This window comes from Rattus rattus, chromosome 17 (assembly GCF_011064425.1).
Source record: "Rattus rattus isolate New Zealand chromosome 17, Rrattus_CSIRO_v1, whole genome shotgun sequence".
Classification (NCBI taxonomy): Eukaryota; Metazoa; Chordata; class Mammalia; order Rodentia; family Muridae; genus Rattus; species Rattus rattus.
In genome coordinates, this window is record NC_046170.1 from 44,356,688 (window position 1) to 44,418,007 (window position 61,320).

The following is a 61,320-nucleotide window of genomic DNA, read 5'->3' on the forward strand; positions in this document are numbered from 1 at the left end:
GCTGAAGGTACTTGAGTGGCCTTTCCAACTCCAAGCCACAGGAGACTGGACTTCCCAAGCACCCCACTTTCTCAGCACCAGCAGAGAGTGGGGTGCAGACACAACAGAAAACGTGAATGCATGATATAGAATCGCCACCATTGCACTGCACGGCGCACTGAGCATGAACGGTGTTTGTATAATGTTGGCGAAGGAATTTAACAGAAACAGAAAGCTATGTACCGTTGTTCCGCCCGTTTCCCCGCTTTCCTTGCCTCCCCTCCCCACTCTCCCTACCGAACCGATTCTGCCCCCCCCCCCCAGTGGTTGGTATTTGGTGGCAGCTCTTGGTCCTGTGACTGTTTATGTCTCACTGAAAACACGGAGGGGTGGGCAGCGGTAAGGGAAGTAATTTTTTTCTAATTTTTGTATAGCTCTCCACAAGCGTTTGTATTTTTTGAATTGCAAACACTGTGTTTTCTGGTCCTTGGGGGTTGGTTGATCTTCCTGTATTACTTTTTGGAAAACTTGAGTTTTACCACATTCTTAAACAGATTTGAAATAAATTCTTTTGACACCGCCAACAACTGCAGGACAGGTGTGCTCTGTGGTCACCGGTGAGGGCCACTTCTGGGCTTCCACAGTGGTCTCTGGTGAGGGCCACTTCTGGGCTTCCACAGTGGTCTCTGGTGAGGGCCACTTCTGGGCTTCCACAGACTGGCCCTGGCTGACAATGATCTGCTCCTAAACCTCAAAGTAAAGATGCGGTTTCAAATTACAAAGCACCATATTCCACGGGGGAATTATAGTTCCATTTAAAAATATGTGTGTGTGTGTGTGTGTGTGCGTGCGTGTGTGCGCGCGCGCGTGCATCTGTGTGGAGATTGTAGATCACAAGTGTTCTTCTGATGCTGTCTTCTTTTTTGAGACAGGTTTTTAATTTTTTTTTCTCCCAAGACAGGGTTTCTCCGTGTAGCCTGGGCTGTCCCAGCGCTTGCTCTGTAGACCAGGCTGGCCTTGAGCTCACAGAGATCTGCCTGCCTCTGCCTCCCAAGAGCTGGGATCAAGGGCATGCACCACCACTGCCCAAGAGACAGGTTCTTTTATGGGCCTAGAACTTGCAAATCCAGCTAGACCGGCTGGGCAGCAATGCCCAGGATTCTGTCTGTCTGTCTCCACACTGCTAGCATCCTTAGTGCACCCTGTTCTCCACGTAGGTTCTAGGGCTCACACTATGGGTCCTCATGCTCACGCCGCAAGCCCACCAAGCTCTCTAGTCGTGGACTCATTTTTGCAAAAGGCAAGAGGACTGGGGATAGGTAAGAGTCGAGGATAGGGGTGAGCCAGGTGCAGTGGCTCAAGTAATCTCAGCACTTGGGAGGCTGACGCAGGAGCGAGTTCAAGATCAGCCTGTTCTATAGGGTGACACCCAGTCTGGGAAACGAGATATATCCAGGATAACCTGACCTGGGCTCCAGGACAGCTCTGAGCCAGCATCCCAAGCTGAGCATTAGGGACAGCACATGTCCTTCAGTAGTGTGGCCCAGAGTGTCACATCTGCCTGGAATGTCCTTCCTTGTGCCGCGATACTTTACATTTTCAATATCTTAAGGATCTGTGTAGTCCTCCACGGTCTGGAATCTACTATGGACACTAGACTGACTTTGAACTCATGGAGATCTGTCTGCCTTGGCCTGCTGAGTGCTGGGATTAAAGGCCTGTACCACCTTTAAGTAGCTCTCCTCTGTCCAATTGTTCCTAAGACCAGAGAATGGGACCCAGTAGGTGGGGCAGCTGTAGGTTGGGCTTTGAGGGAGGCCAGCTCTCTGGGGAGGGAAGGTCGGAGTTTATTTCTCAGGAGTGATCTTGGAAGGAAGCAGGACCCAACAAGGGAGGTATTAAGACCCGGTAAAAAGCTGAGCACAGGGGCTGGGGATTTAGCTCAGTGGTAGAGCGCTTACCTAGGAAGCGCAAGGCCCTGGGTTCCGCCCCCACCTCCAAAAAAAAAAAAAAAAAAAAAAAAAAAAAAAAAAAAAAAGCTGAGCACAGTGGCCTATGCCTGTAATTCTACCACTCAGGAGGCTGAAGAAGAGGTTCACTTCGGTCTCATAAGACCAGAGCAAAACAGAAAAGGCCTAACGAAGAGAGTCCTCTCCTCTCTCATCCACTGCTAACTCTCCCTGTGGTTCCTCCCTGCTCGCCAGCGTCTGGACAGTCAGGCTCTGTCCTGGCTCCCCATGTTATCCCAACTGACTGCTGACTCGTCGGTCCCTGTGCTGCTCATGAGGCTTCCGTGCTCTGTGTGAGCCCCGAGTGTGCAGCACAGATGGATAACTGAGTGGGTCTGTGGAGACCAGGCCCGAGCGCTGCCCCTGTGGAAGCTGCTCAGACACCTGCATCTGAGCTGGGCAGAGAAGAGGGACATAGCAAGCGTTAACACCATTGACTGCTGAGCTTACCTGGGAGATACTGGGTTATGTGGGAATAGGAAAACAGAATGAGGTAACTGGAAAGATGGCTTGGCGGTTAGGAACACTGACTTCTCTTCTGGATAGACCCAGGTTCAATTCCCAGTCAACACGGCAGCTCACAGCCGTCTGCAGATCTGACACCCTCACACACATACATGCAAAACAGCAACATGTTTTTTAATGAAATGATTTATTATGAAATAAACAGATTAAAAAAACCAGAATGGCAAACTGAGCTGAGACAGCGCAGCAAGCTGGAACCACTGGTTCTGCTCTGAACCCGCCTGCCCCTCCTCCTTTCCGGAAAGGGTCACAGGTACTCTTCTCCCTTGAGAACTGGCCACCACTGACGCCCATGTAGATAGCAGGTCCTGTTTGCTAAACGTCAAACTGTCTTAACTGGAAACTTGTGAACTTTAGATTTACCTAAACAGGTAAAAACCTGTTTAGGGCTAAGGAGAATCTCTTTGGGGCGGGGATCAAAAGACCACCCTAAGACAATCACAACGCCCGACCATACACAAACCTTGAATATTTCTGATTGAAGCTGGGCCTAGTTAAGCAATAGCTAGAGGCTACTGCTGCATGCTAATTGAAGATGTTCCTTTATCTCTAAGGGCTGAGAACTTCTCGTGGAGGAAAGCTGAGGATCCCCTAACAAATTCAGTGTCTTTCAGGACTGCCTGTGTCTTTCTTATATATATCCACTTTCTGACTAGTAAGAGGTGACTAGGGAGGGCTGGGGTAATAGCTCAGTCAATGTGCATGCTGTGTGAGCATAAAATCACAGTTCTAGTCCTTAAAACTCACATTTAAAAATGTGACGGGCAAACTGCTTGGAGATCTTCAGTTTAGCCTGCCTGCTTTTCTGAGTTCTAACTCAAGCATGGTAACAGTCAAAATCCTAAGCATGTAAAATGCTCTGGGCTTTCTCACCCTCTGAAGGGCAGCTAACCAGCCCCAGGGGGCTGCTTGCTGACGTCTATTGTAGAGTCAGCCTGCTTTCTGGGACCTTAACTCAAAAGGCGTGTCTCTTTCTCCCTCTTACCCATCCCCCTGCCTCCAGCAGCAGCCAAGATTCTGTTTGCCCGCCCTTCTGGTTTTCCTCTTAAACTCTTTTTTTTTTTTTGGTTCTTTTTTTCGGAGCTGGGGACCGAACAGGGCCTTGTGCTTCCTAGGCAAGCGCCTACCGCTGAGCTAAATCCCCAACCCCCTCTTAAACTCTTAACACAGTGATCTAAGCAACGGCCAGAGCTCGAGTTCCCGTGCTGGAGACGGGCAGGTCCCTGGAGCTCACTGGCTTGCCAGCCTGTCCTACTTCCTTAGCTCCAGTGACTGAGAGACAGTCTTGGAATGCAGGGTAGGGAACTGGAGAGAAAGCGCAGCAAAGAGCAGTAGTGGCTCCGAGTTCCGAGTTCCGTTCCCAGCACCACACGGCGGCTTACAACCATCTGTGGTTCCAGTTCCATGGGGTCCGTCACCTCCTCCGGCCTCCCTGAACACCAAGCATGCAAGTGGTACACAGACATACATGGCAGGTAGAGACACCTACACAAACCTAAAACCAAACAGCCAGGCAGACAGTACCTAAGGGACGGCAGCTGAGGCTACCCTCTAGTCTCCTCCACACACGTGCACGTGAACCTGAACACATGTATGCATGTGCACATACATGAACATGCACAGGTGGCCCTGAGTCGGTATGGCGGAAGATACAGTCAAGGCCATGGTGGGCACAGAAGCTTGCTGTGGATGATGGGGTAGTAAGGTGGGTACAAGAGTGGTGTGGATCCCAGTAAGGACTGAGTGGAGGAGGTAGGTGGACTATGCAGGGGGAGGGAGAAGTCACAGCAGTTAAGGAGGCAGACACATGACTACCACCAAGCACTGGGGCAGGTGCTGCCTCTGGCCCTGGGAGTGTGATGGGTGCAGTTAGGGCAATGTCAGCTTCCTGTCAATCTGATTCGGGATCAGGACAGTGCTCCTTTGCCACCGAGATCCAAGTCAGTATTGGCTAAGAGAGCATTATCCAACAGCGTCTGGCCAGTCAGGATTCACAGTGTGGTCCTTTCCTGTGTAGGCCACTTCCATCTCAGCAAGCCCTGCCTGTTCATGTGTCCTGCACAGCTGTGTGGGCCAAACCCTGAGGTGACTGAAGCCAGGTCCTGTGCTGTGGCCAGAGCAAGAAGTCAGGCATGGCTGTTTCCCTTAGGATGGCTTTTCACAGAGCAGCCGTTCTCACCCTTCCTAATGCTGCGACCCTTTAACTCAGTTCCTTGTGTTGTGATGACGCGTCCCCCCAACCACAAAACTGTTTCATCACTGTAAGTTTTCCACTGTAATAAGCTGAAAACTGTAAATATCTGAGAAGCACTGCTGTAGTTAATTTTGCTGGAGACCTTCAGAACCTTCATCCAGAGCACGGACTTAGGCTTGGTCCTCTGCACTCAGAACAGAGCTGTTTGTGGATCATTTTGTCCTCTGAGGTATTTCTACAATACTTGGTCAGTAGACTTCTCTGCCTTCCTTAAGGTTTGAGCATAAATATTTACACAATACATTACAAAGCAGAAACCAAAGCTAGTTACTTATTCTGGGCCTCTGGTCCAAGCTGGCAGTCCTCAGCTGTCTAAGCCCTGCTGGCTCATGGCGGTGGTACTCCGCAGCCCCCAGGCTCTCCTTGAGAAGATGGTGTCAGCTGATGCAGTGACCTTCCATAGCTCCTCCATGCTCTGAGGTCTCTCCCTAGTGCTGTCCTGTTACGATCTTCTAAATGGGGCTGCTGATGGGGTGAGCAGGTGAAGGTGTTTGCTGCCAAGCCTGACACCCAAATTTGATTCCTGGGACCCGCATGCTGGGAGAACCAGACCCCGTGCCTTCCACACAAGCACTGTGGCACATATGCCCTTGCTTACAAATAAATAAGCTTAAAAACATCATTTAAATTATCCAACAAATTGGATTTCATCTTGTGGGTTGTTTTGGCAATGCTCTCAGCACATTATGACAACGTCCTATGGCCGGCCACAACCTGTAGGTTTTTAAACCTGTGTGCACAGCTTGCTGGACAAGACACTCCTTGGATGGGAAATATCAAAATTGTTCCTGTCACCGGAGAGTTCCCTTTAATGAATCTCAGTCTCTGAGGAGATGCTGACATCCAGGCAGGGGTGACATCACTGTAAAATGGCCTTGTGAGGGAGGTTACAGCTGCAAGTAGGTTTGGGGACCCTGTCAGAATCACCTGTGTGTTACCTAACAGCCAGTTACTCCTATTACAGAGGTGTAGTTTTGGAAATTCTTACAATGTGGATTTACACACGTGCCAGGCTGACAACAGAACCACTTTTCCACAGAGCCAATGGATAACAAGTGCACTCAGTGTCTTCATGAGTCCAAAAGGCACTTCAACCCCATTCACAGAGACAGTAAAATTATCAAAGTGGAGTGTGACCAGTAAACCAACAGCAGCAACCTGCAACAGGGGGGGAGCCCGGGCACAGCCCCGCACTCCGCAGGGCCGCTGCCTGCCCACAGACTCACTGCTCAAACGAGAAAGACCCCGTGGAACAAGAGTGAGCAGCCACGGGGTCAGCAGGTCCCGTGCCTTCGCACCGCCACTGTTCCTGCTCCTCTCTGGAGCTGACAGGGACTTCATTTGGATACCCTGGAAGAATTGATTTTCTTGATATCGGCGGGGCTTAGAATCAATGTCCCATTTCTAAATTTTCCAACTTGTGCAGCCCGTCCACTTGACAAAATGCTGGGAGCCGACTTCTTGGATCTCCTGCATTGAAAGCGAGAGAAAGGTGCGGGTGGTCAGAGCAGGAGCAGCCACAGCCTGTAGCTTCCTCCCCTGTGCAGGCCCCGCCACAGTTGCACGGGCCTCTTGCTTCAGGAAGGTGTAGAGCACTATATCCAGGGTGGCCCTTCCTCTCCACTCCGTTCCTGTCAGACGTCACGGCACTGAACTGACCCCTGGCTCACACCCCCACCCCCACTCACTCCCGCAGTATTGCCAAGTTCCTCTGGAGTCTTTTACAGGGCTCACCGGTACCCAGCGGCAATCTGTTTTCACAGCTGGGGCTTCTCTCACTGCCCCTGGGGGGCAGCCTGCTGGGCTGAGGGCTGGGGTGCCACGCACACTCAAGGCACCATGAGGGAACCAAGCACAAGGTATGGCCAGTGACAACCCGGTGACTGTGCCACTACTCACCTGTCCTCCTGACTTCTCCCTTTCCTCTTCTTTCTCTTGAAAATGTCTGTCTCCTGGGCCTGCATTACCATTTAAGATAATATGTCAGTAATGGATAATGAATAGTCAAAAACAGCGATGGGCTTGTGACAAAAGGCCATAGGAAGGCCATTTATTTAAAATGTTTCCAAGTTGGTATAAACATAAACCAGGGGCAGGAGAGATGGCTTACCAGTTAAGAGCACTGGCTGCCCTTCTAGAGGTCCCGAGTTCATTCCCAGCACCCGCACTGTGGCTCACAACCATCTGTAACTGTATTCCCATGGGATCTGAGGCTCTTTTTTTTTTGTCTGATGCCCTCTTGTGTCGTGCAGGCTTATATGCAAATACAGCACTCATATACATAAAATACATAAATAAATAATAATAAAAACCCACCAACCGCAGAGTCTCACCCGGAACCCTGTGACGGTGGCACATACATGTGATTCTACTCAGGCAGAGGCAGGAGACTGACAATGCTAAGCCAGCCTGTGCCACAGTGAGCCCCTTTCACAAAGACCCAAGGACCCGGCTGAGGTTTCCCTCACGGCCACACCCCTGGAGGACAGGGCTCCCTTGGGGCAACCACAGCTCACACTGTTGATGCCTCAGGCCTCCCTGCCTTACTCGAGACCAGGCGCCTCAGCTGGCCAGATGAAGCTTGGCTGAGATAAAGGGGGTGGGGAGGGCCCCTAAGGGGAACGTGTGGAGAGGAGCAGGCAGGCAGCCCTGAGGTAGCCAGGCCACACCTACCACTCTCTTTTCTTCTTCCACTGAGGTCCTCTTTTCTTTGATTTGCTCCTGCAAAACCTTGTAATTCACGTAAGTGTTTTTGGGAGGCTGAAAGGAAGGAATAAAGACATCATCAGTTTCTATTCTGTAATAATAAACAGTGGTCCCAGGGCCCTAGGGCTGTCCCCTCCCCCAGGCCTGGCCACAGCAGCAGCCCTCACCTTAGCCCCCAGCATGATGGCCCGCTCCCGCTCCAGGACTCTTTCTTTTCCTTTGCCATAGCCTGTGATCCCAAAGCGGTGTACTTCCAGACGAGCCTGTGGACGCACAACAGTCAGACCGCTGTGCCAACACCCCCACAGCCTCTCGGCCACACAGGCCCCACAGAGCTGCTGTGGCGAGGAAACACCACCAGGCTCTTGAACTGCTGCTCTCAGTGTTGCCTCTTGTCCACTCTCACGGCTGAAGCAATGGACTCTGCATGGACTGTGCCAGCACTGGGATTCAGGCAGCACCTGTACTCTGACTGGATGCTCTCCCCCAGCCCAGTGCCAGAGGGGCAGCCACTCAGAAGAAGACGCCTCTCCAAACATGCTGCCCACAGTGGGTCAGATGCAACGCTCAGTGGCTGTTCCCTCCTGCCCTCTTCTCAGGTGTCTTAGAACCTGGGGCATCGTGGACACATGCCCCTGCCTTTCTAACTTACACTGTGTTACTGTACTGCACTGCACAATCCTGGTGTTGGGAAGTGAACAGCAGTCACGTGAACGCTGCAAGACTAGGTCTGCCACATCCTCAGCCTAGTGTGCATTAGAGCTGTCAGCTCACAGTAAACTAAGGACAGCCTTAGAGAGGAACTAAAAGCTACCGCAGTTGCTTACCTTTTCTAGGTTAAATTCCTGAATACCCACATCTTTTTCAAGGACCTTTGTTTTATTCTGCAAAGAAAACAAGTATTTATTAGAACTACCAATGAGCCAGATACAGCAGCACACACCTGTAACCCCAGGAGAAAGGCGGCAGGAAGTGGCTACTCCTTTGAGGCCAGTCTGGGCTACACTGTGAAACCCTGTCTCAAAACAAACATCCCAACAACTATGATGTATGTGTATAAAATAAAATAAAAGCAAATACCCATTCCCTCAGAAAACAACAAATGTTGGCGAAGGTGTTGAGAAACTGAAACCTTGCACTCTAGGCACAAATGCTAAAGGGGCAGCCGCAATGGGCAGAGTGCCACCTCCTCAGAACAGTAAGGGCAAACAAAGTGTGCACACAGCTGAGCTGTCCTGCCCTGCCGGGGGCTTGCAAAGGTGTCTGTACACCGAGGTTCACAGTAGCTGCCTTCACAACAGCTCCAAGGGCAACCCAGATGTGTGCTGACGGATGCACAGGTTAAAATGTGGTTTATACTTAGCTTTTAAGGGGGATACCCTGGGTTGGGGTGTAGCTCAGTGGCAGAGCGCTAACCTTGTAAACATGAGGTTAGCACTAAATAAAGTGCTAACACAATAAAGCAGTGAGCAGAACATGACTTATACCACGTCATGAAGAGCAGGCGGGCACTGTGAAACAGACCAGTCACAGAGGGCAAGTAGTGCCCCATGCCACAAGGGGGGTTGGCATCTAAGGAGACGACTCTCCAGATGCTTGAGGTCTGGGGAGACTACTGTTAAAGACAAAAACGTTTGGCCAACAACAGTGACCACCTAATCCTAGGCCCTGTCTGTCACAGCAGCAAAAGAGCTGTGAATTCTATGCAGCCTCTAGGAAAGATGTTGGTCCCTGTGGTGGACGATGGGACCAGCCAAAGTGGCTGTCCTGCTTTCTCGGTCCCTGCCCTGCATAGGCAGGATATCCAGTCACAATGCAAACCCCATGTTCCTTGCTTTCTTCTCCATATGGGAGCATCATTCCTGGCTCAGTGAACCTGTCTGTGGCCTGCTGACTTGTTCCAGATCATTTTCTTCTGTGTGGCTTGGACTTAAAGACAACATTGCCAGCTGTAACTGCACACCTTTAATCCTAGCACTTGGGAGGCAGAGGCAGGAGAATCTCTGGGAGTTCAAGACTCGTTGGTCTACATAATGAGTTCCAAGATAGTCAGAGGTACAGAGTGAGACCCCGCCTTGGAAACAAAACAACACAACACAATACAACACAACCCCTGCCTCCAAGAAAAGAAGAAGTACCGTGAAGCAATGAGCTGAATCAGCTGTGGGAAAGGCACTTTCCACAGAGCCCAACGACCTGGGTTTATTCCCTGGGTCTGACGTGAAAGGAGGAAGCTGTCTCCTGGGTTACCCTCTGATCTCCATACAGGTGCACGGTAGCACCCACTACCACCTGCGCCAATACATAACAGGTAATAAAAACCAGGATAAGATGGGCTCACTTTGGCCAGTGTAAGGTGCATCTGGCAGAAGACTCTTCCTAAAACCTGACCCGGGAGCTCAGAAAAGCGCTCTGCGGTCAGGGCTTTGGGCAATGAGCTGGGGAGGTGCCTCCGACTCCTCCCACTGGTCTTATCAAAGACAAAGAGCCCACAGAACCTGTATTCTATCTCCCAAGCAGCAGCTAAGTGCGTAGCCTGGAAGCCAGAGAGTCCGGGTCAGAATCTGACCTTGCGCTTACTGCACGGTCAGGGTCAAGTTCTGCTTACAATGCTGCACACGAGAAGCACAGGTCCCATCAGCACACACCTCCATGACGGCCCGACACATGCAGAGGGACATGCCTGTCCCTGACATCAGAAATAACCACTATCTTAATAACCAAACTGTAAAGTTGTGCTGACAAGCGCTGAGTGTGCAGCGTGGTGAGTGTAGGAAGCGCACTTGACTGCAGGTCACCAAGACAACCTCTGAAGGCAGCTGGCTCCCCTGTGCCCAGAGACGGGGGTGGGGGTGAGAGGGTGGTCAGAGGCACCCGGTGAGGAACAAGCACCAGCACATGGAGAGCAATGCCCTTCCATCCCTCACCTCTATGTAGGCCAGGCTGTCCCTCCACTCAGAGATCCCCCTGAAGACGCACACACCAGGCCTTGCTTTGGTCCTTTTCACCTAGGTCAAGGGGCCTCGATTCCCAGGGTAGTGACAATGGAAACCAGGCAGCTTGAGAGGGGGGTGGGGGACAACCTCACTGACTGCCCTAGGAGCCATGTGCCACCCGAATGGACACACTCCCTTAAGAGCCCAAGAATGTCCTCCTCTCAGGAAGCTGCACCCCAGTTAAAGGACAGGCTTTCATCTGTGCCGTAAGCGCCACTCTAGGCCACCCCATTTCAAATCCAGGATGCTGAGTGGAACCCTCACTCACTTCGTTGGTTATAATTCATTTGCTACTCAGGGTCAGCACCCCAGTTCTGCCCTCTAACTCCTCTAAGAGATAGGAGAGAAAGAAGGATAAAGGAGGCAGGGAGCATTGCTCTCAATCAACTGACTTGCCAAATGTGCCTCCCAGTTTCCAGCCCGGCCCCTTCAAACATTTCCCTACCATCCCTCCCTCAGTTCCCCAACAGTCCCTTCTCCCAATTTTCCTAACACTAACAGCTCCAAACGATACCAACTGTTGTAGCCTATCTGCTCGGCTCAGCTTCTCCTGGCTTAACAGTCTCCTGACAATGTCTTCTGTACCAACTGCCTTCTCCTCTCACTCAGCTAACCCAATCCCCTTTAGAAACCTCAGCTCAATTTTTAAATTTCCTATCTTATTGCCAGAAATTCAAGAAGAGATGACACTATAGGACATAGGGTCAAGCAGTCTAAGAGTTAAGAATTCTTAAAGGGCCAGTTGGCTAGCAACTGGGGATCCTTTAAAAGCCCAGGCAGACCAGACAAATCCCACTACATTCCCCCATTTGCTGTGGCTTCCAAGTCTGCAGCCTTGAAGCTGCCCTGGGTGTCCCTGTAGCCACACTGCTGCAGTCAGTTTTGCTTTTCCATTCGGATGTCTGCTGTGATTTTCTGGTCTCTCAGAAGCATATTTACAACTGAGACAGAACCTAACAGCAATGCTTCTCTTCCCTTTAAGTGGGTACCACTTCCTGATCCTTTCATACTTCTCTTATATTTTTGGTTGTGAGCCTAGCTTTAATGGCTGAGCCATCTCTCCAGCCCTCTTTTATACTTCATTCTTGATGAAGTTGCTTAATCTGCACCCCAGCTATGCTTGCAGCCCTGACTTGGGCATGCAGGATTCGGTGTTTAACATGGTCTGTCTTAAAAGTCCTGCTCAAGGGCCTGCTGTCACTCTGCACTGTGGCTGGTCCAGTGTTTTCAGAATGCCTCCCCTACTCGGTGCTGGGCTTTATTAGTTTGGTGGTATCCACAGCTTTTCATTACCCGTGGAAATCCAAACAGATCCAGGTTCCCTACACAAACATCTGCTGACTTCCACTCTGATGTTAACTCATCCTTATAGTATATAGGCTGACTTGAGTTCAGTTTTTTCTTTTACCCAGTGTCGCTCAGATGCTGTTGTTCCTTTCTTGTTAACGCTCAGAAAATGGAAAGTTAACAGAGCACTCCTGGTCTATTGGGTGTGTGTGTTGTGTGTGTGTGTGTGTGTGTGTGTGTGTGTGTGTGTGTGTGTGTGTGTGTGTCTGTCTGTCTGTCTGTCTGTCTTTATGTCTTTATTCTTTATTGAAAGTTACCAGAGCACTATTAGTCCACCCCGGGGGCCTTTACTCTTTATTGCTCACACCTCTCCTTCTTTAAATCCTACTTGGCCAATCCTTTTGAATTTTCCTAAAAGCAGGCACAAACAACAGTGTTTAATGAGGTCAGGAAAGCAGGCCCTCTAGAATTTAGGATTGTCAGAAACCTTTTCTTTATGTCTTTAATTTTTACTTTGTTTGTTAAAATACTACCTTTCCTTTGTGTAACAAGCCCTGTAGGAGAATGACTTGAAGGCAAAATAACTAAAGTACAGTCCAGTTTGGGATCTACGTGATCCAGACATGAATCTTGCAGACTCTTCTCTACTGAAGTTGACTCTTTCTCTGCTTCCTTTGCTCGCTGGCTTAGACTGTAAGTCTGAATCTCCTTGTAATGTCTGAAACAAATTACTTCACTCTTGAGTAATTAATCCAATAGTGGGCTGTAGCCATTAACATCTCCCACTGATTTTTGAAAATCATTAACAGTTCACAACTGATCTGTACGTTCTGTGGTTAATTTTTTTTGTTGACTTATTTTCTCGCAAGTATCTGCATCAGAATCGGCCAACAAAACACCACGTATGTAAAGGTAAATGATGGACTGAGGGAACTGCCCGCAGATGACTTCTAGTGGCTGTTGCACAAAGTGTTGACAGAGTTGGACTATTCAACACTGCTGTGGAGGAAGTTCCCACTGACCCCTTACACAGGCTGAACATTATTATTCAAAGGCACCGTGAGGGCAGTTTCTCCTCATCCTGCTCTTGCAAGGAAATAGTAAAAAAGCAGTCTTTTGAATCAATTATCACAGGCTACGCCACAGGTAATCAAGGAAATAAAAGAATTCCAGGTTCTCACTGGCTGGATTATTCTATCCACAGCTCTCAAACCTGTTAACATCCTCATTTCCTCATTTCTTATAACAAATACAGGGGATGATGGCACGGGCTGGGAAACTTTCCTATGTGTTCAGCCTCAAAGGCCACCGTTCTGCCTACACAGGCTTGTTAGTCAACCATTTTTTTTAAAGTTTTATTTATTCCTGTACTTCATGAATACAAATGCTCTGTCTTTGTGCACATCAGAAGATGGAATCAGATCCCATCACAGATGGTTGGGAGCCACCATGTGGTTGCTGGGATTTGAACTCAGGACCTCTGGAAGAGCAGTCAGTGCTCTTAACCGCTGAGTCATTTCTCCAACCCATTAACCATTTTAGGGATAGGGCTATTGGTTTAATTTCAGCAATATCAGACCACTCCCCCCACCCCCACTCATAAATTTGAAGACTCAATCCCTACTGTGTCCTGTTTTTGAACAACCTGCACTCTGTGGTTGTTCTGGGCGACATTTTTTAATACTGTTCCCAGAAGCATCTTCCATTTTACCCCTTATTTTAGGGACTGTCACTAGTATTGATGGAACATTAATCTGAGTTCCCCACTGTTGTAATAAGTCTCATTCCCCTAAATTAATGGCTATGCCAGCCACATAAGGCCTTAACATTTCCATCTGGCCTTCTGGCCCCACACATTTGACCCATCACAAACTGTTTTATCTGAGATAACTTTTTCAGTTCCTAGAAACTGGGTATAACTGTGTGAAGTGGCCATTCTGAATTCCAAGGTTTTTGTGAAATGATGACATAATACAGCTCATGTCCACCAAACCTCCTACCTCAATGTTATTCACTTGCAACGTTATTTTGGCCTTCTATCATTAACAACTGTTTGCCAACATACACGTTTTCCTGTACTTCCAAACCCTCCTGATCTTACTGCTCAGCAGCTCTGCCCTTGATATAGGGAACAGTAACAGCTTGCATCTCTTTTTACATAAGTCATTACTTTAACTTCTCCTTTGAAACCATCTATAATTCCTGGATAAACCATGAGTCAAACTCTTCCTTCCCAAGGTCATCCCTACTGTCCCTGTGGGCAAAGGACCACAAACTCCAGTAGTTACCTTAGAACTCTGAATTTTGGGGGACAGTGTAAGGTAACTACTGTCATAGCTTCCCATATACTTGAGTTTTGCTTTGTTTCGGTTTGACTGGAAGGAACTCATCATGCACTTCAGGCTAGCCTGGAGTTCTTTTTGATTTTGTTTGTAACCATGGCTGGCCTACGCCTTGCTATGTAAGTAAGGCTGGATTCACTTTGTGATGATCCTCCTGAGCTTAGGGAAGACCAGTGTAAGGTATCACACCTGGCTGTCTTCATGAACTTTAAAGAACACAGTCCTCTGCTCTAAGACCTGGGAAGGCTGGCTTCCCCAGCTCTCACATGTCCTCTCAGGTCTCTGTCCCCTCTGCCCTACTCCTGCTGGTCTTCCAGTTCTTTGAATCAGTCAGGCATGCAACAGGGTTGGCAAGGCTGTTTCTTCACCTGCGTCTGTGGTGTGCCTCTCCCTCAATACTGAGCATTATCTGCTTGGGCCTCACTTCCCTGACCACAATACCTAGAAGGGGCAGAGGCGCGCATGCACATGCACGCACACACACGCTTTCAAAGGGCAGAGAATGGTTGAGGATTTGGCTCAGTGGTAGAGCACTTGCCTAGCAAGCGGAAGGCCCTGGGTTCGGTCCTCAGCACCGAAGGAAAATAAAAAAAAAAAAAAAAAAAAAGAAAGAAAGCCGAACAAAGGGCAGAGAATATTTGGACAAGTGAAAAATATAATCAAGTTTAACAAGTTCAAAACATAGAGGTTCTTGAGACAATCCAAGTACAAGGAAATACTCATGAAGAGGTTAGAGAGGCATTGTTAATGACGGATGGGGAAACCCAGATTCATACAACGCCAGCTCTTTCCCCCACTGTATTAATAGACAAGCTTTCCACTCTAAGAAGAGGGGCAAGAGTGAGATAAAAGATGCTGGAGCCTGAGAGACTTGAGGCGGTAAGGAAGGGCGCAGAGACAGATCGTGTTAGTCTTGAAACCTGTTTAACACTGAGAATAAGTTTTTGTGCTTTCCCAAACCTTGGCACACTAGAAAAAACAAATTCTCGTGGGCTCCTAAAATAAGAGGAGATGGCCAAGGGCCATTCTTCAGTCCTGCTATGACAGGCCCCACTGCTAGTATCTGGTGCTTGAGCAGGAAGCTTAAAGCCTTAAAGTAAGAACAGGTGTGACTGCAGCCTGGCGTCCTAATGAGCCAAGGAGAGCTGTGAGCAAGCCAGGTATGACATGGCACTCAGACTCAAGAACACTCATGGGTGGTTCGCGGTTTGCAATACTGGGTATAGAGTCCTGGAGCTCCTGAATGCCAGGCAAGTGCTGTAATCACTGAGCCCCTCCGTCCAAGTGATGCTGTTTAAAACAGTGCGAATGTGGTAAACAAGGGCATAAACACTCACTCATGCGTACATCCCTGAAGAACAAGGCTCACTTCTAGCTATAAAAAGACAATGGCCATGCCCTAGTCTCAGAAGCCTGCTTATGGGACCTTGTCTGCAGAAAGGATCTTAGAGAGCAGTTAGGGGTCTTGGTGGTGAGGCGCATCCTAGATGGAGGGGAAGCCCTAAAACCAATGACAGGTAGGTACCCTGAGAGACAGGACAGGAACAGGCTTAGACTCACAGGGTTAGCAAGCATGGGAAGGCAAGGCACAGACTGCAGTCACACAGCCATCAACCAGGGGTGCAGAGAGCCCCCCTGGCCAGAGGAGCTTCTCTAGTCCTGGAGCCCTGGAAGGGAACCCGACCCTGCCAAGCCATTTCTTTTTTTTTTTGATAGACAAAAGTTTATGGGGCATGAGGAAGGCTAAAGAATGGAGTAACTCCGGTTGGGGATTTAGCTCAGTGGTACAGCGCTTGCCTAGCAAGTGCAAGGCCCTGGGTTCGGTCCTCAGCTCCGGGGGTGGGGGTGGGGGGACAAAAAAACAAACTGAATTTGAGGTAAGATTTACAAGTTATCTGACAGAGAGTGCTGCACAGGAAAATAATTACTTTTCAACCAGATTGCGAGTTCACACAGCGAGGGCTGGTGTACACTTTGGTCAGTGCTGTCCTAGAATAGCTGTGACAATGCTATGTCTTAAAGTAGCTGCTGTCGAACGGCAGGAGTGGCAGAGAGAACTGCTTTTCTTCTGAGCACTGACAGCCAAAGGTTATTAGGTAGGAAGACAGCTAAGCAGGCCTGGTTTTATCAAAGCCTGAAACCTCCTTTTGGAGAGGTCAGGGTCTCACTATGTAGACCAGGCTGGCCCTGAATTCACAGAGACCCACCTGCTTGTCTCCTCCTGAGCGCTGGGATTAGAAGTGCGATCGTATGCCTGGCAAGCCCTGAAGCTCTTCTTAAGACAGCCTTGGCTCCTTGATTTGCAGGTGGCTACCTCCCAAGTACTGAGCAAACAATACTTGGCTGACAAGAGTATTTCCGTATACCTAAGGCCTCAAGGTACTAATGTCATAAATTTACCTACCGAGCACTAATGAGATTTCTAGTGCTCACTTTCCTCTGGGGAATCGGGTTTGGCAACCTTAGTCAGTTGGCCCGAATGGTGGGTAAGAACCAAATGCTGGGGCCTGAAGGTAGCCCTGGGGCCCCGGGCACGGCCTGAGGTCACCGTGCACCGCACCCTTACCACACAGGCACGAGCCAGCCGGTCCATTACCTTTGCCGGTTCATCTTCCTCTGACTTTGGTTTTCTTTTTTCACTTCTGCTGTGGAACTCTACCACTTCCACTAGTTTGCTGTTGTTCTCTAGGGGAAAGAGGGAGACTGCAGTCGTAGCAGTGGGGACTTCTGAAGGGGCAGCGGGAGCTGACTGCAGTTCTTCCCTGAGCTCCTTGAAAAAGCTGGAAGCGCTCTTCCTCTGGCCTCGCCCAGGAGACGCAGGCCGGGGAAGCGGTTCTGTTGCTCCGTCTGCCACCGTCTCCGAGTCTCTCTTCTTTTCCTTCTTCTTTCTGGTCCTTTTCTGCTCTGTTTCACCTTCTGTCTCTCCTGTTTGTTTCAACATTAAAAAAAAAAATTTTTTTTTTTTAAAAAAATAGCTTTAGTTAACACTAATACCAAAGGAATGCCACTGCCCATGACCCGGACACAGGCATCCATTCTTAGACCCAAAGAAACAAAGTGCATGGGGCCAGGTCTCATGGCTGCAGTTTGAGCCCCAATACCCACAAGGCGGAACTGACCCGTGAGTGTTTTTTCATTGCGTGTGGTGGATGGAGGTGGCACCCACCCACCCACATAGATAAAAATAAAAATGTAACTTGAAAAAAAGTTTTAGAAATCAAACTCCTTCCTTTCTTCCTTCCTAGGTGGCTGTGTACATCTCTGATCTTTAGTAATACAATTAATTGCTCTAGTCCTCACACCTGCTCCTTACTCGGTGCCATCGTGCCATAGTTCCCAGGACCGTAACTGGCAACGCCATCATTCTTTGTATTAAAAGCACTTGACTCTACACTAGCATTTTTTTTAAACCACACTGCAGGGTTATAGGTTCATGTCTGGGTTCTTCCTGTTTCCTTTCCATTTTAAATTTAAAGGGAAACACAGCTAGACGGCTTTAATTTAAATACCTCTACTTTCTACTAAATTTCTTATCTTCGGTTTGTTTCTTCTGCTCAGACTCTCGACAGTGACCTGAAATTTGAACCAGAATTCTGAGCCTCATGACTCACCTACAGTGTGGGCACAAGAGCTTTCTAAACACTAGCTGTGTACTCAATAACGTACTTGTGGCCATTTTAACTCGGCCAGTATGGATATAAAAATGAGTAAGAAGAATCCGGGTGACTTGAGCGACTATCTTAATAAATTCAAGCGCATGTGGATATAAACTTTATCTATGATTTAAAAAAAATTAAGTCTTAAAACTTGTAAAAGTCGGAGGCCAAGTGCTGTCTGTCCTCCACTCCATGGACACTGAGAACCTAAAACGGACAAGTAAACTCGGCTCAGAATGTCACATCAGGCTCTAGATCTCGAGACTCGAGCTCTTAAGGGGAACCTTTAATATATTTAAGGTTGCTCTAACAGTTAATGAGGGAAACACACAAAAAGCATGTACACCTGGAACGTTCTTCCGAGTTCTAAGCTTTTTTCTTTTTAATCGTCTAAGTGAGCTTGGAATTTTGAGTAACCACTCCAAAATAAACACAATTGAGCGTTTGCTACGTGTCTGGTTCTAAAAGTCAGGCAATCTGCGTGAGCACTTCAGCCTGACTTTAGTATCCAGCTCTGATTTTTCTTTCCTGCACAGTGAGAAGGAGAGCGAAAGGTCGGCCAAGAAGTAGGTGAAAAGGTCTCGGAGAGGGAGGCGCTGCAGGAAAGAGCCCGCCGGTCGGCATGGCTCCAGGAAATCTCGTAGCCCGTGGTCCCGCCGCCTTCGGATGCATCTCGCTGCCTTTGGCCGCCTCCTCCCAGGAGATACGCTCACCCAGGTCGTAGAGGGTCCGCAGCACGGCGTCCAGGAGCGCCTCCGAACCAGGAAGCTCAGCGGAATCCGACTCTCGCTCTGCCTCCATTGGAATCAGCACGGACCCCAGGAGCCAGCACACAGCCCACCACTTCCGCTTCCGGCGCGGCTTCTGCGCATGCGTCACGGGCCCAGCGCGGGCCTCGGGCCTGGTCAAGATGGCGGTGCCCGGCGTCCCGTGTGGTGGCCGTACGGAGTGCCACTACCCTGGGCCGATGGGAGCCGCCCCGTTCGAAAGAACCGCCCCCAGCGGCTGCACCACAGCCGTGTAGCAGACCAGTCCAGGCCCCGCCCGGGACGGCAGCCGCGCCATGGACGTTCCTAGCTCCTCCAGCTCCCGATTCTCGGTCGGCTCTGCCAGCCCTAGCAGTGTGCTCCTCTATGCGGTAGGCGCCTGGGGGACCAAGGCCCAGGGCGACATCGCGGGAAGGACAGTCCCCCCGACCCCTGTGTCCCCAGCTCATGACCCCTGTATCAGAGAGCGGGTCCTGACCCACGTCTGAACAGGGTTTGGGTACTTGGCTTGGTATCCACGGCAACCACGTGTATGCGCCTCGGTTAACAGGTCTGCTTTTACAAGTTTATATCGATGGTGGTTCCTCTGTCCCTTCTCCCCATCAGGCCGGGAGCCCCCGCACACCACATGAGGGTCCCGAGTCCACCGGAGGCGTGTCAGCAGAGTTCTGCCCCATGAATAACCTTAGCCCTGACCCAGCGGGTGAAGACTTTAGGCTCTCCACCTCCCGCCTTTTCTCCCCCTTTCCCAAATATTCCTGAGAGAAAAAATATTCGACTACAATATGCGCGTAGAGTTTTTTGTTTTTTGTTTTTGTTGTTGTTTTTTTTAACACTCTTAATTGAGGAAGACTTGGAACCTCAGGAAATTACTGTCTTCTATTCGCTGTTTCCACAAGTTTCTGAATAGGGATTCCCATTGCCACTGGTTTCGCTCCCAACTTGCCTTCTACACCCCGCACCCCTTCCTTCCTCTTCTGGTTTTAACTGGTGGTTTGCCTGGTTTGGTTTCCAAGTCTTGGTCACTGACAATATTCGTGAGCAATTATCAAGGTAGAAACTTTGTGTCCTTTCAGTCCGTGGGATTGCACAATTCCTGGGGGGTGTGGGAAGAACTTGCTTATTTTTATTTTATGTGTATGAGTGTACCTGAATGTACGTTTGTGCACCACGTGGTGTCTGTGCATCAGAGACCAGCTCTGGAAATTGAGTTACAAATTGTGAGCTGCCATGTGGGTTCTGGGAAAGGAATGACTGAATGAACCCTTGTGCCATTTCTCTATCCTTGGGGGAATTTTTTTTTGAAACGAGATCTTCTTGGTTTGTACTCTGGCTTGGCACTAGCTGTAAAGCCCCAGGCTTTCTGGATCTTGCAATCCTCATGCCCTACCCGCCCAGAGAGCCAGGATCACAGTGTACACCACCACTGTTGACAAATAATGTTCTTCAAAGGATATTTTTATGTTATGCCAGTTAGCACCATTTTCTGGTTTGAGTCCAGTGTAGTGTTAGCTTGTGTAGAATGGTCAAAGAGGAAAAACCACACAAGAGCAAAGTAAACACCCCTGAGAGAATTCACTCCCTTGAGATTAGGACAACATCGGTTGGAATGTGGGCAAACTTCTTAAGAAATTTAGATTTATGATTGAAATGAGCTTCAGCCTTAAAACCCATGGCTGGAACCTCTCATTGACTTCACCACCCAGTGGTGTCCCTATCTCTACCATTGGTTATTGTAAAGCAGGCACCTGGGAAAGATTGCTACATAGTTCTAACTTCAGAAGCTCTTGGCCTTTAAATGGGTGTGTGTGTTTGAGATTCTCCTTGTATGTGTTTTTTGTTTGTTTGTTTGTTTGTTTTGGTTCTTTTTTTCGGAGCTGGGGACTGAACCCAGGGCCTTGCGCTTCCTAGGCAAGCGCTCTACCACTGAGCTAAATCCCCAACCCCTTTTTTGTTTTTTTTAAATGATGACATTTTTGTCAGCTTTCTGTGGGAATAAGTAAGGCATGAACATTTCCTCTTTTAAGGCTGTCAGCAGCCCTTTTGTCTTCTTTTCTGAGACAGAGTTTACTTGGTGTAGCTGAGGGTGCCTGGAACTTCCCTTGTAGACCAGTTTGGCTTCGGACTCTGCTAAGAGATCTACCCGACTCTGAGTGCTGGAATTAAAGGTGTGTACCACAACATGGTGGCACACTCGTGGCTCAGCAGCCTATGACAGTGGTACTGGCTAACGTTTGTGACTGCAGAGCTGGTGACCATGGTAGGCTGCTTCAGGCTGCCTAACTTCCTCCACCACACTGTTAATTGTGCTATGCTTTCTGTCTAATTTGTTGTTCTTTAATGATATTGAGATACTATTAATGATGCAAACATTAGGAGTGCCTGCAGTCTCCCAGTCTTTAGTCTCAGTTCCAAAGACTGCCTTGCCTCTAAGCACACAGGAAATGGTAAATGTCAACACACAGTCTACTCAAGGGGGGTAAACAAGGGCAGGGATGAGTACATGCGCTGAATGCGGTTGGAGTCAAGGGAAGAGATGTCTGGTTGGTTTGGGCACTGGACAAGGCTTCTAACAGATGACAACAAATCTGAGTTTCTGGGAGGTGAGAACTGCTGCAGTGTTACGTAAGAAAAGCACTGCCTCGTGTGCGGGGAAACCGATTAGAGAATGATAAAGAAGACACAAGACAAAATTAAGAACATAAGCAAAAAGTATTGTCTAAAAGAATTTCACGCCGATTGTGGTGGCTCATGCTGGTAGGATTTGCTGAAGGAGGCAGAGGCAGGAGGATCACAAGTTTGAGGCCAGCCTGGGCTATACATTTTGATCTGGAGAGATGTCTCAGCGATTAAAAGCACTGACTGCTGCTCTTCCAGAAGTCTTGAGTTCAATTCCCAGCAACAACATGGTGGCTCACAACCATCTGTAATGGGATCCCATTCCCTCTTCTAGTGTGTCTGAAGACAGCTACAGTGTACTCATATACATAAAACAAAAAATAAGTCTTAAAAGAATTTCACACGTCATGGCTATTCATGGCTTTTATAGAGTACTAAATCTTCCCTGTGTTTATGCTGTAGAAAGTCTTAAGACAACCACTAGGCTTCTGTCATGGTTGTCTGCATTAGTGAGTTCTTTCACTCAGAAGACATGATCTGTCAGCACGCAGATCAGTTAGGACAAACGGCTAGCTGCACAGTCTGGGAAGCAGAAAGCATGATGGCTTTATGCAATACTTAGGGCAGAAGCTTCTTGGTGCTGGGAATGGTGCTTAGGAAATGGTGCTTGGTAATACTTGGTAGTTCAATCTAGGACTTCAGGAAAGTGGGGGCAGTCTGAAGTAGGCGGTTGACTTCCTGTGGTTTGGCAACTGGGCAGATGCTGATCTCTCAGTGATAGGAAATACAGGGGAGGAGCAGGTCTAGTCAGGTAGGAAAAGTTTCGGTCTGGGATGTAAGATTGTCAGCTGTAGATTATCGTGATCTGGACCAGGTATATCCTAAGTGTTTGGGAGGTGTCCACGTAGAGTTAGGAATGTGGTACCCAAGCAGAAGAGGAGGGTGTGACTGAGAACGTGGACTCGGCAAGTCACTGGGCAGGTGGGATGCATCTGAAGCGAGCTAAGTGCACTCTTCCCAAGAGGCCATGTATGTGTGCATGTGTGCGCGAGTGTCCGTATCTGTACCCGAAATGCACAATTCAGGTCCCTGGTTGCTTGTTAAGAGTCCAGTGAACAATCTAGGCACTTGTATAGCCCATCTCAGACTGATGTGACCTGGCAAGGGCTCCTGCTGTCACCATTTAGTCTTGCTTTCTGCATTCCTCCATTAAGACTTTATATCTCACAGGAAGGAAGTGTGCTGTCTCTTCAAAATGTTCATGGTCCCCTCTGTGTAGCAGAACTTCTCGTTGCTGACTCTTTTTTAATATCAGGGACCTAGTGCAAACATTGCCTGACCCACTCAGTATAAAGTACTTCCTCATTAACAGCCTGCTTTATCTCCTCGAGCTGATTCTGTGGTGGGTCCCAACAGTAGTTGAACAGGCTGGCCAGAGCTGATTGTTAAGGATTCATGGCATTTGTCTTATTGATAAGACAGCCATCAATGAAAACCAAAGTTCAAGTCACTTAAAATTACACTTAAACATATTTTCTACAAAATAAACATAAACGAGTATTACCAAGCATCATTTCCTAAGTATTTACTGAACACCACCGTTATCTCTGTTCTAGAGGTTGTCCTCTTAGGGGAAGTATCATCTGGTGCTGCTGTACATCTTGGCCACTGCTGGTGAGGTATGAGCTGGCCTTGATAGGAGTACATTTGTCACAGAGTGCCAAAGCCTGGGCTTTGTTGGAGCTCACTGACCAGCACACTGCCTGCCAGTACACTCACTCCCACCTGATCTTGTCTGTCTTTGCTGAAAGGCGTGTTTCTCTCTGTGCAGTGTCTGCTTGCCCTGTTATTGCTGTGTTCCCAGCCTATAGCAAGGGGCCTGGTACACAGAGAGCTCTGAGGGGCCACTTGCTCAGGCAAGCAGTGGAGAAGGAAGCTCTGGTAGGTGGCAACTTGAGGTGGGGAACACGCTTTAGCCAGACCTTCCTACTGGATTCTCATTTGCACTGTGCTCTTGGATAAGTAGCCATTCCAATGTGTTTGCTTGCTGTAAGTACGGCTCCTGCATGCTGTAATCCTTTACATATGAGGGACAGGTGGTAGATGTCATGCTGATTTGGGTGCATAAAAAGATGTGCACTTGACATTAGAGAGTAGGGAACAAGGAGTTTGTCAAGCTTGTCATCCATCCATCCATCATCTGCCTGGTCCTCTGGATTTGGGTTCATAGTTGTCCTGGATACCACCCACAGTGAGTTTCCTGATAATGATGACATTGTCCCTTTTCAACTCCTAAGGTCATGAGTGGGAAGTTTCTAACATCTCACTTGCCCTCAGATTATATAATAGTAGTTTCTTGAGTCTTAAGTTTGAGCTGTTACTTTATTAAGGAGAACTGTAAAGTTTAAGAAGACTTTCTAGTCTTACAAGCAAAAGCATGTGTTATGTTAGGCTACACTCAGCAACATGGCCAGATGCTAATGTGCTAATGATACGTCCTGCCTTTGGGGTAATTGTTACCATGCATAGATATAAGCACACAGGGGCTGGGGATTTAGCTCAGTGGTAGAGCGCCTTACCTAGGAAGCGCAAGGCCCCTGCTCGGGTCCCCAGCTCCAAAAAAAAAGAACCAAAAAAAAAAAAAAAAAAGATATATAAGTACAGTGTGTGAGTGCACACGTAGTAGATGTGAATAGCAGGCAGAGAGGTCCTGTGCTGGTGTGAGTGAGTCTACGGGGAGTTCCAGGAGCCTTCTTAGGAATGATGCTAAGGTAGGTACAGGAGAGCAGCAGGGCCGTACAGACTGATGCCTACATGTCAGAAGGATACCAGCATGGCTCCCTGTGGCAGCGGAGCACAGTGAGTTTACTTACCAGGAGTAACAGTGAGTGACTTGTTGACTTCAGCAGACAGGGCTGGACACAGCAGGTCTTCCCTCACTCTGAAAATGACCTTGGCCTTATTCTGAGTAGGTGGAACTTATTTAAGTATTTTAAAAAGCAAAGAGTAGCCTGTGTTTTGAGAAGTGTGCGATGGCAGGCAGGAGGATGGGGTAGGGCACCATGTAAGCAAGGATGCCCTTGTGATTCTGAGTGCAGGCTATTGGTAGCCTCACTGAGGGTGGGGCCTGCGGATGCTGAGTGGATTCCCTAGAGTCTCAAAGGCCACAGTAAGGAGTCAGGAGGAATGATGCCCAAGGCGTGGGTGAGATGACGGTTAATAGTTGATTTCATGAGAATAATCAGGTTGTAGAACCAAGCCAGACAGTGGGCAGGCGTTGGAGAAGTGTGGTGGGAGAAGAGCCAGCAGTGGATTTGGAAGCACGTCCCTGTTCTCGGCTGTGGCGGGGAAAGAGAAGTGACCCAGAGGGGGAGCATTTGTCTAGCCTACAGCCAAAGCCCAGGTCTCACCGGTAGCACCACAGAACCAACCAAACAAAAGAAACCAAACAGCAACAAAATCCAGTGAAATAAGCGCGTGTGCCCAATGTTTGTGGAAGGCGGAGAGATGAAGACTGGAGGAGGTGAGCTTGCGAGGAAGAAACTCCCCAGTTTAAACGTCATTGAATTGGAGGAAGGAGCTAGACTTTTTATTGCTGTTGATAAGAGAGCACTGAATTCAATACCAAAGTCAGGAAATTTTAGAACCGAGGAAGGGAGAGAAGAATAGCAGATGCTGGCCCAGCCGCAGCAGAGGCACACACGGCATCCTGTGTGGTTGTCTTTAAGAACAGTTGTGAGTCGTAGAATACAACCTGAGCGCGCCGCACTACCATTAATAAATGATTAAAGCAGGAAGCAGAGGTAATGGAAGGAGTGTAAAGGACAGAATCAGGTTGATGGACTCAGTGTGTCTGCTGGAGAGACAGGTAGGTCTCTGTGCTTAGGAGCAAGCATTCCTTAGAGTGGGCTCCACATTAGGGGATTACACATAGAGTTAGGCTTGTACTTTGCCTGCATTTTGTGAACTTTTAAGTAAGCCCAGCTCATTTTGGTAACCAAAATGAAGATGTTATGAAACGTGGTAATTATATAATGACTAAGTTGTTTTAAAACAGTATTTACTATAAAGGAATACAGATAAAGAGGAAAGGTAAATTATACTTGGCATGACCCGTGTTTTGAATAAGACATACATGTTTCTGTAGCTGTCAGAGAAAAGTAACAAAAAAAAGAAGCTACTTTTGGCTGCAGTGCTGTGGGTACCTCATGTTAACATGATGCCATAAACATGCGTGGCAATCTGTCGGAAGCTACACGTCCCACCGAGCTGTCTCTGCTTTTGGGAGCTGAGGGCCCGCCAGTAGCCACCGTCTTGAGATTCCTGTGGGTGGATGACAGCTGTTCAGTTCGTAGTGGGGCTTGTTCTTCACCATGTCAGCTCTCACGGTGGACTGGGCATTTAGCAGCCGGCAGAGCTCAGCATAGTCATCGTCACCATCACTATCCGTTACTTAGTCAGGAAAGCACTGTTGTGAGAGGGCCCTGTGCTCCGTGAAGGTGGAGTGAGGGTTTGGTGGGTGGCAACAGCTGGGCCGACAAACGCTGAGCAGGGGAGGTGGAGTGGACTCCTTGTTTTGAGACAGTCTGGTGTAGGCTGAGCGGGCCTTGAACCATGGTGGATTTTACCCACCTCTGAAGGGCAAGGACTAGACAGACTTGAACCAGCACACCCGACTTAGCTTGGGGCTCTAATGTGTGCTTTATTTTTTTGAAGCTAAAGAGAGGCGGACAAATGAGCTTACAAAGCTAGCAGTCAGAAACATGGTGGTCAGGAGGCCGACTGCTCAGTGGTGCGGTGCTTGTTAAGCATGTGAAAGGCCTCAGGTTCAGTCCCTGGTCCCACAAAACAAAACCATCCGTTCATCATTCCTGGGGGCGTAAAATCCCAGCACTTGGGAGGTAAGAAGTGGAGATGAAGATCAAGAGTACAAGGTTTTCTTTTGGTACATAGAGAGTTCGAGGCTAGGCAAGACTACATAAAGCCCTGTCTGATAATAACAAGTAATAATGGAGAACTGATTGTAGACAGTGATGTTGCCGGTTTTCCCTTGTCTGAGTTGAGTATTAGAACACTTGTGGTTGTCGCTCAGGTGTCACGTGGGGCAGAGTGAAGCCTTAGTAACCCTTCCTTTCCCACCAGCCACCTTATTTCCCTTCCTTTCCTTCTTCACAGAAAGACCTCAAAAAGTGGGATGAGTTTGAAGACCTGTTGGAGGAGAGGAGACAGGTCAGTGATTTCAAATTTGCAATGAAGTGCTACACACCACCCTTGTATAGAGGAATTACTCCCTGCAAGCCAAGTGATATCAAGTCCATCGTTCTCAATTCTGAAGAGATTAACTATGTCATTAAGCAGGTAAGAACAGTGTCTCTTAGGCACAGCCAGCCTCCTCCAATGTAAGTGGGTCCGTCTGCTGCTTCCCTGAATTTACCTTATCATCTCAAGTGTACTTTTAGGTTAGCCACATGGCACTCAAATGTGTGCTGGAAGGCCAGCTGAGAAGTACCGTGGCACCAAATGCATGGCATGTGATGAAACACAGCTTGCACTGAAGACCCCACAGCTTGAAGGCGCCAGTTAGTTATGAGCAGAGCTGATTTGGTGCAGGGAGCAGGGAGGGTTTGGGTTTAACCAGACCTGACAGAGGTCCAGGCTTTCCTAGTAAAGGGGGTAATGAGAGATTTTAGCTAAACAGATCACGTCAGACCTGCACCTGAAAACTTTATGAGACGCCCCGAGGAAGCCTGTGCCTACATCTCACCCCTGTGTCAGCTGCATTCAAATCCTGCATCAGTAGCTTTTCAAGAAGCTGGGAGCCACATTTGTTTTCAGAACAGGAGGTCAGAGAGAAGGTTCACGTAGAATGCTGCAAAGGTTCAGTCGGACCAGCGCAGAGGACAGAAACTGTGGTAAAATGCAGGGAGCTCCTGGGTAAGTGGGGCTCAGTGGGAGCTGCAAAGCCAGATGAAGGGCTTTGTCTGCAGTGCCATGCCCTCCGATGCTCACATGGGGTGTGTGTGCACATGGGGTGCAGGAGCACTTCTCTGGTTTTACTTTAGATGTAGACCTTGACCCGTGCCCTTAATCCCTGTGCTTTGCTCAGACATCCATACCATGGAGATGCTGTTGGTTCGCTGTGCTTAGGCCTACTTCATGAGTGGAGACAAATTTCCTCATCATTTCATATCAGGAACAGTACCCAAGGCATGGTTTGCAGAAAGTTAACTCCAGTTAGGCATGGCTATGTTGGGATGGGGTGGGCTCTGGGAGACACCTCATCCAATGGAAGCCCTATGGCATCCTTACGTGAAACTAGGAGCTAGAGAGTGCTAAGGTCCAGGCTAGGTGTTACACACATATGGTGGGACTGTTGCTTCTTGATCCAAGGTGAACAAGACGTAAGATTAAAATCAGTGAGAAAGACACTGATTCCGTCTGACCCTGAGAGTCCCCCAGGGAAGCAGCACACTGCTTATTTTGTTTTGATTCAGTTCCTTTGCTGTGCTAGGAATGAAGTCCAGGGCTCTGCACAGGGTAGGCAGATGCCTACTACTGAGCTGCATCTCCAGTTGCATGCACAGGACTTTACTGTGCTGGTTTCCCTGTGCAGGAGAAGAGGCTGTAGCGCCCACTGGGGCTCAGGCTGGTCTCAGGCCTCAGTTTCCGCTCCTCCCAGACTTACAGTAACCTTCTCCTCCATGTGTAAGAAGGTGTGTTCTTGACTAATGCACAGTACGTACACATGCCATAGCACGGCGGCTTATCATTATGAAGCATTGCATGCTGGGATAATTACTGGGTTCTGTCCTTGTAGGCTAGTGATCTTGTAGGTTGCCACACATTTGAGTCAGGTGAGCTAGGGGTCCATGACAGCTATGATGGCAAGTTTTCAACACTTGTCATCGTACAGAATTGCTCTCACCAATGTATGTGGTTAGTCATTGACAAAAGTGCTACTCAGTGTGTGACGCCTGGCTTCTATAATCCCCTGGAGCCTAAGTTCCACAAGTCAATAATTTTGTAGCTCAGGTTGGCCTCAAGGTCTGGGGTTCTTCAGATGTTGGATTCCAGGCCCGAGTGACGACGTGGATTGGTTGGTTGCTTTTTTTCTTGAACTTTCATCTCCCCATTGCTGTTCCTGCCTTGCAGTTGCTGTGGCTTCTCTTCTTCCCTGCCTCCTCCTTACTATCCCTTGGGTGGCGTGGGTTAATGTGGTTCTTTGTTTATGGGGTCACTGTTTGAGATAGGCTCTGAGGAAATGAAGGACGCACTGAGAAGTGGTGCTGTCCAGTACTCCTTCCTGGATCAAGTTTAGGGCAGATAAGGAGTAGACGAGGGATCCAGCAACATTGTTCTCTGTGTGTAGGCTCATGCGTGTATGTGCATGTGTATCCATGCCAGCGGTCAACCTTGGTTGCCATTTCTCAAGAGCCACGTGGATTCTTTTTGAATTTCTAGCCTTTAAACCTTCTTAAATTGAATCATTTTTCACTGAATATAAGTGCTGTGCCCTTATGTCCTAGCAGTCGGTAGGCTGAGGTGGGAGGACGGTGAATTCAGGGTCAGCCTGTGCGCCATACAGGACCTTTGCCTAACAAAGGAAAAAAGTGCCATGCATCATTTACTGTTAGTGAGTTGGGTCAAGTCTTGTCACGGAGAGCACGAGCTGTCTTGGACTTCCATCAGAGGTCAGTCTGGAGTTGGTCACAGTGTTCTGAGTGAAAGGAGCTCTGGCTGCTGGGTTTCAGACTCACCCTGCTCTGCCTTCCTTTCAGCTTTCCAGGGAGTCCCTGACGGGTGTGGATGTGCTCAGAGAAGAGGCCAATGAGATCCTGGAGGAAATGAGTCACAAACTGCGCATAGGAGCCATTCGGTTCTTTGCCTTTGTTCTGAGCAAGGTTTTTAAACAGATCTTCTCAAAGGTGTGTGTGAATGAAGAAGGCATTCAAAAGGTGAGGATTGCTGGTCTGGCGGTCTTGGCTTATCCTGTGATATAATCCATTGTAGGATGTTTCCCTCGGACTGAGTGCTGAGGGTGGGTTGTCAGGCCCCACTGTGGGCCTAGGGGATATGTTGTCTGTGCTTGTCCTTCCTAATGTCAGACCTACAGACTTCCAGCTTAGTCATGTAAGACTTACAGACCACTTAGTGTCACATGTTCACAGGTTACAGAGTACCAGCAGGATTTTCTCTGCTCGTGCAGATTCCTAGCCAGCATTTCCACTGTCCAGCTCCTATGCTGGTGGGATTTTTCCTGTAACCTACTCTCTTAGGATTTGGTGGTCAGGGTCAGCTTGGTGATGACACAAACAATAGACCTCGCTGCCAGCTCTTCACTTGCCCAGTCACATCCTCGTGCGCTCCTTCCCTGCCTGCCCAGATGTCTTTCTTTCTTTAGCTTATTTATTTAGAGACAGAGTCTCCCCATGTAACCAGGAGGACCTTATTTCTGACTCTGATTCTTCATCTCCCAAATGTCCCAAATGCTGAACTGACAGGCGTGAGCTCCCATGCTCAACTGTGATTTACTTCTCTGTTTTCTGATTAAGCTGTGATTTTAGTGACATGACAACTGAAATTCTTGAAAATCTGACTTCTGTTTTGCAGCTACAACGAGCGATCCAGGAGCACCCCGTGATCCTGCTGCCCAGCCACCGGAGCTACATCGACTTCCTCATGCTGTCCTTTGTCCTCTACAACTATGACCTGCCCGTGCCGGTGATCGCAGCAGGGATGGGTGCGTGCATAGGCTCCATCCCTGCTCCAACTCTGCACACTTAGAGCTCGCTGCAGCGATGACAAGAGTGCTAATCACTGAGAGAGTGTGAAGGGTACCAACTGCAGCTTTTCTGGGTCTCTGTCTGCCATGGTGTGGTGGTCAGTTTGGCCTTTGTACTATGCAGTGACTGACCCATTTCACTTAGAATGATGGATGGCCTCAGTGTTGTAGCTGTGTCTGAATTCCCTTCCCTTTTAAAGCTGAGTGATCGATAGTCCATCGTATGGATGTATCACATTAATTTTATCCTTTAACCTTCCTGTCTGTGAACACTGCCTGCTTCTGTCATTGGTGGTTTCAGGTGACACTGGGTGTCAGTCAGGGCCCCTGCTGCTGTGGTGAGATGAGAGCAGCTTGGGAGGAAAGGGCTCACATCACTCACAGCTCACTGTCAGTCAGTGAGGGCGGGACCTAGAGCAGGAGCTGATCCAGAGGCTGTGGAGGCCGCTGCTCACTGGCTTGCTCCCCATGACTTGCTCAGCTGCTTCTTACAGAATCAGGACCACCAGTGCAGGGATGGCCCCACCCGAAATGCGTTGGGCCCTCATACGTCCATTATTCTTTTTTTTTCTTTCTTTTTTTCAGAGCTGGGGACCGAACCCAGGGCTTTGCGCTTGCTAGGCAAGTGCTCTACCGCTGAGCTAAATCCCCAACCCCTCCTACGTCCATTATTAATCAAGAAAATGGCCTAGACACTTACCTACAGGCAGGCCGATGGAGGTGTTTTCTCAATTCAGGTTCCTCCTCCCAGAAAAGTACCTTGTGTCAAGGTGACAGAAGACATCTAGACAGCACATGCTCCTGACACTCAGCAAGCATGCCACTGGAGGTCATGCGGGACTTGAACTTCACTTGTTTGAGGCCCGTCGTACTGTTGTGTGTTGTGTCCACATGCTCTGCGCTCCCAGCAGTAGCACAGAGGAGTGGGATTTACCCATGTTCCTACAAGTGTTTGCAGTGTGCTTTTGCTTCCTCAGTAGTGACCATGTCTGTGCTGTAACATGGTCACCATGGTTTTAGTGTGTTTCAGTGGTACCGAGTCCCCATCTGTGTGCGCCCCACAGTCACTGGGGTGTTTGGTTTGAACAGGTTATTGTTTGGTTGTTTGAATTTCGAGATGGGATTTATATGGCCCTGGCTGGCCTTGAATTTCCCAGCTCTCGTGATCCTACTGCCTCAGCTCTCCAGGTGCTAGATGTGCTAATCCCTGTGGCGATGTGTCTTTGTGGGTCTGTGCCCATCTTTTTTTTTTTTTTTTTTTTGGAGCTGAGGACCGAACCCAGGGCCTTGCGATTGCTAGGCAAGGGCTCTACCACTGAGCTAAATCCCCAACCCCTATGCTCATCTTTGGGGTTGTTCACCTTTTTGTCATTGAGCTATGGGAGTCCTCTGTCTCCTGGACCCTTGCCTACAGACACAGGATGGTCAGTTCATCTCCACCCACTGGTCACCCTGCCATTCTTTTGACTTTGTCCTTGGATACACAGGACTCCCATGCTTCCATGAAGTCCAGCAATCTGATTGTTTCCTGGGTATTTCCTGTCAAAACCGAGAAATCATTACCAAATTCAGTGTCGTGAAGTTTTTCTCTGATGCTCATCTGAGAGTTTAGATTGAGTGAGGGCTTCCACTTGGTTCTTTGAGCCACACAGTTGACCTTTGTGCTATGGAACTCATGTGTCATGTTGCCTTGTCACTGTGGGTGTAGACTGTCAGCATTGTCCCTCTAAACTACGCTGCTTTGTGAGCGTGTCTGTGCTTTCATAGCACTCATCTGTAGAGTCTGGGTTGCACTGGTTCTCTTTCAAGGTCTCCAGGAAAGTAGGGATTCTAGGATTAATGAGTAGTGAACCAGTAAGGTGGCTGCAGGAACACAGATGCCTTCAAACGTATTTCCTTCTGCATAAACGGCTGAGGAAGGGACTTAAACACGAGGGAGAAGGAAAGCTGTTTAAAACTACTGGGAGGGAGAACCTTGCATTTCTTCTATAGGCCTGCTTTATTTAATTCATTTTATTAAATGTAGGTTGGTATTTTTATTTGGTGGTGGAGAGGTTCGAGAGGTTGTCATTGGTCTCTAGATTAGGAATGCCACATGCCCATTTCAGAACATGGCTGAGGACGTTGGCCTCTGACATTGGTGTCATGTTGTCTTGCCTTTACTTCTGTCCCTGGTAGCTTAAAAATACCATGAAGCCAAGAGAGGTACAAGGTACTTTCCCAGCATGCATCTGACCATAGTCTCCTACAAAATTCCATTAGACATCTTTTGTTTTAATGCTTGTTTTGTGTGTGTGTGTGTATGTTTTATATGCACGTATGTACATGTGTGAGGTACATATGCATATATGTGCACCTTTGTATGTGTGTATGCATGTGAGTGTGTATAGGCCAGAAGTTGACACTGAGTCTCTCCTGGTCAACACCTCATTTTTAGAGACAAGATCTCCCTGAACCTGGAGCTCATTGGTCGGCTACGCTGACTGGCCAGTCAGCTCCAGAGGTCCTGCTGCCACTGCCTCCCCAACTCAGTGCTGCCACCCTCTGTGTCATGTGGGTGCTGGGGATGGGGTTGAGGTCCTCATGCTTGTGTGGTGGACACTCACACTGAGCCATCTCTCTCTCCCTTTTCTGCTCTTTTTCTCTGGAGTTGATCTCAGAAGTGGAAGTGGTGCTGTCACAGGGCACATGTTGCATTCATGAACTCGTCAGTGGTGTTTACATTTGGGTCTTTGTTCCCATACTGCCCCTCGCTTGTGTTTTAGACTTCCTGGGAATGCGAGTGGTGAGCGAGCTGCTCAGGATGTCTGGGGCCTTCTTCATGCGACGTACTTTTGGAGGAAATAAGCTCTACTGGGCCGTATTCTCGGAATACGTGAAGACCATGCTACGGGTAAATACAGTGCTCCACAGGCCAGAGCTGCACACCACTTCTGCATAGACCTCTAGCTGCCTTTCCCCTCAAGGAGTGTACAACTCCCAGTGGTCCCTCGTCTGAGATGTGTCCTTTTTTAAGTCTTGCTGTTAGTAGTGTTTGTTCAAGGGGTGGGAGGCACTTGGGATAAGGAATCAAAAGGCATTTATATATAAGGCTGGGGATGTGGCTTAGTGCTAGAGTGCATGCCTACTATATGGGAGGTCCTGGGTGTCTCCTGCCGACCCCTCCCCCCAATGCACGAGAGCGCAAACACACACACACACACACACACACACACACACACACACACACACACACACCCCACGGGACAGGTGGAGGAAACAAAAGAGGCCTGTGTTACTTTGAGAGTAGACAATGGGTTTTGTGTATTTGTTGTGTTTTCTTTTAAAGAGTGGTTATGCTCCTGTTGAATTTTTCCTCGAAGGGACAAGGAGTCGAGCTGCCAAGACCTTGACTCCTAAATTCGGTGAGTCTCTTCATATATCAGAAGCTACAAACCCCAGGCCTCAGGCATGGTGTTGCTGTGGCTTACAAACAGAACTTGATACTCTTCCCCTTGTCTGATAAGATTCCAACTGTTTCCTTACGTGTATCTGGTTTGGATGTCTTTAACCCCCCTGGCTGGGGGTGATATAGGGCAGAAGCTTAGAGAATCAGAGTACCAGGCCCAAACAATCAGGGAAGACACTGCATGCCATCACTAAAGGAGTTTGGGCTTCCCTGGAAACACAGGCTGCTGTTGTAATCGTCATGGATATACATACATACACACACGGTTTGATTGGTTTCTGACTTAGAAGCTCAGGCTGGCCTGGAACTCACTATATAGCTTCAGCTGGCCTCAGACTTGCTGTCACCCACCTGCCTCTGCTTCCTGAGTGCTGAGAAGATAAGTGTGAACTCTCATGCCCAGTGTGTCAGTTTGGGGTGAGTTAGAGGCAGCAGCTCAGGTGTGGGTTGGAAGGCTGGCTGTATGACTGCTGCTCGATTGACTTCACACTGGGCCATTTCTCCTCTCACTGGGGGCCAGAGCAGACTGACTGGCTGGGCAGTGACAGAGACGGTATTACTGGCCATCAATGGGAGATGTTGGACACAAACTTAGGATTCACTTCTCAGCTCTAGGGGTGGGAGGCTGTGGATACAGAGCAGGAAAGAGGGAGACTGGTGTGTTATTTATGCCCTATGTACTCTGATCTTCAATATGTATGGTAAACATTTCTCTCTGTGTTTACAGGTCTCCTGAATATTGTGATGGAACCATTTTTTAAAAGAGAAGTTTTTGATACCTACTTTGTCCCAATTAGCATCAGTTATGATAAAATATTGGAAGAAAGTCTTTATGCGTATGAGCTCCTAGGAATTCCTAAGCCAAAGGAATCCACTACCGTACGTGAGGATAGCCAAATTTGATTTTCTTTGTGTGTAGAGAATACCTTGACTTACACATCCACTACTAATTTAAAAAATATTCCTGTTTTCTTTCCCCATCTTGTGATTCCACCAGGGACTGTTGAAAGCTAGACGGATTCTCTCTGAGAACTTTGGAAGTATCCATGTGTACTTTGGAGACCCTGTGTCACTGCGCTCTCTAGCTGCAGGGCGACTCAGTCGGAACACGTATAACTTGGTGCCAAGGTGCAAGGCCTGTGTTTTAATACCTGACACAGATGAGAAGTAAATTCCACAAGTGTGAAGCGAGACTCTTGAGGTGACGGCCTCTGAGACCAAACCTTGGCTTGCCTGAGCTCTCCCAGCAATGCCAGGGCAGCCCTGGCACACATGTTTGTCAGCAGAAGGCTTCGGTTAAAGAGCCTCATGTTAGAAGCCAGCATGACAGGGCAGCTGTAATCCTGGCCCTCGGGAGTTCTGTTAGAGGAGTAGCAGCAGGAATTCAGGGTTATCCTCAGCTACACAGCGGTTTGAGACCAGCCTGGTTTACGTGAGACCCTCTCTCAAAACAATAACAAGCAAAAGCAAAGGATTCTCTGCCCACCCACAATGCTCTCTGAAACAAGGAAGGCCGAGCGGTGTGCTTGCCCGTGTAGGCAGAGGATGTCCTCCTCAGCTGCCAGCTTAGCAGCACTCACGGGGATTGTGGACATTGCTTATGAGCAGGCCAGCTCAGGTGTGCAGAGCAGTGCTTTAGGACCCTAGGAAGGCGCTCAGAGTAGCCATGCCCAGGATAACACCTGTTCTCAGATGCACTGGGTTCTCAGGGCTCAGGGCCCTGATGAGCATTTGTAGTCTCCTTTGGAGTAATTGACGTCTTATGTCTGTGCATGCATGCAGGTTGTCAGGCTTGGCAGCAAGCCCCTTTCCTACTGAGCCAGCCTACCAGCCCAAGCATTTGTGTTTTCTTACCTTAGAGGAGTCCTCTAGGGGAAGAAAAGCAGACACACCACATGTCTGCTCAGCCAGCCCTTAAGTGGCACGAAGCCACAGAGCCCAGGGCTTCTCCCGTAGCTGTTTGTGGAGCCCCTGCTCCCAGATGAGGGTGGTCCAGGTCCTCGAGTTCTGCAGCCTCCCGAAGAGGCAGTGTAGGAGGAGGCAGCCACGTGGTGTTTTCAGTACAGACTCGTCCAAGCAGCTGTGCTCATGCCAGCGATATGTTCTGATAAAGCAAGAGGAGGGCCTTTGTTTGCTTTTTCCCCTCTATACCTAGAACTGGGAATACGTGTTTTTGCATCAGTTAACTGCATATGCTGGAGACATGCACAGGTCCCTCTGGGAAGCTAGGGAATGCTGCCAGCATGTTCTCTGAGAGAATTTGGTGGCAGAACCATGACAGGTGTTCTATTGGGGTCCTCTCCCGCCCAGTGTGTGGTGGCCAACCTGTAACTTGCTCTGTGCCTTTCTTTCAGGTGCATCCCTCAGAAGCAGCCTGAGGATGTGCAAGCCTTTGTCACTGAAGTTGCCTATAAGATACAGCTTCTGCAAATTGAAAACCTGGCTCTGAGCCCATGGCTTCTGGTAGTTGCCATTCTGCTTCAGAACCAGCTGTGCATGGACTTCAATGCCCTGGTGGAAAAGACTCTGTGGCTGAAGGGCTTAACGCAGGTGTTTGGAGGGTTCCTGCTTTGGCCTGGTGCGTACATGGGGTGCACGGGCTTCCTAGAGTAGTCTTCATTTCCTAGCTTGGGGATGTTCTTAGAGGTGAGACACACATGGAGGCTTTGAGCAAAGTAGAGATGGCACACACGTCGCTGCAGAGTGGAGACCTCAGTGGGGGCTGCTTAGAGTAGCCCTCCTGGTCTGCAGTGAGAATAACAACATGAACCTCCCACCCCCTCCACACTCACTGTCATTTAATTAAAGAGTCGTGATGGGTTTGTGTGTGCTCTGGTGTGGGTTGCACATGAGCCTGTGACAGAGGCTTTTGCTTTTGTTTTCTATTTTGAGAGAGTTCTTGTGCCCTGCCTCTACAGTGACTGTGGAGCTTGCAGTCTGGCTGGGCTGGCTGGGCTGGCTGGCCGGCAAGCCCCAGAGGTCTTCTTATCCTTGCCTCCTCTTTGATCATAGCCAGGTCACGGAGTGTGCTACTTCTTTGAGTGCAGGTTCTACTTGACTGACTAACCCATCTTCATAACCTCAAGTTTTATTCTTTTGAGGCTGTGTCTCACTCTGGGCTGGCCTAGAACTACTGTCTAGTCCAGGCTCATCTCGAACTTGGAGCAGTCGTCTTGTGTTAGGATTGCAGCATGAGCTGCTGTGCCCAGCGACTGTACTGTTTGCTCCAGTGGTTACCTTAAAATTGTTGTTGGGGTGAGGCCAGAGCACAGCTTTGTGGAGCCAGTTCTCTGCTGTCACATTTATGTGCATCCAGGGATTAAGCTCAAGTTTACCAAGCTTGCATGGCAAGAGCCTTGCCTACTGAATCATCTAACCACCCCAGGGTTGTTTCTGTCTTTATTTTTCATACAGGGAATTGAATCTAAGGCCTTGTTTGTGTTCTGTGCCCCGAGCCCTATCCTGCACCTCTTTATGTCTCCTCTGTGTATGCGCATGGGTGTGTGTGTGTGTGTGTGTGTGTGTGTGTGTGTGTGTGTGTGTGTAGACCGTCTGCTGTATAGTAAGCAGCTGGGGCTTTCTCTCCCTCTGATACCACTTCAGTGAGCAAGCATGGATGCTTTCCCATCATCTCAGTGCTCAGGAGGTGGAAACAGGAGATTAAGAGTTCAAGGCCAACCAAGGCTACCTGAGATCTTGGTTTTTGTTTTTAAAAAAGAAAAGCTGGGTGGCGGTAGTGCAAACCTTTAATCCCAGCACTCAGGAGGCAGGCTGATTTCTGTGAGTCTCAGAGAAACTTGAAAAACGAAAGAGGAGGAGGAAGAGGATAAGAAATAAGGGAGGGGGGAGAGAAGAGAAGAACAAGAAGAAACTGCTGTTGCCACAAGAGAAGCTCGTGTAATGGTGCACACCTCTAATCCCAGTGTTCCAGAAGACAGGGCAAGTGTGTCTGTGAGTTCCAGCCAGCCTAACGTACACAACAAGTTCCAGGATGGACAGTGCTATGTGAAGAGAGCCTGCCTCAAAAAGGGGTTGGGGGAACGAAGAGGAACAGCTCAGTAAACACGTCACTGAGAGCCAGGGAGAGGGTTCAGTGGCGAAAGGTGTGTGTGCCACACACGTCTGGCATAACTTGGGTTAATTCCCTCAAACTCGATAAACAACTGGGTATGGTTGTGTGCATCTGCATACCCAGCAGATAGACTGGAGGACGGGAGGCAGGAGAATTGCTAAGAAGCTCATGGGCCAGGCAGCAGCAGGGATGCTCAGTGTTTAGGAGCATCTGGAGTCCACAGTGCGGATCAGGCTAGAAGAGAAGCCCATGGGGCAGCACACACCTGTCTAACTCTACTTCCAAGGGATTAGGCCTCTTCTTCTGGCCGCCTCAGGTACTGCCCCCATGAGCTATGCTTATATACAGACAAAATACTCAAAACACATAAAAAGTAAATATTTTTTAAAAAGTAGAGAGACTGCCTCAAAGTAAAGTTGGCAGACAGGAAGCGAGTCCCAAAAGCTGTCCCCTGACCTTTCCACAAACAGAGTGTCACACACCCCTCATTGGAGCTCTGTACACTGTGCTGGGGATTTGGGGGTAGGAGTCTGTGACAGTACTTGGTGTAAGATGAGAATCACAAGGATGATGGTTTGAGTGTGATCACTGAAAGACCAGGTTGTGACATACGGCCAAGCACTGCCCAGTTCTCAGAGGTGGACAAGCTGGTCTGGAGCTCTCCTGCCTCCTCCTGGGGGAGGGCCCTGGGTGATGGTAAGCTAGTGCTAGGGTCAAGGCCCAGGAGCTGTGGACAAAACAAGCTACGGAGGATGCTTTGGGAATTTGGAGTGTGGCTTCAATGGAAAGGAGAGCTTCAGGAAGGCGAGGACTGAGTGCAGTGTGGCTCATGGACGAGGGAGTGGTGGTTGGGCAGGAGAGGCTGCTTGCCCTGCCCAGAGTGACCTCCAGATCACTGGGCATGTTACAGAGAGACAGAGAGGATGTGTTAGACCATGTGTACTGCCTTGGAGCCTGTAGATTCTGGAATGTGGGGCTGCCTTCCTGTTGAGTTCACTCTGCTGCTCTCTCTGTAGATAACAAACTTCCTGAGGAAGTGGTCCAGTCCAGCATCCTCCTGCACTCTAACCTGGCCACCCTTGTCAAAGACCAGGTGGTTCTGAAAGTGGACTCTGAAAGCTCACAGATGGTCAACGGGCTTGTGCCCCAACACATTGCCTTCCTCATGTGCTCGGCGTACAGGAACCAGCTGCTCAACGTGTTTGCCCGTCCTTCCCTAGTAGCTGTGGCTTTGCACATGACTCCTGGGCTCAGGAAAGGTAACTCTAAGAAGTGTGGGCGTCAGTGTCAGAAGAGACCTGGCCTCTGGTCCCAGAAAGGAGTAGTGCGGCCTTGTCTGTTCTCTATAAAAGGAGGCTGCCCTGCCCACTTGTAGGTCTAGAGTGGGAAGGTATAGTAGCGTGTGGCTTAGCCCATCTACTCAGTTTGAGGTAGTAGGAACTTCAAGGAGTCCATATGGACATATGGAGCTAGAGGTCCATAGCAGACTACGTCTTGAAAGAACAGAAGAGATGGCGCAGTGGTTAGAGTCTGTTCTTCCAGGGGAGCTGAGTTAGGTCCAGCACTGTTAGGAGCTTACAGCTTCCTACAACTCTAGCTCCAGAGGATCCAGCACCCTCTGCTGCCCTCCGTGGACTACTGCACACACGGGGCACACACACATACATTGAATAAAATTAAAATAACTCTTTAAGAAACAATGAAACTTGGGAACTGGAAAGACCTAATGATTGCTTTGTCCGTACTGCACCTTTGGGTTAGGAAGACAGCTTCGTGGGAGACGCTTGCCAGACAAGTGTGATTAGTCAAGTTGAGATTTCTAGAACCGGCAAAAGTTAGGTGTTCCAGCATGCATATAAAACCCTAGCTTTCCTGCACTGCAACGGGAGGTAGAGACAGGAGATGTGCCCTAAATATGTGGACCAGCTACACTCGAGTGTGCTGCTTAGCAGCAGTCACGGGGAGATGAACCAGCTCCTGACAGCCGTCCTCTGACTTCCGATATGCATGTTTGTGGCATGCGTGTTGCCTCACTCAATCATACAATAAACTAACATTCTTTGCCTTTTATAAATAGGCTGTTAGGTCCAGGGAGGTTCTGCATTAGAAGCACCATTGCCGGGTACTGGTAGAATGATGTTTCTGCTGTGACAGCCCCCTGTCTACCAGAGGCTCATAGGACATCAGTACTCTCTATCATTGTGTGGTGCACAGTGGTGTCAGATCACAGCTGACCTGGGGGATGCAGCTGGGTCTGCCCAGATCTGCCTAAGGATCGTGGGCCCCACCTAGAGGATTTAATGAATTAATCAGGCTGGGTCTGCCCTGATCTGCTTGGGGATCATGGGCCCCACCTAGAGAATCTTGGGCTGGTCTGGGGGAATACTTTGGCTTTTTTTTTTCTCTCTCTTTGGGTGCTGGTGACTAACCCAGGCCTTCACATATTCTGGGCAAGTATCTTGCTGGTTTTGGTTTCTCAGAGTGACTTCTCTGCAGTGACCTCAGACAGAGTGCTAAGTTACTGTGAAGAAATGGGAGACAGGAGAGTGAGGGAGCCGGGAGGTGAGCTCCCTTCCTGCTCTGCTCAGAAGGAAGCCCTTCTATGGATGGTTTCATCACGATCATCAGGACTGAGGGATTCATTTTAAACTCTGTTGGACTGTAGTCTGTCCTTCAGATAAACTTCACGGACTCAGTTCTTCCTTTGTTACATTTGCACACACTTGAAGGGCTGCAAGATCAAAAGCTGTGTCTTAATGTTTTGGAATGGCTTCTTTCTAGAGGATGTCTTCAGTTGCTTTTCCTTCCTCCGCAACGTGTTTTCAGATGAGTTCATCTTCCTTCCAGGAAACACACTCAGGGTGAGTTCTGACAGCCAGAGCAGCCATGCCACATTTGTGTTCCAGGGGTGACAGATGAGGGTCCCTGGCATGTGTCAGATCTCTGGCCATCTTTTATTACCTTCTTGGGCCTTCAGTTTGGTTCTTGGTCAGGTTTCATCAGTGACTTAGAGACCCTTTTGGGAGAGGGGAGTTCTTCTCTGAGCTGTTAGTGCAGTCTGTCACTGCTGTGAGTGGACTCTATGCTCCTAAACTTTGGAAGTTGGCAGAGCCTTCCCTGTTGGGCTGTGTCAGAATGGGTGGTCCTGCCTGGCCGTGAGACAGCTGTGGTCAAGCTCCCATAGCTGCTCTGTGGATTTGCTGGTGTGGGCAGAGGCACACAGACAGAAGGTACAGCAGGTTTCTGTGTATTTTCCTGTGCTCAGTGGGAGTTGGGGTAGGGGATGTGAGGGCAGGCAGGCTTTGAGTCTAAGTCCACCGTGGGTGTTTCTGGACTTGCTGTTATATTTAAGGAAGTATACAATGCAAATGAAGAACATCTGGGCGGGCTGTCTGTCTGAACATCCTGGGCCACAGTTGCACAAACTGTTGATGTGTTTGAGCTTTGGTACTGAAGCGTTAGAACAAATGCTCCCAGCTTCAGTGCACAGTCAGGTGGCTCTGGGGAGCTGTGGGATGAGTGATGCTGAGGGTAGGCAGACAGCGTGTATATGTGGCCTCCCCTTTCTCCTTCCAGGACTTTGAGGAAGGCTGTTACTTGCTGTGTAAAACTGAGGTTATGCAGATGACTGGGAAGGACATCATCCTCACAGACAAAGGGAATGCTGTATTACAGTTCCTCACAGGACTCTTTAAACCTTTTGTGGAATCATATCAGGTACTTGAAACTTGGAAATTTTGTGTGCTCTCACTTCAATATTGTAAGACTTTCTTCCTGAAATTGCTTGTGATTGAAGGGTGAGCATGTCACAGATGAACAGCAGGCACAGACAGAGAAGTCCCATGTCTGCTCAGGGACAGCCCCATCCATGTTCTTTGTATGACTGGTATGGATACATAGTGGTCACTAAGTGAGCACAAGATGTAAGGATCCCTGAGCTCCACCAATGTTCCTGAGCTCTCGCTCTGATCCCGAGAAGAATGGGCAGGGTCCTGCTCAGATAGCCCAGGAGAGGACACAGAATGGGATGGGGACACTGCTGTAGGATTCTGAGGAGAGAGGGAGTTTGAAGAGCACATGGGAGGCTGCAGACATTTCCTGTGAGAGCAGTCTGTATCTCTCTGCTCCTGTACTGGCTTTGATGGTGGGTAGACAGTGGTGACATAATCATGGAGGCGGCCTCATCCACCTCTACCTTCCAAGTCCAGCATGGATGGGCGCTTGATGAACTAGGAATTAGCCAGTGCTTGAGGACCTGCACTCTGGGATTTAAAAAGAAAGACAAAGGGACAGGAGGTCCTCTTTCCCTAGGCGGGACTGACTGTATAGAACCAGAAGTGTTTGTCTTGCCGTCAGCGGAGATGAGAAATCAGACGTTAACAAATGTCATTTCAGACTGTCCTTTTCTAACTGTAAATACAGCTGGAAGCTGAGGAGATCCGTTACTTGTGCAGACTGTGGTGGGTGTTTGTCTGTGAGGAGGGGGTGTGACCACCATGCTCCTTTGCCTACCCCCTTTTCTCTATGTTCCTCACCTCCCTCTTAAAATCAGATACTTTCCAAATGCCTCTTGCATGAAGAGGACTACTTCAGTGAGAAGGAGTACTTGGTCACAGCCAGGAAGTTCACCCGCCAGCTTCTGGATCAAGGTCAGTCACATCTCTGTGGGTGGCAGTTTCTCAGCTGGCAGTAGAATGATCACTCACCCCCTTCCCTCCTCTAACAGATGCCTCTCAGTGTTACGACGCGCTGTCCTCTGAACTTCAGAAGAATGCCTTAGCAGCCTTCGTGAGACTCGGGGTGGTAGAAAAGAAGAAGTTGTAAGTACCAGGTCGATGCTCATGGGTGACGGGGAGAAGAGCACTGTGGCCCAAGAGCTGAGCCAGGAGTGCAGCACTGGGCTTCCCTTCTGGGAACCTATACTTCATAAAATCAAGAACACACTCTAGTCTAGGTTTGGCTTGACCTCAGACCGAATTTCATAGATTAGTTACAGAAGAGAGTATAGGGTAATGTGTATGCACTGTGGACAGAGGAGACAGACAGATTCTCCTAACTGAGTGAGAGTCTCAGGGATAAAGCTGGAGCCAAACTCTCACAGTTGTATCTCATGTAGTAAGTGTGTGTGCACGTGTGGTAAGAGTGTGTGTGCGTGCAGAGCAGTGGTCTCGGCCTTCCTAATGCTGTGACCTCTAGTACAGTTCCTCATGCTGTGGTGACCCCCGCCATAAAGCTGTTTTTGATGCTGCATCATAACTGTAGTTTTGGCAGTTTATGAAATATCTGATATGTGACTCTGTGAGGGTCATTCGCCTCCCAGAGAGGTCACCATCCACAGGTCGAAAAGCTCCACTCTAGTCTCCTGAAGCCCAACTCTCATAGCTGTGCATCACCTACCATCCAAACAGGGCAAGTAACCTGTCAGCTAGCGAGCTTGCGGCCGGCCGTGGCTGTGCCTCTGCAGGAGAATCTGGCATGTTGAGGACTTGGATTTGGTCCCCAGGCCTGAAGGAATAAAAGCAACTCCCACAACACAGGCCTTAGCAGCCCTAGGACGCAGTAATGAGAAGCCAGCTCTGCCGCAGTTTACACAGTAACACAGCGTTTCTTCTCTTTAGAGACAGTAAATATTTGTATTATGTCAACGGGCCTGCCACAAGCAAGTTAGAAGAAATGCTCGGTAAGTGTGCTTGGGTACTCACACCCAGCCCTGCTGTGTCAGCAGGAGTGCTCTTAGCTGGAGGAGCAGCCAGAATTTCCATACGGAAAAGTGCCAGTTTTAGTGCTTGGGAGATGAGGCAGGGAGACCATGAGTTCAAGGCCACTTTAGGTTACATACTGAGTACCAGGCCGGCCAGAGCAAGACCCTGTCTTTTTTTTTTTTTTTTCTTTTTTTTCGGAGCTGGGGACCGAACCCAGGGCCTTGCGCTTGCTAGGCAATCACTCTACCACTGAGCTAAATCCCCAACTCCAAGACCCTGTCTTAAAAGTGAAACAAACAGGGAAGCAGAGGGGAAGAGACCAAAAAGCAGGTGGCAGGGGGGAGAGAAACAGTGAAGGAGAGATTAAGAGGGGAGGGCAGGGCAAGAGCAGAAAATGCAGCAGTGTCAGCAGGAAGACAGCGCAGACAGAGTGCAGTCCTGACAGTACAGCCCGCTGCACAGGCCTCGCCTGAACCTGCTGGCCTGCCTTTGTGCTTAGCTGGGGTCTGTTCCGGCTCTGAATTTTTTTTTTTTTTATAAAAGATTTTCTTTTTCTGTATGGGTATTTTTGCCTGCATGTAATTATATACACTACTGTGTACAGTGTCCACTGACGTCAGCAGAGGGCACTGTACCCCTAGAACTGGAGAGCTGTCCTGTGGGTAGTGGGAATGGAACGCCAGTCCTCTACAAGTATGACAGGTGTTCTTAACCACTGCACGGTCTCTCTAGCACCCTCTCCCTCCTCCTTCCTTCCTTCCTTCCTTCCTTCCTTCCTTCCTTCCTTCCTTCCTTCCTTCCTTTTTCCTTCCTTCCTTCCTTCTCTTTCTCTCCTCCTCTCTCTCTCTCTCTCTCTCTCTCTCTATCTCTATGTAGCCCTGGCTGGCCTAACTCACAGACATCCACCTACCTCTGCCCTGTTCCCTCATCCTAAGTGCTGTCACATCTGGCCTTGATTTCATTTTCTGGGACAAGATCTCATTTACACTGTGTCTCAGGTTGATCTAGCCTGGCACTCACCACACTTACTCTGTTGCCCTGGGGGTGGGTGGGCATCAAACTCACAGCCCTCTTGTTTCAGCCACACCCTGCTGTGGTGACCTTGCCTTCCCTCTGGGTAAGAACTTGTGGTGGATTCTTAATCACAACTTCCTAGTACATGATGAGGCTAATGCTGTAGGCTGAGAAAGAGCATCTAGAAGAGGTGGCCACAGGCTTTGTCCAGGCCAATAGAGCCCACTGGAGCCAGCTAAGTGATCAGTGGGTGGACCACAGCCTACTACAGAGCTAAGGCAATGCTCAAGACCACCATTATCTCATGAGCTGTCTCTGTCTTAGGATGTAAGAAGCCAATAGGAAAACCAGCCACTGCAAAACTATGATAATCATGGAGCAGTTACAGAAAACACAGTTCCATAATGACAGTCACAAAGGACTTACTCTGCCACAAATGGGTGCTGAGAGGAAGATGTGACGTCTGTCTCCTTGAGACCCGTGAGCCGTGCTTCTGCCAGGAGGAGGAGAGCATGGGAATGTCAGTGTGACTGTCCCACCATGATGGCTGCCAGCGGCATTCGTGTCACTGTGTTGTCTAATAAAGCAGTCTTGAAAATGTTCTTGGACAGCAGAGCTCAGGCCCTCCCTGTTTACTCCACTCACTTCCCACACCTACTCCACTCAGGCCTCCCTGTTTACTGCCACTCACTTCCCACACCTACTCCATTCTCAGGCTGACCTACGAGGTATAGAACAGCAGCAGCACTGACCACGTACTTATCTGTGCAGGAAGACACTGAAGAAAGGACACGGTGAGTGTTCCTAACCCAGCCTGAAGCTGGGAGTGGGAGCGTGCAGAGTTCTCTGCTGAGCTCCATGAGGGTCCCAGTCAAAACACAGGTGCACTAAGAATGCTGTGTTGGGTGTACACAAAACAGAGGAAGTTCATGTCTACATTAGCTCAAATCTCTAGGGCACTTTGGAGAAGCAGACCTTCCAAAATCTAAAAAGCACCCAGCTCACTTCTTTGTCAGTGTTTTCAATAAACTTCTTACAAACAACAAAAGCTTTATATCTGACACACTTCCATCACAACCGTTTTGGATAAGGAACTCAACCTGTATCTTTTTATTTTAATTACATTGCTCAGACAAGTACAGATTTGACAGAAGTGTGTAATAAATACCTAGTTTACTTTAAGCTGTACACCCAATGGTCCAGTTAACAAGTTGAACTAAACAGCGCATGCAACAGAGAGATGCCTGTGTGATCTGCCCTGCGAGTACCTGGAGGGGAGAGAAGTGAGATTGACCTGTGACCCCAGCATCAGTCGACCTAGGTCACAGGATAGGGCTGGATGATAGGGGAAAGGACTGGAGATGTGGAGAGAATTGTCTCAGGTTCTTGGGGTCACCAGAGAAAAAAGCCATACATGCATGGCCTCAACACAGCCTTTTCTTTCTTGTGCTGTGAAAGCTGAAACCCAGAATGAAGGTGCTTTCCCAGAAGGCTCACCTTAGGTTTGGATGGGCACTGAGTCCATGTGCACTCAGGACCTCTGTCCACAGAGGGTAGAAAAGTGGACAAGCACTCATCCTTTCTGATCTTGTCAGTACATCTGTATTCCCATTATGAGTGCAAGTTTAAGGGCTCTGAGAAGCCCCAAAATGATTACTAATCTCATTCTGAGTGGCTCACCTCATCAGTCTATAAACTAGGGTGCAGTTCAGTCATCAGGGACAGACATTTGAGTCTAAGAACCAAGCAAAATCACTGAAACCCTGCATGGTTCTGTCTCCAAAGAAAATTGCCCCTAGGTCGCACATGCATCTATTCGCAGGGCCTAGGGCAGCCACTGCATCTCAAATTATTTAGGCCGCAAGTGACAGACAGGTCTTCTAACAGCATCTGCTGCTCTGGGAAGTGAGAGGATTCCTGCACATTGAAATAAGTAGTACCATCTAACAGTGATTCTGGCTGTGGGCTGTGGTGGGCAGTCAGCTCAGTCAGCTGCAGTCACCTGCCACATGTCAACACGCCCATGCTGCTGACTGAGCTGAGCTGTCACCAGTCAGGTGTCACCAGGTAGCTGAGGATGAATGAGCCTCACGTCCTCCTGCCTCTACCTTAGTGCTGAGATTACAGGCATGCATTATCATGCAGTGTTGATAGTGTTAGATTGAACTCAGGGCTTTGTGCATACTAGGCAAGGCACTGTACCAAGCCTCAGCCCTACCTCTGAGATTAAAATATTGAAAGTGATTGAACTCAGGGGCTGGCTATACCCCAGGCAAGCAAATCTAGAACTGGAAGAGATGCATCAACGGTAAGAGCACTTGCTGCTCTTCCATTGGACCTGAGTTCATATCCTGCCACCTACGTTAGGTGGCCCAGAACACCTGCAACTCCAGCTCCAGGCTCTAATCTGTCAAACACACTTTCACATAATTGAGTGAATAAGCCTGGTGTGGTGACATGTGAGGCAGCAGCAACAGGATTCCTGAGCTCAAGACCAGCCTGATTTATACAGACTTCTAAGCAGGTTCAAGGCTATACAGGCTCGATCTCAAAAATCTTACTACACTGCATTTATCACAAAATGAATGGTTGTGAGGATTAATGGAAATAGAAAATTTTCTATATTGTTGGGGAGACTACCAGACTTCCCTGGTGGTTAAGTTTGGTAGTGTTTATCTAAATTAAGGAAGGATAGTTTGGTTCTCTGGGATTAGGTCTGTCACAGCAAATACACCAAGAAGGCATGGCGGATAACTACAGGACTCACTCTGGCACCTCCAGGAACATGGCGAGTAAAGTTGACATCAGCCAGCACACCAACTTTATTGCTCCTGCGGCAAGGCTGAGGAGAAGCCGACCGTGGACATCTGACATCATTGTTCCTGCATCAAAACAGTGACACAAGGGACCTGGATCCCCAAGGCCGTTTCTTCTGCCACAGTCAAGTATGCTGCCAGAGGATTGAAGGAGCTGAAAGGCCAGGAGAAGGGCCACCATTGGGGACATCTGCAGCTCACAGTCGATGGGTTAATGCACAATAAAAGGAATGGCTTACACAGCATAGCTAGACGTGAATATACACATGTATCCCCAGAAATGAGATAATATATCACACACACATCTACCCATATGTATAACTTTTTCTGGAAGTTTTTAAAACTATTTTTACATACTGTGTGTGTGTGTGTGTGTGTGTGTGTGTGTGTGTGTGTGAGAGAGAGAGAGAGAGAGAGACAGAGAGAGCGAGCACGAGCAAGCGCACACTGCCCAAGGCGAGGAGGTGTCATTTGCTGAAGGTGGACTGATTTTGAACCTGTCCTCAGAGCAGCAAGTGTTCATAAGCACTCACCTACCTCTCCCCGGTATCCTCTTCATCTTCCTCCTTGGTTTTGTTTTTGGGTGACAGCCTCCTAGCTGTCCTGGAATTCATTATGTAGACAAGGCTGGCTTCAAACTCCGATCTGCCTGCCTCTGCCTCCCAAGTGCTGGAGATTAAAGGGTGTATGTACCAAGAGGCCTGGCTCTTTTTTTCAGTCAGGGTCTTACTGGGTACCCAGAGATCCTCTTGCTTCTGCCTCTTGAATTCTGGAATTCTGGAATTCTAAATGTGTGTCATCACACCCAGCTGGGAATACTTTTTAAATATGAATATGAAAATTATAATATGTAAAAGGCTAACATAGTTGCCAGAAAATGAAAGTTAACTATGAAGACTACTCCATCTGGAGAAGACCCCAGGGAAGTAGAACTACAGAAAAGATGCTTTGAAATACCTGAGTGAATGAAACAGGAAGGGAATTGTTTGAGTTCTGGGGGAGGGTGCACATACAGCTTGTTAGGGTCGCCTGGCAGAGTCTAGTGCTGCTTTCTCTTACACACCTCTCTGAGCTCTGCGGTTCCCTCATGCGGGTCCCTTCCAGACATGGAGTCTTCTCACATCTGCCCATAGAGCATGCCTCCCTTTCTTCTCACACCCGTATGTACCAGTAGTTCTATGAGAAACTGCCCCATTTGAAAGTACACCGTGGGCATTTCTGCTGTACACAGCTATGTTTGTTAACTCTGTCCTATTTTTGAACATTGAGAGACGACGGGCATCGTGAAGCTCAGCATTTGGTCCTTTAACTACAATGGCTTTATCTTCCATCCACTGGGGTGATGCTTGCCTCAGGTCAGTGATCTGCAGAGATCATAAACTTGGCTTTTAAGATTCTCACCTTGTACACTGCAGTTTCCCACTCGAGGATATCCTAAAAATCTTGTGTTTTCTGAGGCCTGGATTGTTGCTTCAAGTACTTGTAAGTCCCTGGATTTCATCCTCAGCACACTCAAAACTTCATTTCTTCACAGTTCTGACACTATACACAATACTTAAAATCATCTTATCGGCCTCTGTCCTCCCCACATAAAGAAAAGGACATAGGACTTGTGGTCGAACTAGACAAGCCAGATGATGGAGGGACCTGCTTTGTAATCCCAGGGCCCAAGAGGTAGGGACAGCTGGAGCGCTGAGTTTGAGGCCAGCCTGGTCTACAGAGCAAGTTCCAGGACAGCCGAGGCTACTCAGAGAAACCCTGTCTTGGAAAAAAAAAAAAAGGATAAAAGAACAGAGTCTGAGCCTTAATTGGAGGCAGGTAGACCCCAAGTTCAATGCCAGCCTGGTCTACACAGAGAATTCCAAGCTATCCAAGACTAGAGTAGACCCTGTCTCGACGTAAATAAACAAAGTGGTATAACAGCACCGGTTCTGTCAGTGTGAGAGCTACAGAACCGTCAGTTCAGAGGTCCCATCTCTCACTGTATAAAGTGCAGTGTGTGACCGTGCTTCCGTCTGCAGCGCGCTCCGGCCTCTCCGCCCTACAACACCAGCTGCAAGACGAATGTGCAGGGAATCATGGTAAGATCTTCAACAGAAATGACTCTGAGCACTTAAGTGACAGGAGGCTCTCATCAGAGGCTGAACTGTCTAACCGAAATTAACCCAGTCTGTGATTCTTGGTCAGTCTATGCAATTCATTTGAAAGCAAATGAACGGTGATAATGTTGAAGCGGCATGCCAGCATGCATGGAACTACCACTGCTGCACATCCTGCAAGCTTCAGACTGGTGAAACATGGGAGTCAGAACCTCTGACTGGATCTTAGGGGGACGGTGAATACCAAGTATCTGGCACCCAAGGGGGATGCAGTCAACTTCCTGCCCAGATTTCTCAGACTGCATTCCCTCAGCTACACAGAACACAGTAGCCCATCTCAGCAGAATGAAGTTCTCCACTTCCATTTCCGTAAGGATACAGCATTTATTATATGGGACATGTAGCATTCTTACAGCTCTATGCCATAGAGTTCTCCACACAGCGCGTTTCATATATTAAACTCCAAATGGCACCAAGTAATCATCACAACCACACAATTCTTTGAAATTCAAGTTTCCAGTGATCCTAAGAGAAATTAGTATATTTGTTTGGCTGGGACATCCAGTTATGGTCATGTAGAAAATTCTAACTACGCAAGGCGTAGTGGAGCGCAGCTTTAATCCAAGCACTTGGGAGGCAGAGGCAGGAGGATCTCTGAGTTCAGGGCCAGCTTAGTCCTCACAGAGACTTTTATTTACAACAAACCCTAACATCGAAAAAGTGAAAATCTGTAATGGTGATCTCATCAATCTTTCCACGAATGGAGAGCTAATAAAAGGGGAAGAAAAAGCTGGCCTGAATTGAGTTAAGCTGAAGAGTTTAACAACCCTGGATGACTGCAGAAGCCATCTGGGGTTTTACGTAATTTGACGGCTTACTACCTTTTTATTCAGACAAGGAATAACCTTTAGAACCAAAGGACATAAAAACATGGCATCTTGGACAAAACCACAGCTAGAAGCTAGTGGAAAATGGGTGTGAGCAACACATTCTAACAGAACTAAGACAATCAGAGCAGAGCTCAGTTTAGAAATCTCAGGGGCTCCCATCTACCCACCTTCCCCTTTACTGAACAACTGAGACAAGTATTACAATCTGGAATTCTCTTCAATGTTGTTTTAAAGGCAGGGTCTCTCTACAGAGCCCTGGCTGTCCTAGAATTCACCTTGTTGACCAGGCTGGCCTTGAACTCAGAGACCCACCTGCCCCTGCCTCAGCGCTCTGATGAAAAGTGTGCACTCTTGTTTTCCCTTCCTTGTGCCTGATGTGTGTCCATCTCCTCTCAGTTACTAAGTTACAAAAGCCTACTGGGGCAGTGGGTGTAGCAGTAGGTAGGGTGCTTGCCTAGTATGCGGGAAGTTAGGGTTATTCTCCAATGCAGCATAAATGGCGCTGTGGCACATACCTGTAATCCCAGGCCTTGGGAAAGGGAGTCAGGAGGATTAGAAATTCAAGGTCATCCTTGGCTACAAAGCCAGCTCAAAACCAGTCTGGGCTGAAACCTATCTCAAGACAGTATAACAACAGAAACCGAATCTCAGGCATTCTTAAGTGACATTACATTCTTTTTTTTTAACTCCTAACCTACACACACCCAGAACTCTTATTACTCAAACAGGGAGTTCTGCATTTTCCAGAAGTCTCAGTGGCTCCAAACCCAGGTGTCTGCAGGGCTTGGAGTCACTCACCCACCTACTGCTAGGATCCTCTGTGTGGCTCTTCAGCCAGACTCACTTCCTGAACATGGCAATCTACTCACTTCTGGGATGTGTTAACAATTCAATGCAGCCCTTGTGATTCCCCAGAAAGATGCGTCTGAGGAGGCAGTAGGCATGGAACACGCCAGTTTCCCGACTTTTGGATGCCTGGTTTATGAAAGCCTCCTTCCACACACTACAAACACTGAAGAGTCTGGGGCCCACTTACTCAGATTTACCCCAAGCCAACTCATTTCTTCCCAAGTTGGCTTGCTTCATGAGTACGTGACACAGTGGCGCTACACAGCAATGACCGTTCAGAAGCCATTTTGTTGAACTGGAATGCTTCACAACTTAAACCCTGTGGACTTGCATATTTTTCTAGGCAGCACAGAAGTGCAATGTTCCAGGATGTGCTACTGTGACAAGTGTGTTTCAGGTTAAAGAGTGACCTGAAATGCTGCTGTGACCATACACTCCTTAAAGAGTTTTAAAAAAAAAACACAGTATGTGCTCTAATAATCCCTCTATGCGGGAGGGAGCACTTAACACATTATCTTTCTTCTTTTGACTGCATTTTTAAGAGGGCACTTTTATATGCTGTTTGTGTCTGAGGAATGTGTTGACATTGTGTAATGTGAATACAAACAATGCATCTGTAGTACATGTGTGTGTACAGACAGACATACATACATACATACATACAGACAGACAGACAGACAGATGCACACACAGCAGCGAACCAGAGCCTCAGACCACAGACGTGGTGCTCTCAGGATTCACCCGCAGGAGTCTCGACGCATTCCGAAGGTCCTGCAGCTGCTTGGCAGGCTTCCCCACACCTTCCTCAAACCTCCTCTCCACCACTGGGAGGACAGTGTCGTAAAGGAAGGATGCGTTCTGCCGGATGAAAGCCTTCTTCTCTGGGTCCTGCTCACAGCGCAGGCTGTAGTCCACATGCTGCACAGCAACCAGTATGACTTCCACCAGACTCTCCAGGAGCACCATGTGTAGCTCTGGGAAGTACAGTTTCAGTGCCTCCTCCAGGAAGCCCATGGTCTGCTTGGTGAAGGCTACCACAGTGTAGCTCAGGTTCACCCAGCAGTCATCCCCCGTATACTGCTCAAAGTTACTGACCCCGCAACTTCTCATCTCCTCCTTGAGCTTGCCCAGGGCCTCAGGAGTCATCAGGTTCATCCGACGCCACATCTCCTCCGAGTTTCGGTGCTTGGTGGCTTCAATGATAATCTCCTTGTAACTGAGCAAGGCCCCCTGGATGTCCTTCACCAGGAGGGCATGGATGATGAAGGTGAGATCCAGCCCAATCTCTCCCAGCTGCTGGCAGTGCTCCTTGGCTACCTTCACACACTCAGCAGCAGTGGACAGGCTCTCCTTGCTGTCAAAAACCTGCTTGCTGAAAGCATCCACGAACATGCCCATGGCAGACCTTGCCCAGACCACAAAGGCAGAGTAGCAGCCACTGTCCGTGCCTGCAAAGTCTGTCTCAAACTCCCGTGCAGTCTCTAGGAGGCTGGTAAAGAAGACATGGCACAGCTTGTGAATATAGAGCAGAGTGGCGCCCTCAATTCGAAGCTGGCGGATGGCAGTGTGCACAGCTGCCGCCCTGTTCCTCAGAAACAGCTCACAAGCCTTCGTGCACTGGCCGAGACGGATCAGCTGAGACACTGCCCTTCGAGTAGCCTTAGGGCCACCTCTCAGAGAGCGATCTGGCGAGAGCTCAAACACAAGCACCTCGGTGAGCTGTCGCACTCGTTCATCCACTTTGGCCCTCAGCTCTTTCACAGGAGGTGGGCTGGGCTTATCTTCAAGATAGTGATTTAATTTGTCCAGCAAGTCCACGGCACCCTCAAAGTCCCTCTGCGCAATACAAACATCCAGGTCTTCCGGCAACTCCTGGATCCACTCCATGGAAAGGTCAACCTTTTCCTCCTCTGCCTCCGGGGTGGCCAGTTCCTCCTCGGCCTCATCCTCAAACGGGTTGCTGCCCTTGGAAGTGACCGGTGGTGGCGCACGCAAGGCGGCTGCCTCCTCCTGCTCCCGTCTCCTCTTGTCGCTGAGCGCCCTCTTGGTTTCCTCCAGCACTTCCAGCCACTCGCGTTTAATTTTGGCATTTTCCGCTTGAAAGATTCGGCTCTCAGGAAACATGAGCAGCTTGAACATGTCTTTCATAGGTGGATTGTCTTTGACGTTGACCACAGCCAGGCGGTCCAGTGGGTAGAGTGCGTTGTAGCGGTACATGCCTCGCCGTTGTGGTAGCCAAGTGGCCACCAGCAGACAGTCGTTCATGAGGAAGCCATGCACTCGCTGCAGCTGGGCCATATGGTCTGCCTCGTATTCCACCAGGTCCCCGTTGTACACAAGGTACTGACCTGGTGTCTCCAGCAGGTCCCTGCAGCCCTCCACCTTCTCCAGCAGCGTGGTGAGCGTTCGCTGCTTGCCCTCTTCTCCCGTCCCGGGGCCCTCTCGAGGGACTCCCGCCGGCCCCGGCAGGAAGCCCGCCTGGGCCGCCCCGCGCTCCCGCGGTCCCGCGCCCGCCGTGTCCTCACCCGTGGATGCGCCCGCGGCAGCGGCGGGCAGCAGTGCCAGCGGGATGCTCTCCAGACTGCTCTTCTGCTCCGTCAGCAAGTGGCTCAGCTGGTACATCTCGCTCTCCAGGTAGGAGATCTCGCGCGCCGTCTCGATGAACTGCCGGTAGTTCTGGTAGACGTTGCGCTTCAGGTTCTGCGCCGTCTCCTCCGCCAGCGCCTGCACCCGCTGTCGGTGCTCCTGCAGGTCGCGGTCGCCGTCCGACTGCTGCGACAGTTGCTTCACGTACAGCCGCGCCTCGAAGCCCCCCGACTCCAGCTGCCTCCGCAGGCGGCTCGCCCCGCTGTCCGACATGGCTGCCACCCGCCCTGCTCCCGCGGCCCGCAGTGGCTGTCACTCGCCGCCTCCCGGCCCCACCCGAGCCCGGTGGAGAAGCGGTAGAGGAAGCGGGGCGGGAGCAACACCCAAACGCCTGCGCCGGGGCCGAGCGCTGCATTGCGCCTGTGCCAAAGTCGAGACTCTCACACTGCGCCTGCGCCCGGGGCGGAGTGCCGACGACGCGCCTGCGCGGAAACGGCAGCGTCTTAAGGCGCGTGCGCGGACGGGCCAGTACGGAAGTCAGAGGAGGGTCGGGCACGGACCAGACTTGACGTGAGGCGCTGGACCTCGGCGGCGGTCAGGAGACAACTGGCTTCCTGAAGCCGTCCCTACCCCGAGCCCAGCGTTCCTAAGTCTGTGTCCGCGGGGCAGAGCCGAGCCGCCTTCGGTTAGGCGTTCGAGGCGAGCCCGCGCGCCCTGACAGCGGGGACCGGGAGGTCTCGCGAGATCCGTACGCCTCACGAGCCGGACCGGCGTCTTGGGAGCGGCTGAGGTGAGAGTATCGGGATGGACGAGGATCTGGTGGTCGCGCTGCGGCTGCAGGAGGAGTGGGACGTGCAGGCGGCGCGGCGCGCGGCGGCGCGGGAGCCCCTATCGTTGGTGGACGCGTCCTGGGAGCTGGTGGACCCCACCCCGGACCTGCAGGCGCTCTTCCTGCAGTTTAACGATCGCTTCTTCTGGGGTCAGCTGGAGGCCGTGGAGGTGAAGTGGAGTGTGCGCATGACACTGTGAGTGCGCCCACGAACGGCTCGGAACGTAGGGAAGGGCAAGGGCGCTGAGTTGTCGTTGGTGTGTCCCCGCCTCGTGGCGCGGGGCGAGACCCGGGCCCAACGGCTCTCAGGGATGTACCAGCAGGATCCCTCATCTACCCACTGAGTTTGAGAAATCCTGTTCTAGATAATAATCTGCCCTGCACACACACCGTCACATAGCAGCCTGAGCTGAAGCAGGCTGAGACGTAGCGTACTTCTAACTTCACATCGGCCCCGTGACAAGTCCCGGTGCGGAGCAGAAAGGATAGCAGTGGGTGAGGGTGATCAAGTGTTATTAAAATGTCCTCTATCAGGGACTTTCGTTGAACTGCCCAAAGATAAGGATTTGCTGCTGCCTTTTTTTTTTTTTTTTTTTTTGGAGACAGGGTCTCACTATGTATCTGTGGCTGTCCTGGAATTCACTCTGTAGACTAGGATGGCCCGGAACTGGGAGATCCTCCTGCATCTGCCTCCCATGGACTAGGATGAAAGGCCTGTGCCACCATGCCAGGCTAGGGTTTGTTTTTTGTTCTGTCTCCTTTGTGCATTGGGTGAACCTAATCCATTGTCGTGACTGTTTTCCAGGTGTGCTGGCATCTGCACCTATGAAGGGAGAGGAGGCATGTGCTCCATCCGTCTCAGTGAACCCTTGTTAAAACTCAGACCAAGAAAGGACCTTGTAGAGGTATTCCTCGCATAAGCTGGTTCCTCAACATTTAGATTTTTATTTTTCAAAGATGTGTTCTTGATAGTAGCTCATACTATCTTCAACCACAAGATCCTCTGGTCTCTGCCTGAGGGCTTACAGCAGTGCATCACCATTTCCGTCCAGGGTATTTTGTTGATTTTAAGAGACAGTCTCGGGGTTGGGGATTTAGCCCTGAGTTCGGTCCCCAGCTCCGAAAAAAAAAAAAAAGACAGTCTCTGTTCCTTAGATTGGCCCTGGTCTTAATGCTTCTCTTGCCTCAGCCTCCCCAGTGAGCTGGCATGCAAGTACCCAGCTATTTTTAGAGGGCGCAGGGTTGTGGGGGGTTTGATGGTGAGGGAGGCAGAGCTTGCTGTAGCCAAGCTGATCTCAAACTCCTGAGCCTTCTGCTTCCACCTTGAGTCTGGGATCATGGGTCAGGATCACGCCCAGTGGCCGTTCAGAGCTGGGCTGCTTGCTCTTTTGGTGTCCACATTTCCATTGTTGGCATCTGGAGTCTGTGTGGCAGAGTTTTGACTCTATCGGATTTTAAAGTTTTTGTGTGGTTGGGTTCACCAACCTTTTGGGTTTGGGTACATAGTTAAATGGGCCTTCCTAAGCAACGTTCATTCTGTGAAGAGGGGTACTGGGTTCTGTAGAGCTTGGAATATATGTAAAGGTTTGTACTTGGCTCTGCAGAAGGCTAAGACTGCAGGTTAAAAAAGAATTCATTTTATCTTCACACTTGCCCTAGAAAATTAATACCTGGTTTTGTGTTTCAGACTCTCTTGCACGAAATGATCCATGCTTACTTATTTGTCACCAATAATGACAAAGACCGAGAAGGACACGGCCCAGAGTTCTGTAAACACATGCATCGAATCAACCAGCTGACAGGAGCCAACATAACGGTCGGTACACTGAGCCACACAGGTGTGGGAAGCAGGCAGGACCAGGGTCTTGGCTGTGTAGACCAGTCTTGCCTCATACTCAAAATTCTAACTCAGCCTCCTGAGTGGTGGGATTGTGGGTATGTGCCACCAAGCCCAGTAGCCATTCATTCAGCAAAGGGGAACTAGGTAGAAAGAGATTTTCAGCCTTGAACAAGAGTCCTACCATTTAGTCTCTAGGGGTAGAGTGGCTAAGGAGCCTGCAAGCCTCTTCGTTGAGGCTTCAGCAACTGCAGGCCAACATTTCAGGCATGGGACCTTCAGGAGTGACTCCAGCTCATCTTCCCTGAGCTCTTCTGGAACCATCGCTGCTATGCAGTGGCGTCACAGCAGTGCCTGCTTTTGAGATCGTGGCAGTAAAGGATGTGCGGTGCACCGTGAGCACTGACAGTGTTGTTAACTGTGGGGGTCTTGTGTGATTGCCTAGGAAGGATCTGGCCCTTTTGCAGTTCTTATCATTCCAGGAACTTAAGGAAGTGTGTGCCCCCTAACCTTTCCCTTCTGTGCGGTTTTATTCTCTGTGTGCGTTGATGCTCTGCTTGCATGTGTGCCCGTGGAAGGGCGTCAGACCCCTGGGCTCTGTAACCAGAGTTACAGATGGTTGTGAGCTGCATTGTGGGTGCTTGGCAGCTGAGCCTAGGGTCCTCTGTAAGAGTAGCCAGAGCTCTTACCCACTGAGCCATCTCTCCAGCCCCGTGTCTCAGGTCTTTTTCCCTATGGTAGCTTATTAAGGTGCTGTGGTGAACATCCTCGGGTCTAGCTTTTAATGACGATGTTGTTCACTCTGCAACATTTTCATTCATGGTGGTGTTTTCTGGTTGTGGGGTTTTTTGCCCACAAAAATCTCTTGTTTTACATGCTTCTATATTTACAGTTGGAAGTTTTAAATTACCTGATGCTTCCTATTATAGTGAACTTTGGAAAAGAAATTAAATATAGTAACTGTCCCCAAGTGAAACTCTGAGAAATGGACTATCTCAAGACAAAAGGACTCTGTGGGTAAAATATCTCGTTAGATTGCCTAGCTTGTCTTGACTGCTGAACACTCCCTCTGCCCAGGTCTACCACACTTTCCACGATGAGGTGGATGAGTATCGCCGGCACTGGTGGCGCTGCAATGGACCCTGCCAGCACAAACAGCCCTACTATGGCTATGTGAAGCGCGCCACCAACAGAGCTCCCTCTGCTCATGACTACTGGTGGGCTGAGCACCAGAAAACGTGTGGCGGCACTTACATAAAAATCAAGGAGCCAGAGAACTATGCAAAGAAAGGCAGAGGAAAGACAAAAGCAGGCAAGCAGCCCACGGCAGTGGAGAATAAAGGTACCTTTCCATCACACAGCATCCACAAAGGGACAGTAGCCGAGTGTGTGCAGGGGAAGAGGCCTCCATTGGCAGTGTAACAGCACCAGGGTGTGAGTCCTGACCAGTGCAGATGTCACAGTGGCTTGGGAGGATGGGAAGGAGTGCGGCCTTCAATGTCTCGCCCTTAGGATCCGCTCCTTTTCTCAGAAGTTCCTGAGGAGGTAGCAGTTACTTAAGTTGAGGCTTCCTTCCCCTTGCGAGGTTGTCAGTTTGGGGTCAGCCTTGGGAGCCAAACTGTGGTTCCTAATATGGAATGCAGTGCAGAGAAGGCAGCTGACTGAAGGATTGGTTGGTGCAGAAGGACAGAATCAGTAGGACGCCAGTGAGGAGGAGGAGCAGATGAGGGATCAGTACTTTCCTGGGAGCATTCCTTGCTTAATGTTGGATTCTTACCTATGATTTCTCCCATCCTTCCTGTTCTTTCAGTACAGGGTCTGACTACTGCACAGATCTCAGTCAGAACAGAACAATTTTTCATTTCCATAACCACCATCTGCTCAGTGTTTGTCTGTGTGGCAGTGTATTAAGGAAGTCTTGTCTGTCTCCTTTGCAGATAAACTGTGCAGAGGAGAGACCCAGCCGCTCATCCCATTCAGTGGCAAAGGGTATGTTCTTGGAGACACAAGCACTTGCCCTTCAGCTGGGAAGCTGAACACCTCACACATGGTTAATGAAACCAAAGGTCTCTCAGGTCAAGACCATTCAGTGAGTGGCCTGAAGCTCGATTCCAACGTTGAAGTGAAATGTGAACAGAACGGTCTTCCAAATAAGAAGCCTCATCTTGTCACCCCTCTTCCCACTGCTAGTCACCAAAGTGTCCTGAGCAGCTACTTCCCCAGGGTCTCTGTTGCCAACCAAAAGGCTTTCAGAAATGTAAATGGATCCCCAGTAAAGAGTGGAACCACTATCGATGGCACCAAGCACTCTGCCTCAGCAGGCTCTCAGAGAAAGGTTCCACCTTCTAGGGCATCCCTGAGAAATTCCTCCAAAGTCGCGGCAGCAGCATCAGCAACCGTGACATCTGCAGCTGGGACTTCCGCAACCATATCCCGAGAGGAGAGTGGGTCTGAAGACCAATTCCTGAACAAGCGACCCAGGTTGGAGGACAGGACTGCTTTGAATAATATCAAGGAGCAAACACAGAGTGGTGGTGACCTTGAGGATAGCTCACGGCCCACAGCCATCAGCACGCCTCGGAGCTCAGGAGGTCAGCGGCGGCTGGTCAACTGTCCAGTGTGTCAGGGCGTAGTTTTGGAGTCGCAGATTAATGAGCACTTGGACCGCTGCCTGGAAGGCAACAAAACCAACCTCCGACCTCGAAGAGTGTGAGGTGGAGTGGGTCCCACACCGCCTGATGGCTCATGGTGCTGTCACCCAGCAGTTGAAGGACCTGTGGGTCACAGTGTGACTTACTGCACCAGCAGTGTCATGTCTTACATACACACAACAAATAGTTGTGCTTTAAGTCTGCATTTCCATCCAGAGGTGTCCCTGTGACCCCAGATGCTCAGGGAGATGAGGCAGGAGCGTCACTGCAGCCCACGGCCTTGGCAGTGGAGGGAGCCTCTGTCTCAGGAGCGTACGTGTCAGCGCACTGTGTCCGTCCACACATACCTTAGCAAGGCATGGGCACTGTTCTGTACTTGTGTATGGCTTTGTGTACTTTGGGGTTTGTTTGTTCATAAGGTTTTAGGGTACTATTTTTATTTATATATTCTCAAGACAGTCTTATCAGGAGTCCTGACAGCTGAATACTTTTAATGTTAAGCCCCGTTCTCTAAACTGATGTTAATCTTTTTGAGGTCTGACACTTTGTTCAGATAGTATGAAACAGTAGTTGTCCTAAAAGCACTCAGATTTTTTTTTTAAATCCTAACATATGTTTTCTATATTTTAAAGGATTTTACTTTCTACATAAAGGTGGTTGCAAGTTTTAAAGACTTCTATATTCATAATTTATATTTTAAATATAGTATGTATATTTATGTATATAATCTGTCCTACTTTTACTAAAAAGTGGCAGATTTTAAAGACTCATATTTAAAAATTTTTATAGCTCCTGGCAACTCATGTTAAAATCCCAGTGCTTGGGAGGCTGAGGCAGGGAGATGGCTGTGGGGTTTGGAGCCAGCCTGGGCCTGGGCTCTAGCGTGGGCTGTGGGGAGTCTGTTTGTTTGTTTGGTTTTTCTCTGTTTCCTTTGTTCCGTCTTTATTCACCGAGCGGTGGCTGCAGAATTGAGAGTAGAGTGGATACTGAATGCACAGTACCGTTTTTTAGAATGTTAAAGCCGTCACTTGGTTCTGCGGCCTGTTTGATGGGGACTTAAGTGAACGGTTTAAACTTGGTGCTAAAACGTAACTGAGGTAGAACCTCTCACAAAGCTGCCTGACTCCTTGGAGAGCAGACAAGGCCTGGGCAGCACTGTGAACTGTACACAAAGTGCGAACAAAGGATGGCCGTATCATCTGAGCACTGTGAGGCGCTGTCTTTCCGCGTTTGGGCAGAGACACACAGACACCGCTCAGTTTGTTTGTCTCATGTCTGTCCCTCCACCTTGCTACAAGGTGCACAAAGCTTGTGAGGTCAGGTGAACCTGGCTTGTCTGGTGTTCCCCTGTATAACTTCCCCCATTCCCACCTCCCCCAGGGTCCTGGGACAGGGCCTGCCTTCCTTACCAGAGAGCGGGAAGGTGGTGTCTTTGTTATTGTGTAGGCTTATTTTCATTCCTCTGTAGAACTTAAAGATAACTAGAAGTTTCCCCCTCACCCCAGTATTATTGAACCATTGGAAGTGTCCTGGTGCAGGGCTAAGCGACAACACCCACTCAGGAGTGGACTGTCACAGGGTGTCTGTGGTCAGCTTTATCTGAGTCCTCTCCTCCCAGCAGTGTGCCATTGTCAGCCTCTCCGCATTCCTGACAGGATCTTTAGCCTGTCAGATCGGATACCAAGTTTTGATATTTCTTAAAGCATGAAGTTAAATTGTAGTTAATGTTTATAGGTAAGTAGCTATTAAGGCTTTTTGTTTGGATATATGCCATATTTTCACCAATTTAATAGGTTATAGACAAATATTTTTGTGCCAAACTGCATAGCTGTGTCTATGAAGTAAGTCAGATGGTAGTTCATGCCTTTCAGGAGCTACCTCCTCAGTGAGGGAAACATGCAGGTTAATATTAATTAGTGCCTTATGGCGGTGCTGGGTCAGGGTGAAACTCCAGCCCTGGTTTTTAGTGAGTTGAGTTAGCTTGTTAAGGAAGGGGGAAGGATCTCAGGCGGGGAGAGAACTGGGCACATCTGTGGAAACCCAAGATGTTGAGCAGGATGGGATGTGAGGTCTGAGCCAGCGGCAGGAGGGAGAGCGTAGACAGACAGGCTAGCCAGGCTGAGGGTGTCCGCTAACCAGTGACGGTGTGCACAGTGCCCAGGTGCAGCCGGCCACACCGGCTTCAGCTGTGGTGAGAACATTAGAAAGTGGGAATGGGATGAGCCCGTGCCTGTTAGAGATTTGCCAGAAGAGTAATTATCCTTTTATCTGTCATTTTATCAATGAAATGTGAATTTTGTATTCTCCCTTTGGAAGCAAATTTCTGACCCCACAGTGGAGCTAAAGTTGGTTCAGCTCCACATCGTAGGGCCCACAGCCATAGGTCCTGTTTCTGTAGAATTTGTGCTTTCATCCCAGTTGCACAATGGCTAAAGGCAATGGGAGAAACCTTTGTTTGGCTTTGGCCAACTGGGCACACATCCTGACTGGGACCTCTGAGGCAAATGGGAAAACACTAAAACCTCATTCTCTCTTGTTCCAAAACTCTAGTTTTTTCAAAACTTTACAGTTTTTAAAAAATAAACGATGTTTTGATGTAAAGTGG

At 49.2% G+C, this 61,320-nt stretch overlaps 4 protein-coding genes across 4 annotated transcripts; 2 read left to right on the top strand and 2 right to left on the bottom strand.

The window, feature by feature from the left end:
• Positions 1-5,389: 5,389 nt before the first annotated feature.
• C17H1orf131 (chromosome 17 C1orf131 homolog) lies at positions 5,390-18,638 on the bottom strand. Its single transcript, XM_032887319.1, has 7 exons — positions 18,468-18,638; positions 16,695-17,023; positions 8,301-8,357; positions 7,641-7,736; positions 7,441-7,527; positions 6,667-6,725; positions 5,390-6,237 (listed from the first exon to the last, which is right to left on the bottom strand). Exons 1-7 carry the CDS (start codon positions 18,553-18,555, stop codon positions 6,105-6,107), a joined length of 849 nt encoding a protein of 282 aa, XP_032743210.1. The 5' UTR covers positions 18,556-18,638; the 3' UTR covers positions 5,390-6,104.
• A 28-nt stretch (positions 18,639-18,666) lies between these two features.
• Gnpat (glyceronephosphate O-acyltransferase) lies at positions 18,667-44,766 on the top strand. Its single transcript, XM_032887318.1, has 16 exons — positions 18,667-18,892; positions 26,316-26,498; positions 28,919-29,095; positions 29,751-29,880; positions 32,688-32,815; positions 33,251-33,326; positions 34,098-34,249; positions 34,368-34,498; positions 35,725-35,948; positions 38,459-38,701; positions 40,224-40,303; positions 41,019-41,159; positions 41,995-42,091; positions 42,169-42,262; positions 43,061-43,122; positions 44,483-44,766. The coding sequence occupies exons 1-16, from the start codon at positions 18,818-18,820 to the stop codon at positions 44,524-44,526; spliced, it is 2,037 nt and encodes a 678-aa protein (XP_032743209.1). The 5' UTR covers positions 18,667-18,817; the 3' UTR covers positions 44,527-44,766.
• Positions 44,767-49,432: 4,666 nt separating this feature from the next.
• On the bottom strand, positions 49,433-53,833 carry Exoc8 (exocyst complex component 8). The gene has a single exon (XM_032887387.1). The coding sequence runs from the start codon at positions 53,669-53,671 to the stop codon at positions 51,521-51,523; it is 2,151 nt and encodes a 716-aa protein (XP_032743278.1). The 5' UTR covers positions 53,672-53,833; the 3' UTR covers positions 49,433-51,520.
• Positions 53,812-58,998, top strand: Sprtn (SprT-like N-terminal domain). Its single transcript, XM_032887388.1, has 5 exons — positions 53,812-54,423; positions 55,033-55,132; positions 55,915-56,043; positions 57,142-57,406; positions 58,002-58,998. The coding sequence occupies exons 1-5, from the start codon at positions 54,203-54,205 to the stop codon at positions 58,775-58,777; spliced, it is 1,491 nt and encodes a 496-aa protein (XP_032743279.1). The 5' UTR covers positions 53,812-54,202; the 3' UTR covers positions 58,778-58,998.
• Positions 58,999-61,320: the final 2,322 nt, after the last annotated feature.

Coding starts and splice junctions, on each gene's coding strand:
- C17H1orf131 (XM_032887319.1), bottom strand. CDS start 18,555: ATGGAGGCAGAGCGAGAGTCGGATTCCGCTGAGCTTCCTGGTTCGGAG. Junction 8,358..16,694: donor AGGAAGATGAACCGGCAAAG/GTAATGGACCGG, acceptor TTTTCTTTGCAG/AATAAAACAAAGGTCCTTGA. Junction 6,726..7,440: donor TGGAAGAAGAAAAGAGAGTG/GTAGGTGTGGCC, acceptor ATGGTAATGCAG/GCCCAGGAGACAGACATTTT.
- Gnpat (XM_032887318.1), top strand. CDS start 18,818: ATGGACGTTCCTAGCTCCTCCAGCTCCCGATTCTCGGTCGGCTCTGCC. Junction 41,160..41,994: donor CTTTTGTGGAATCATATCAG/GTACTTGAAACT, acceptor TCTTAAAATCAG/ATACTTTCCAAATGCCTCTT. Junction 42,092..42,168: donor CCGCCAGCTTCTGGATCAAG/GTCAGTCACATC, acceptor CTCCTCTAACAG/ATGCCTCTCAGTGTTACGAC.
- Exoc8 (XM_032887387.1), bottom strand. CDS start 53,671: ATGTCGGACAGCGGGGCGAGCCGCCTGCGGAGGCAGCTGGAGTCGGGG.
- Sprtn (XM_032887388.1), top strand. CDS start 54,203: ATGGACGAGGATCTGGTGGTCGCGCTGCGGCTGCAGGAGGAGTGGGAC. Junction 54,424..55,032: donor TGGAGTGTGCGCATGACACT/GTGAGTGCGCCC, acceptor ACTGTTTTCCAG/GTGTGCTGGCATCTGCACCT. Junction 56,044..57,141: donor TGACAGGAGCCAACATAACG/GTCGGTACACTG, acceptor CCCTCTGCCCAG/GTCTACCACACTTTCCACGA.